The sequence below is a fragment of the Hoplias malabaricus genome, chromosome 13 (assembly GCF_029633855.1).
Source record: "Hoplias malabaricus isolate fHopMal1 chromosome 13, fHopMal1.hap1, whole genome shotgun sequence".
In the NCBI taxonomy this organism is placed as follows: domain Eukaryota; kingdom Metazoa; phylum Chordata; class Actinopteri; order Characiformes; family Erythrinidae; genus Hoplias; species Hoplias malabaricus.
Window position 1 is genome coordinate 20,128,445 of NC_089812.1, and position 59,063 is coordinate 20,187,507.

The 59,063-nt window shown below is 41.7% G+C and overlaps 2 protein-coding genes across 9 annotated transcripts in view; one reads left to right on the forward strand and one right to left on the reverse strand.

Annotated features, from left to right (window-relative positions):
* Positions 1–11,994: 11,994 nt before the first annotated feature.
* On the reverse strand, positions 11,995–27,257 carry gng13b (guanine nucleotide binding protein (G protein), gamma 13b). Of its 6 annotated transcripts, none has more exons than XM_066641480.1 (5): positions 26,963–27,257; positions 26,808–26,839; positions 26,527–26,595; positions 19,819–19,955; positions 11,995–14,797 (listed from the first exon to the last, which is right to left on the reverse strand). In XM_066641480.1, the coding sequence occupies exons 4-5, from the start codon at positions 19,914–19,916 to the stop codon at positions 14,692–14,694; spliced, it is 204 nt and encodes a 67-aa protein (XP_066497577.1). In that variant the 5' UTR covers positions 19,917–19,955; positions 26,527–26,595; positions 26,808–26,839; positions 26,963–27,257; the 3' UTR covers positions 11,995–14,691. The 6 variants fall into 6 exon arrangements, with proteins under 6 accessions (XP_066497577.1, XP_066497576.1, XP_066497578.1 ...); XM_066641479.1 differs by having other exon boundaries at positions 26,519–26,595; XM_066641481.1 differs by lacking the exon at positions 26,527–26,595.
* A 12,461-nt stretch (positions 27,258–39,718) lies between these two features.
* traf7 (TNF receptor-associated factor 7) overlaps positions 39,719–59,063 on the forward strand; it is a 21,996-nt gene continuing 2,651 nt past the window's right edge. The window contains exons 1-19 of one of the 3 annotated variants that reach the window (XM_066642665.1): positions 39,719–39,821; positions 42,604–42,735; positions 44,327–44,384; positions 45,475–45,563; positions 47,182–47,298; positions 47,522–47,614; positions 48,044–48,077; positions 48,596–48,779; positions 51,075–51,209; positions 51,389–51,606; positions 51,779–51,852; positions 52,696–52,744; positions 52,842–52,969; positions 54,046–54,128; positions 56,165–56,204; positions 56,294–56,410; positions 56,628–56,750; positions 57,647–57,766; positions 58,795–58,926. In XM_066642665.1, coding sequence (XP_066498762.1) covers positions 42,640–42,735; positions 44,327–44,384; positions 45,475–45,563; positions 47,182–47,298; positions 47,522–47,614; positions 48,044–48,077; positions 48,596–48,779; positions 51,075–51,209; positions 51,389–51,606; positions 51,779–51,852; positions 52,696–52,744; positions 52,842–52,969; positions 54,046–54,128; positions 56,165–56,204; positions 56,294–56,410; positions 56,628–56,750; positions 57,647–57,766; positions 58,795–58,926 — 1,890 coding nt within the window. In that variant the 5' untranslated portion in view covers positions 39,719–39,821; positions 42,604–42,639. Of the gene's footprint in view, positions 39,822–42,603; positions 42,736–43,734; positions 43,801–44,326; positions 44,385–45,474; positions 45,564–47,181; positions 47,299–47,521; positions 47,615–48,043; positions 48,078–48,595; positions 48,780–51,074; positions 51,210–51,388; positions 51,607–51,778; positions 51,853–52,695; positions 52,745–52,841; positions 52,970–54,045; positions 54,129–56,164; positions 56,205–56,293; positions 56,411–56,627; positions 56,751–56,843; positions 57,058–57,646; positions 57,767–58,794; positions 58,927–59,063 lie in introns of those variants that run through there. The other 2 variants (XM_066642666.1, XM_066642667.1) reach the window with 2 other exon arrangements.

The window sequence follows — 59,063 nt, forward strand, 5'->3', positions numbered from 1 at the left end:
AGGGATGGAGACGAGGACGGAGACAGGGACAGAGACGGGAACGGAGACTGATGAAAATGTTGACAGGGATGGACATGGGGACAGAGACAGGGATGAAGACGGGGACAGTGACGGGGATAGAGACTGGGACAGAGACTGACTGAGACAGGGACAGAGATAGGGTCGGAGACTAATGTAGATGAGGATGGAAACTGATGGATACAAGGACAGAGACAGGTACGAACACGGGGAGGGAGACAGGGACAGAGGCAAGGACGGAGACAGAGACAGGGACAGAGATGGACAAGAGGACAGAGATGAGGACGGGGATGGAGACAGGGACAGAGATAGGGACAGGGATGGAGACGAGGACGGATATAGAGACAAGGACAGAGACGGGAACGGAGACTGATGGAGACATTGACAGGGATGGAGACGGGGGCGGGGATGGACATGGGTACAGAGAAGGAACAGAGACAGGGACAGGGATGGAGACTGGGAGGAGAGAGGTACAGAGATGGGGACGGAGACTGGGATGAAGACAGAGAAAGAGACAGAGACTGGGACGGAGACTAACGGAGACAAGGACAGAGATGGAGACGAGGGCGGAGATGGGGACAGGAATGGAGGCAGGTAGAGAGACAGGGACAGGGATGTAGACAAGGACAGAGATGGGGACGGGGATGGACAAGGGGACAGAGACAGGGACGGAGACTGGGACAAAGACGGGGACAGAGAAAGGACAGAAATGGGGACAGAGAAGGGACAGAGACTGATGGATACAGGGACGAAGAAGGGGACAGAGACAGGGACGGAGACAGGAACAGAGACAGGGACGGAGACTGGGACGAAGATGGGGACAGTGATGGAACAGAGAAAGAACAAAAATGGGGACAGTGATGGGGACAGAGAAGGGACAGAAACGGGGACAAAGACTGACTGAGACAGGGACAGAGATGATGACAGAGACTGATGGATACAGGGACGAAGACAGGGACGAAGACGGAGACAGGGACAGGGATGGATACAGGAACAGAGACAGGGACGAAGATGGTGACGGAGACAGGGACGAAGACGGAGACAGGGACAGGGATGGATACAGGAACAGAGACATGGACGAAGATGGTGACGGAGACAGGGACGAAGACGGAGACAAGGACAGAGATAGGGACAGGGATGGAGACAAGGACGGAGATGGGGATGGGGATGAAGGCAGGGACAGAGATGGGGACAGAGACAGGGACGGGGATGGAGATGGGGACAGAGACAGGGACGGGGATGGAGATGGGGACAGAGACGAGGACCGACACAGGGACAGAGATGGAGACAAAGACTGACGGAGACATTGACAGGGATGGAGACAGGGACAGGGATGGACATGGGGACAGAGACAAAGACGGGGATGGAGACGGGGACGGAGACAGGAACAGAGAAAGTGTAAAATGCACATGAACTGCACATCATCGCTTTCTAAATAAACCCCTCCACGATCCACACAGACGCCACACTGCGGCTCCCTGACATTTTAAACTAAAACTCTGTTGTTTATGACCCGAGGAGGACGGCCCCCGTGAGTCTCGGTCCTGAGGTTTTTCCTCCAGCTTCAGGGGAGTTTTTCCTGCCACTGTCACCTTCAGCCCCTCACCTGGGGGCATTCATTTAAATCTGGTATTAATTCTCACTTTCTGTGAACTGCCATCACCGTGTAAAGAGCACTACAACTAAATATGACTCAACTTGTATCTCCATGTTTAAGTTCCCTAGTACAAAGCGTTCACTAGTGTGGTCTGCAGTGAGAAGCGGTCGGTATGTGGATGAGTAGCTCCAAGTCTGCAGATGGCATGCTCCCTTCAGGATGGGGTTGAGGACCTACCCCAAGTGACAGAGTTGAAGTATCTCGGAGTGTTTTTCTCGAGTGATGGGAAGAGGAAATGTGAGGTTGAGCATAGGTTCAGTGCATCATCTTCAGTGATGCGGTCACTATTGTGGTGAAGAGAAGCTCAGCCATAAAGCTGAGTTCTCAATCTGACACCACTCCATCTACATCCCCACTCTCACCTACGAGCTTTGGGTACTGACCGAAAGAACGAGATCACGGATCCTCAGGAGGAGCTGGTAGAAGTTGTGGGGAACAGCCTGGGCTTCTTTGCTCTCTGTTTCAACCGTGACTCTGAAATGCATTCAGCAGAAAAGATGACGACGATGTATCTTCGTGTTTGTGGGTGTTTAGTTTACTACGCCATCTGAAGACTCTCCTTCACACCGTGTAAAATCTCAGGATGAACTTTACAGGAGGAAACAGATGTTATTTATTGAGAGTAATTTGGGAGCGTTTCTATCTGTGATTCGTCATGAGACTTCCACAGTGTGAAGAACAGCGGTTGTGTTCAAATGGTGCAGTAAACTATAAATAAACAGTAAAGGAGATGCAGGTTTTTTTTTGGATGGTGATTAAAGTTGTGCCTCATGCTGAAGTAGGTTTCTGGTCTTATAATGAGCACAGGCGTGTTTAATGTAGCTTGTAGCATTTAGAATGTCCTTATTTGGGCATGAAGGAGAGTACAGGAGGACAGCCCTCTTTTATTGCTCTCTGAGCTCTGTCCACACTAGGACACCAAGGAAATTAAAAAGAAACGTAGTGTGTTTAAAGTAAAATGATCTGTAATTAAACCAAACATAGGTCCGACCTGTGACAGACATGAACAAGGTCCTGCAGACATCTTACCTCTGTTTTGGACATGTCCTAAATTCCTAGCAACAGACTGTTCTCCTTACGCTGCATTATTGTGTTCAGAAGTTGAATGCTCACCACAGAAAGAATAAATGCCATATAGGGGCCTTCTGCCCCATGTTAGGACACTAGTACTGAGTAGATCAGTGCCTCAGGTGACAGGAAATAAGAAACTCTCTTCACAGATCCACACAGAGGTTGTGTAGAACTTGGCAGCCCTTCTTGTCCTTTGTGGAAAATATGAAAATTGAGAATGTGTGCCTCTGACATTTCTATTTCATTTTAATTAATGTATTAGTTATTTATAAATAGCTTTTTCTTACTTTGTTACATATTGTAAAGGAAATGTTTATAAAGATCTAAGGAAAGGGATGGTGGGTTTTTTTAGTTGGGGATTGCTCATGTTTTATGTGTAAAGTGGAAAATGTTCAATAAAAAGACACAAAAACAAAAACAGAGTAGGGTTGGCACGGTGGAGCAGCAGGTGGTGGAGGGGCCTGGAGGTTGTGGGTTCGAGTCCCGCTCCGGGTGACTGTCTGTGAGGAGTGTGGTGTGTTCTCCCTGTGTCCGCATGGGTTTCCTCCGGGTGCTCCGGTTTCCTCCCACGGTCCAAAAACACACGCTGGTAGGTGGATTGGAGACTCAAAGGTGTCCATAGGTGTGAGTGTGTGTCACCCTGTGAAGGACTGGTGCCCCCTCCAGTGTGTGTTCCTGCCTTGCGCCCAGTGATTCCGGGTGGGCTCCGGACCTTCCGCCGCCCTGCACTGGATAAGGGCTACAGACAATGACACTACCTGCTGCTCCACACTATAATAACAATAATAATAGTAATACATTTTCCTTTGTAATTTCTTTGTTACTGGGACATTCCCTCAGAGACAGTGGATCATAGTGAGTATATATTTTTTTAGGGGCTCATAAATAACACACACACACACACCCACACCCTGCTGTCAGTGTGTGTAGATGTGTGTGTAAAAGGCTGTGTTCTGTGGACCCCTCCCCACTCCTGTGTAAATAGGTCACACACTGATGGAAGTGGAGTGGTGTGTGGGGGTGGGGGGGTGGGGGGGGATGTCCTCTAAACCATGGCCAAAATCTGTGGACACCCTCCTGTTTACAGCAGTTACAGGCTGCTACTAGGAACACAGTTTCACTGCTCCACAACTCAGTGTGGTGCCCTTAGGCTCATGTGCAGCTGCTCCACAGCTTCCCATTTCAGTAGGATTTGTTGTAGAGAGGTGATACACACTGTGTTCACACTGGGAGCCAATGAACCCCTTCAGTGCAGAGGGTTGTCCACACACTTTTAGATATAACCTCCCAGCTCCAGACGGCGCAGCCCCAGGGCGGAACCAGACGGAAAATAAAACCACGGCCGCTGTTCCTCTGACTTCAGCGTTCTGTATTTACACTATTCTCTGAGGAGGGCTGGGAGACACACACAAACACACAGAGAAACACACTACTTCCACACCACATGCTCCGCTAACAAAACACCAGAGATTACGGACTGACAATCAGAGGCTCTAATCTCCTACAGTGGGACCAGCAGAAACACACACACATACACACACACACACACACACACACAGCTGAGAGAGTGTAGATGACAAGCATGAACCATCTTCCCCTGGAAAGAAAGAGGAAACCTGGGGAAAGCTCAGGTTTATTTCTGTAGCACATTTCAAACACAAAATTTAAAACAAAATGAAAGCGCTTCAGAGAAAGAGTTGTGAAATACATCACAGACAATGTATTAAAAAGAGGGAGAAGCAGACATCTAACCCCATGAGGACTACAGCTGGATGCAGTAAACAGGAGCTCTGCAGGAGGAGTGAGGGTCTGTGATCGTGAGTCTTTCAGCCAGAGTCTCAGACTGAGCATTAACAGGAACAAAGTGTTTTTGATGTGAAGCACTGAATAGCACTCTCTTGCTCTTAAAAGTCTGGGTGAATATGACCATGAGTGTGTGAATGCGTGAGTGAGTGAGATCCCCAAGGAGATATGCTCCTGATAATGATAATGAATACAACAGATTATCTACCACAACATCCAGCTAACAGTGTCCTATGTCACTTATGAAGGACTAGAGGATGACCGACACACACTGTGCAGCGACAGATGAGCTACTGTCTCTGACTTTACATCTACAAGGTGAACCAACGAGGGAGGAGTGTCTCACAGAGTGGATAGTGAGTGTCCACATGGTTTAAAAACTCCAGCAGCACTGCTGTGTCTGATCCACTCACACCAGCACAACACACACCAAAACACCACCAACACGTCAGTGTCACTGCAGCGCTGAGAATGATCGACCACCACATCACACCTGCTCTATGGGGGTCCTGAGTAAGAAGACAGTAATGGGACTCGCTGTCGACTGAGCTCCAGAGAAAGGCTGGCTTGGTGCTGTAGTACAGAGCCCTGGGGAGTGAAGGGAGCATCCCGATGGACTCTGGAGTCAGGGAGACATTATAAACACTGCAGCTCTGCAGGAGGTGGCTCAGGGTGTAATTACCCCACAGTGGAATAACACAGACCTGTTTGTTTTGAAATGCTTCAGTTCTAATTACATCAGTCTGACGTTAAACCAGTCACAGGCCTAACTTAACACCCCTGTAGCATCTCCTTAACATCTCTGTACTAATACCACATTTATATTTCCATAATTCCATTTTAATATCTCTGCAGTTCCACATTAATATTTCCTCAGTTCCATATCTCTGTAGTTCCACCTTATCCACCACCTTGGATACCACAGAACCTGTTTTGCATCACCTGGCAAAACAATAGCAATCACTGGGCATTACCCTAGCAACCACAAGGCAACCATCTAGCAATCATGTGGCATCACCCTAGCAACCACCGGGCATCACCCACTGTGCAGTAACCACTGTGCCACTCCCTAGCCACCACCTGGGAGCTGCTTAAGTTGAGTAATCACAGTTTCCTTTGTGAACAGCACCTCTCTCCTTTGTTTCACTGGGACGGGTTCCTTAAAAAGGACACGGTACAGTCCACTAAAAGCCTCCAGAACTGGGTCAAAAGTCAACACCCAACCCTACTCTCCACTGGTCCCGTCTCCACAGAGCGGCATCCAATTATATCTGTGCGCTCACCCCTTAGATGGGGAGAGGACACCAGGCTCTGCTCTGTCCTCGTTAGAGGAAATGAAGCTCGGCCTCCTCTCAGCCCCAGTCTCCTGACACACAGGTGTGTGTGTGTGTGTATGACCCAGTCCTGTCAGCAGAAAGTACACACACACCTCATCAAATGTATGGGAACACTTTACCATCTTCTGAGATCTGAATTTATCCATTTTTCCCTGTTATTACTTTTCCATTAAAGACGCTTCCTGCTCTAAGATTACAGCTGATTAAAACCTTGTATCTTCAATTTTTGTTTTCTCACATATTTATACATGTTAAAGATTTAAAAAAACACTCGCCTAATCATACAATGTCATATGTTTAAACACTCAGAGGAGGACACTAACTGCAGATTCTTTTCCATCAGCTCAAAACTTTCAGAGAAGAACACTAACTGTAATCGTAAAGTAATGAGAACACAACAATTGAGTATTTACAGTGGGAAAGGTAAAATAACCGCAATAAATAGCTGGTTGTTTATTATATTTGGTTGTTTATCTGGTTGTTTATTATATTCACATGAGCACCTCAACTAATCATACGTGGTTCTAATTTCCATATTCATTATTTGATCGTATTAATCAGATATTGTCCCCAATCTCTTAATGAAGTTTTACAATGTGCAATGACACAGGGTGTGTGCGTGTGTGTGTGTGTTTGGGTTAATCAGGGATTGAGGGAGTTCAGCTACTGAATCTAATCCTGATCTGAGAAAAAAGCAGGTTAATGGCAGATATTTTGGGTTTAGAGCTGAAAGCAGATGGAGACGGTGAGAGAACTTCATCCAGAGAGCACACTCCTCCCACTGTGGATGGACAGAACACACTCCTCCCACTGTGGATAGCGAGAACACACTCATCCCACTGTGGATAGAGAGAACACACTCCTCCCACTGTGGGTAGAGAGAACACACCCCTCCCAGTGTGGGCAGAGAGAACACACTCCTCCCTCTGTGGATAGAGAGAACACTCCTCCCACTGTGGACAGAGAGAACACACTCCTCCCACTGTGGATGAACAGAACACACTCCTCCCACTGTGGATGGACAGAACACACTCCTCCCATTGTCGACAGAGAGAACACACACCTCCCACTGTGGATGGACAGAACACACTCCTCCCACTGTGGACAGAGAACACACTCCTCCCACTGTGGATAGAGAACACACTCCTCCCACTGTGGACGGACAGAACTGTCATGTACAGTGTGTTCCTGCTGGATGTCTCATTTTTTCCTCTGGTTGTCATGTATGTGTATAAGCACATGGTTCATTGTTTTGTTTCTGTCTTCCTTGTCTCCACCTTTGCTGTTCCCTCATGTGCCTCCTTTGTGTTCCTGCCTCCTCGTTATCTGTCCCAGGTCTTGTTTGTTTGTGTTGTATTTTTATAGTCCATGTCAGTGTTTCCTGTTTGTGGGTCATTGTGGTTGTATGTATGTTTGTGGTTCATGTCTGTGCTTAAGATTCTTGCTAAGTTTTGATTCTGTTTATAGTTTAGTCTCTCTGTTTTGTATTTATCCTTTTTGTTATGTGTTTAGCCTGCTCTGTTTAGTTCTTGTTTAGTTTTTGTGTTTTCCTCTGTTTAGCCATTTTGTTTACCCTTCTTGATTTATGTTCAACTTACGGTTTTGTGTCTTGCCCCTTTTGATCTGATCTTGTTCAGTGTTTAGCTCCAGTGTTTAGTGTTTAGCCTCTGTGTTTAGTTCTTGTGTTTAGCCTCTTTGTCTAATTCCCTAGCCTGTTTAGTTCCCTTATTGTTCTGTTTATTAAAGTCTGCTGCAATTACCTCCGTTCCTGTTTATACCTTGACCACCACAACACTCCGCTATGTGACAAGAACACACTCCTCCCATCTGGAGGGTTTTAGACAACGGAGAGACTCCAAACGCTGAAAAGCACCAGCCGAGATGAGGATGTTGCTCTATTCCTGCTCCATAGGGGGGGTAACACTGACTTATTTATACTCTTACAGTCACATTACTTAAGGTGAAACTGACTCTAAATTCAGGAGAGCACTAACTGCATGAAAGTAAACACAGAGAAATTGCTCTTACGCACACACACTGCTCCACCTTAAAAGATAGTCACTTCTTACTCACAAACACCGCTCCACCTTAAAAGATAAAGGCGCTTCTTACTTACACACAGATCCACATTAAAAGATACAGTCGCTTCTTACTCACACACACCGCTCCACCTAAAAGATACAGGCGCTTCTTACTCACACACACCGCTCCACCTTAAAAGATAACAGTCGCTTCTTACTCTCACACACTGCTCCACGCTGAGCATCTAAACATAAACAAACCAGAGAAAACTGTGTTTCTCCACAATCGTAGACGTTCCCTTTAAGTTGTAGTTTCTCTGCCCAATAGAGTGGCTGCTGTGTTGTTCTCTAAAGGGGTGGAGCTTTGAATAGCAGCATTGAAAGTCTAAAATGGATTAAGCACTAAATAATCAATAAATCTGACTAAAAGTGAAGTTACTGTGAATGAGGGATTGACTGGATGGTTAAAGTGTTTACTTTGCTGATCTGTCGTTCCCTCTGTAGATAAACTTCTTTCACAGAAACACTGAAGTCCAGATGTGTTGTATGATTTACACATTCTCGCTCTGGGACTGTTCCTCACATCGCGGGCTGTTTTCAGATTCTCCATGGACAACAACAAACCACAAGTCAGAACCTGCCGCCCAGAAGAAAGAGAAGAAATACTTTATTAATCCCTTCAGGAAAATCAAGACTCCACATTTAAAACACATACACACACTAGTGCACTGGGGCAGTGGACACACATTTGGGGCGCTGGGCAGACACTTGCCATTTACAGATGGTGATTTGGTGCTGGACGTCTGCATTGCGTGGTCTAGAGTGAAGACTCTCTCTTGACAATCAGCAATTTTGAGTCTCCAATCCACCTACCACCTGTTTTTGGACCCGGAGTACCCACACTGACACAAGGAGTCACCTGGAGCAGGACTGGAGCTGTGTGGCTGCGACACTACCTGCAGGGTCACTGTGCCACTTGCTAATAAAAATTATATTTAATATTTAAAAAACATAAAACCAGTGGTGTGTCTTAAACGCTTTAAACTTTCAGTGAACAGTGTGAGCTTTTAAACGTTGGCCTTTCTTCTCAGACTCTTCCATCGTCTATTATTTAAGAGAACGATGGTGTTTTTTCACTGGGGAGGAGCGGGGGATGGAGAGAGAAAGAGAGAGATGTGCTGATTGTGTTGAGACTCATACAATCAGAGCTGTACCACCCTCTACTCTCCTTTACTCCAAACACTGGAACATATCTGTGAGGATCTGATGGAGCTCAGCCTCATCATCATCAGTGAGGGTCAGGGGCTGGTGCTGGGGATCAGTTCTGGATCAAACTCACCACTCCTACTCATCCCAGAGGAACTCCAGATGAACCCAGTTCCACTGTTCCACACACCAGAGGAACTTCATCACATCAGAGAACACAGTTAAAAATAGTAACACACATTCTGTTGTAGTTGTGTGATATTTCCAGAGTTATTAGAAACCCATTATTAAATTAAATTCAATTAAAAGTCACATCCCCAGGTTTTAAGCCTCTTATTTCAAAATAATTAAAACGCTGAGGGAGAGCTTTTGTTCGAGGGAACCAGTGGTGGATGCTGGTCTTTCAAGGAGGGGAAGCTCAATTTCGGCCTACATCATAAAATGTGTCGGTTTATTTATACGTAAATTCTACCCTCCATTCCTTTTCAAGAAAATGATCTGTGATCATCGTACCAACAAGGCGTCTTTTCCAACGACTTGACTAGTGTACTTTCAATGGCCAGCAGAGCTAGGCTGCTTAAACAGCCTTGGCCCATGTGAAGTGTGTCCGCCCGTGAGTCCTTTGTGACGGTGGAGGGGCTCAGCAGCATCCGCTGGACAGAAACTGCGATAGAAGTCAGAAAGAGTGATGTAAGTCAGTCTCCAAACACAAGCAGCTACAAAAAAACCCATCAGAAATAGAAGCTCGATTTTTCGCTAGTCGTTTTTAATAAAGAAAATGCCGCTAAGAGGATTAAGAAAGTCTCCGGTTCAACTTAGAACAGAATGAAAATGTAATGCGTCCACGGATCGTTACACCAAAGGATCGCTGACTCGCTGTCAATCAAAAAGGGATTCAGCCTCAGACAGATCATCCAATCATCATGCAGAAGCTGAGCGTCCGGGCCAGCCGAGGCCAGCCCACTGCCCCATAAACCCTCAGAGACGCTGAGCGTCCGATGGGCGGGACAAAGCCCAGCATTTATCCAATGACTCGTCTCGATTCGCTGCACTTCGCTGCTTCACTATTGAACTCTTTGGACGCACTGTGAGGCTGCGGGAATGATTGAGAGGAAAGCCGCGTCTTTACCAGTGATAACAAGCTGATTCTGAACAAAAGTTGAGCGTGTTGTGCATATTTATTCAATGACATGTACACTCAACAGTATATATTTGATCACTTATTTTTTAACATTTTAGGGGAAGCTGAGCTTCCCTTGCAGTCTTAGAGCAATCGCCTCTGGAGGGAACCCCATTCACATCACACCTCTGCTGAGCTGATAGGAGGCATTCCCTTGCTTAAGGGCAAGGCCAACCCTTTCTTCCAGATTGGATGTTCCCCTCACCAGGGGAGTCCTGGTTTTAGAGTTTGGAGTTCCTCAGGGTCTAGGCTGACTAGTGATCCTCTGTGATTCTGATCACTCATTCCTTAACACAGCGCCTCCAACAGGACACAAAGCTTTCTAACAGTGATACAGCTCTGTGCGTGTGTATTCTGATGCAGTGTGAACGTGCACACACCGGGTCTCCTCTATCACCAGAGTTATGCCAGATTATAGGGCCACTTGGGGACCTGTGGAAATGTTCAGAGCTCTGCATCTTTAAAGGTGGAATGGTGAGTTTGAGGAGAAAAACGACTGTTTGTTGGCGTCTGAAGTGTAACTCCTCCTGTAAGTTTTAGTCACTGTTTGAGTTCCCACAGAAACTCATTGGTAACTCAAGGTGTTAAGTTTTGTAGCACTGTAATGCAGTTAGCCCTCGCCCGAGTTTGGAGACATTTCCACCTTAAGTGATCTGAAACAGCAAAAATAAGTCAGTGTTACACCCCTGTGGAGCAGGAATAGAGCAACATCCTCAATTTGGTTCACGGAGACACAGTTTTTTAACCCATTTACAGACACTGGGGCTTCATAAACACACTGGAGAGTAGCACATAGAGAGGAAACATCCTCAGTTTTATACCTTTAAATGATGCACTAGAAAATAGGTGCCGCAGCATTTAAGGTGGAACAGATAATTCTAGAATCTAGTTTATTCATTCCTCAATGATGTTTATCTGTGAGCCTAAAGGAATTGTTTGAATGTTTATTTGCATCATAGACCTCAGCTAAACCCAAATGTCTAATAATTCTGGCTGCAGCCCTGCCCCACAAAATAACTTCAAAATACGTTAGCAAAGTTTTACCAAGCCTTTACATGTCCCAGACCTAGGAGTCTGTCCATCATGAAATGTGTGTTATATTTGCAGGAAACACACACACACAGTAAATGCAGAAAAAACAAAAACAAACGATACCAGAACTGTCTAAAAATCCTCTACTTTATTCAAGATAAATGTTTTTTGTAAAACATTCAATAAAAAACATCGTTTGCTTTATTGCTTATTCATTATAACCTAGTTCTTGATCTTATGCATAATTTCCCCAGAGCACTCTCGCATTCAGATACCACCCAAAGATATTTAGACAGTTTTACAGAGTCCTTTATATAAAAACACAACAAAACTAGAAGTAAATATTAATCCTAAATTAAAATTAACACACACCCTTTGCCTTGTGTCGTTAAACAGAAGTTCTGCATCTGAGTCGTAAAGCCAGGGTTCGGTCAAAACCAAGAAACCAACAAAAGAATCCTCACCAAAACTTTGTAGACACCTCAAACTGCACACATCTTGAAATTGTACACATACAGTGCCTGACATCATGTTATTGTGGTTAAATGCAGTTTTACATATACAATTACATGAATTTGCCATGATTTCTACATTAACGCCCCTCTGCAACACAGGAGCAGGTGTCCACAAAGTTTTGGCCATACAGTGTAAAGTTTCTAATAATATATAACTACCTCAGAATTATGATTTACTATCTCAGAATAAGGAATTTCATAATTATGACCTAAAATCTAATGACGTCCTGTCATTTTCCGTTATAATGACACTAAGATATAATTATGAGATGCTAAGCCATTATGAGATAACTCATAATTACAAGATAGTAAACCTTTAAATGAGGTATTAAGCCTTATTTTGAGATCAAATCATAATATTTAGACAATATTATATTTTAAGCTTTTATTTTGAGAGTATTTCATAATTTTCATACTGTTGTCTTTATTTTGACTGTAATGTTAACTGGTGGGGAATTAGCTACATTAGCCTGGTAGCTCCAGGGTAAATCTATATAAGGAAACTTTGACACTGACGAGGTCTTGCAGTGGAACTACACTCACTGGAGGTTTGTTTTAAAGGTGCTTTCTGCGCCAGACTCTGGCTTTAATCCGTGGTCTGTGTGCTATCTCGGAGGCTGCTGATGGTTTGCTAACTCCTTATGAAACACATACATTCTTTAATTTTTAAGGAAACTGTGTACAAGGCAGTATTTGATGGTGAACTTGTGGACAGATGCTGTTTCAATTTCCAATGAATTTAAAGGAGCAGTCAGTCATTTTCTGCACGGATTAGTCTTCTTTATAGTGGCACCTAGTGGCCTGGATGTGTCAGACGCTGTATTAAGTCTATACATGTGAGGGACCTGGTTAATGAAGCATAACCTGGCTCATTTATGACAAAGAAACCAATTCATTCTTCATCTCAACAGTTGCACTTGGAAAAAAAGGAAAACATAACAATAATCCATCACTTTAAATAACCAAATAGTTTTACCATTTTTTAATGGTAAAAATGACTGATTGCACCTTTAAGGGTGCGTTGGAGCATTTCTCCTCTATTCTCAGTAGTTGATAAAACCTTTAAACAAATAAATAAATAACATGATCATAAATAAATCAATAAATTAAAACAATGTTTGTAAGGTCTGTGGAGACAGATGGTGATTAATGTGTGTGTGTATTTGCGTGTGTTTCTAAGTAGTGCACTGGGCCACTGGAAACAATACAGAAGAGAATTAAAGCGATAGTTTTCTCAGAAATCAAATGCAGATTTTCCTCATTTTCATTTGAACACAGCTGATGAACTGAGAGAAAAACACTGACCTGTAGTGGCAGGTCATGTTCAACTTTATTGTTGCAAATAATTATATAATTTAAATAACTCACAATCTCATTATTATGACTTTCTAACTATTCTCAACATGATGACTTAGCATTTCATGATTATCTCCTATTCACCTAGTAAGCAATATTACTTCATAATTAAGAGATACTAACTCATAACCGAATAATGAGAGAGTAAGCACACATCATGCAATACTAAATCAACATTATGAAATAAGCCAGACTTCACACTGAACTCGTCTCAGTCTGTGAGGAGTTCAGAAAGCTCAAACCGAGGTGAAAAACTGCTTCCTGACGCTTTAAAACAGTTTAAAAACTAAGATTTACTCCTGACATTGGTAGGTGGGGAGGATCAGAAGGTAAACTACAAATGCCTCGTATCTCCAAACACATGCCTGCGGCTGATGGACTGCGTTTAGAGGAAAACTGCATCTGATTTACACCTATACACTCTTTATTCACACATTTTGTGAAATTACTCCATCAAGATGTTGATTACCAAAATGAACCCTTTCTCTGTGATGCACCATTTCTATTTATTCATTTATTTAAACTGGGACAATTATAAACATTGTTTTACCCAGTGTGTTCACGCTAAGAACAAACATCTTCAGATTTGAATACGTTTTCATGCAAGTATTACTTTTTATTTGTGGTGTTTAACATTGGGTATAAAAATCAAATCAAATGTAGGCTGTGCACAAGTCAGAGCACAGTTTGTAGTTTTATCTTTCTCTTAAACTCATGTTGAGAACAAACAATTATTACTGTTTATCTGCTCTGTTTGAAGCATAAATTAAACAAAGCAAAGTTAATGCACATTTTTCATTTTTCCCTCATTTATGTTCTACTCAGCCAATAAACAAACAGCTAATAAGCCCCATATCACTATCGCTTTAATCTCCTTCTAGCTTCCGTTCCTTTTTATCTTTTAAATCAAGCCTTTTTCTCTGGCAGTGGAGACTTTGCTTGAAGTCTGTGTCGAGAAAAAGTCCAAAGCAGCAGCAAAGTATAACAAACTAAAGAAACAGGTAGGGATATAGCGACGTTAATGCGTAGAATAATAGTTAACACATGGCTAAGTCCCAGCGGAGTCTCTGAGCACGGTGACTGTTGAATGATGAAAATTTTAAAGTTGCAGTCAGTCAGTTTTTCCAGTGATTATCCTTCCTTATGATACTGATAGCTAGTGGCCAGGATGTATCTTGTACTAACAAATTCATTAAACCTGTCCATAAGCATAAACTGTTTCAATCAGGGACGACAATGCAGTCTGATTCTCCATTCCCTCTGAGATGCTCTTGTAAATAAAGGTTTGCTGAAGTTTTGTTGGTGAAAATGACTGACTGCATCTTTAAAGTGCATCTTTAAATGACCTAAGGAGTGTGTGTGTGTGTGTGTGTGTGGGCTGCAGTTGTACATTCATGGTGAGGGGGCCTTGGTGCAGGTGGGTTCTGTCCTGCTCAGCTTTGGGGTGTTTTGTTTTTCATTTTTTGGGGAAGACTCTGAGCTGCAGCTTTGTATCCTAAAGAATGACACACTTCCCCTTCTCCACCCAGGGATTATTCTTCATCAGCTCGGGGTTGAGGAACGGGTCTTCAGGAACACACTCCTCAATCCACTTCACCAGGCTGAGGGGAGAAAGGAGAACATGTCAGATTGAACCTTTAACCATTCAGAGTTGGGGCTAAATGTGAAAGAGTGAGTTCAGATACTTTAAGATGCACTCGCTGTAAACTCTCCACAGAAAAGCAATGTTCAATACAATGTGATGCTCTGGAGCAGCTGCACATGAGACTAAGGGCATTTAAGGTGTGTTTAATTGGTGATTAAGTAAGACTCAGTAATTGGTGATTTACCTCAGACAGGTGTGTGAAGCTTTGTGTGTGATGCTTTGAGAAGGAGACATGCCCACCTCTAAATACAGTGTCATCAAACTACTTACCTTTTTACACAAACTCTTCTCACCGTGTCCCGACCTGTGTAGACGTGACCTGTGATTTTCAGGTCGAAATGCCAAAACTGATGATTCAGAGCTTTAGACCAACTCCCACTCGCCAGAGATGTTGCAGATTAGAGTAGCGCTTAGCTTAGCATGCTAAGGAATCCTGGGCTGTTCCACAAAGAAGGATTCCTGAGTTAGCCTGATAGCTTGGGACCTGAATGTTTTTGGTTTGAATCCCATGACTGGCCGGAAAGCGCACAAAAGAGCAAAGGAGCAGCTCAGTGTCTGAGCAGGTGTGTGTGTGTCTGTGTGCGCTAAGATTTCTCACTACTCTGTGTGTGTGTGTGTGTGTGCCATGGTTGGGTTAATCGTGGAGTCTCTATTTGGTTCCACTCCTCCACAGTGACAATAAAAGCACATTTCATGTTTTGTTGCATTTCATAATTCAAGCACAAGCCTGAGAAAAATCTTCAGCTGGGGTAACTCAGAAATTCTGCATTACTGAGAGCCCACTGAATTCTTGTTTGCGTGCTACGCTAGTGTTAGGCTAATCTTCAACACCTCCGGCAAGTGGGAGTTTGTCTAAAGCTCTGAATCATCAGTTTTGGCACTTCCATCCGAAAATCAACGGTCACGTCCACACAGATCAGAACAGAAGGAGACAGAGTTCTGGGAAAAATCCCACAGAGCACTTGGAAATAAAAGTGTCTTTAATCCAGTGATGTTTCAGAGAAAATATGGGATTTTAGTCGTTTGTTAGCAGTCTGAGCTTCTTACAAAGACATAATCTGATTATATATTTACTTCAATCTGTCCTTTATTGTCTTTCTACTGCATTTAATAGAGCTTGCTATTTTTTTTTTATTTTTTTTTTGCAGATTTTGTACTGCTACATTTTAAAAAAGGAATGATTTAAATTACCCGCCTTGTGCCCAGTGATTCCGGGTAGGCTCCGGGCCCACCCCGACCCTGAACTGGATAAGGGTTACAGAAAATGAATGAATGAATGATAAATTAAACGTATACTTTTTATCTTTAACAGATCTTCCTGCGTTAATCTTCTACCACATTTCCTTAAAACTATAAGATTAGAGGGGACTGTGCTTTTGCTGTAATGGCTCCTAAGTTGTGGAACAGTTTGTCAGGCATCCACACTGTTTTTAAATCACTTCTTAAAACCTACCTTTTCTCCTTAGCTTTCATCACCTAGTTTGTTGATTGCATTTTTTTTACATTCTGTAAATGTTTTTATATTGTTATGTATTTTATGTACAGCATTTTGGTGTTTTGTGAAAATGTTAAAGTGCTCTATAAATAAAGTTGGATTGGATAAAATGCCTGTTTTTACCCTGAAATATTAATAAAAAATTACTTATGATTTAAGTCGTTAATTGAGTGATTCTTGAGTTAAAACACACCAGGATGTTTCAGCAGGAGAACTCTGTTTTACTCTCAGAGGGTCAACTTTATAAAATGGCAGTAGCAAACATTTCTGTTAAAGCTGGGGGAACAGCTGTGGTCAGCGAGTGTTTTGCTGAATGCAGTAAATGAGTGAGAGTATCTGTTCAGCTTTGACCTTCATCACAGCCCTCATCATCAAAAACCCTGACACAGAGAGCCAGGGTTTCATACCTCACACACCTCAGGAACCAAACCCATCAACTCCAAGGTGGGGGTTTCCAGCTGCAGGTGAGCAGAGCAGGTAGAGGTGGGGACTAACTTCAAATTGAAAGAAACAACAGTAAAAATAAAAAATTGGCGAAAGTGTACACCAGTGATCAAGGACTACTTCAATCCAGCTCTTCTGGAGATTCAGTATGTGCACCTCTCCATTGCCTCTTTCACACATGAACTCTGGAGTATCTCTAGAGAAACTATTGGTTCCGGAGATGTCCTAGAGCGGTTGTTCATACATGCAGCTCACAGCAGATTGTCTGCATCAGGCACACTCTCGCAACAAGAAATTAAACACATGCTTCATGCGTGGAGCCACCTTGGCACAAGGAAGATAAAGTCCAGATAAGGTTCAGAACGCATGTTACAGGTGGTCACGTGTAAAAATCAACTTAAATCAGGCCTTTTCAGTTTCAGCTGAGGGGCCAGGTTGGGGATGGGTCCGCGGCCGCTGCCGACTATAAACCCAGAGGAAACACTAAGAGACTTTTAAGGCATTAGGGGAGCTGTAGCTTAGAAATTATTTCTATCTCTGTAACTCTGAAAAGAGAGATTTAGGGGTTAGTCCAGGAAGAGGACTTTAAGTCTGTTGTTGTGTTTAGAGTTTCTCTCTGTATTTGAGTTGTAAAGCAGTGTATGTGTTCAGTGCTGGTGTCACTGATCTATAATGTTTGTAGGAGAGGGGCAGGATCGTTAAAGCAATGTGATCAACCCCAGGTGAGGGTAAACTAATGAGCTGAGGTGTGTGTTCCTCACTAATGAGGCCCAGCAGCCCAGAGCAGGGAAATAAACACACACACAAACACACACACACAGTCACATATCAGTTCCACTTCATTATACTCCACAGACTAATGTGTTCAAGGTCTGAGCTGGATTTCTCTATGACTCTATTACATATATATACATATACATATACATGTATATATATATATATATATATAGTGTGTAATGTTCGCTGAGCATTGTCTGTTTATCATCTGCACTGTGTATTTATTCTAGAGAGTAATCATCAGATATAACCAAATTCCTTGTGTGTATCCACATACTTAGCCAATAAATAAATACAATTCCTTATTCTATGTTCTGCTGCAGTGGTTCAAAGCTCTGAAGAGATGAACAGTCTGCATGTGCTCACATCCCAGTGCCTGCTGTTACATAAATGGAGGACTGTAATTCTATCCAGTGATGACAATGCCGCACGCAAACAGAATCAATCCAATCAATCACTGCCAGATTAGTGGGAAATCTGTGTTCAGGACACAGATGTGATCAGTGAGGCGAAAAGGGAGATAAAACATGACTCTGTTATGAGTTTGGAACAAACAAACTCTCTTGTTAATGTCTTATAACAACCGTAAGAACGAACAAAATAAATGTAGTTTGTGAAGTTACTAAGCTAGATAAACATTATACATATCATCTCTATCCAATTAAAAACCTGTATCTCTGTGTGTGTGGATGTTAATTTACTACATCCTTTGAACACAGCAGCTGTCCTTCACACTGCGTATTTCTAATGATGAATGGACCAATAGAAACGCTCCAAACTTCCTCTGAATACATTTTTTTTACTTTGACTTCCATTGAATGATAAGGGTATGGTGTATTTGTGTACACTCAGAAATGCAGCTGTACTTATTATGACTTATGTCTGAGCTGTCGCTTTGTATTAGGTTTTTTCCTGGCACATCCTGTAAACTCTGCCCCGTCCCAAACAGCACCCTCCACCCTACAGAGTGTACTTTACAGATATTAAATTGGTGAACACTAGGATTCTAAAGGTGGAGAGCAGAGAAAATGCACCAGGTTTTATTTTAATCTCACTAAAGCTGACCAGTCTGAACACACTTTTACTGGCGCCTTGGACGACAGGGTGATGTTATCGGATCTGCGACCACTGATACATGACCTAACGCTAATGTCTGGCACAGACAAATCACTCACTCTGCATCCGGGGGAGGAGGAAATAATACAGACCTTATGCAGGAAAAGCTCTTGAGAGCAAAGCTCACCACACCACAGCGAGCATAACTCACACACCACCACACAGTCCTGGGTGAGATGACCACAAATCAATATCACATCATTTTACCTTGATTACAGTAATTAATAATTATTTACTTGTTGTTAGTTGCCTCATAGTTCACTGACAAATCTCGTGCTCTGAACACACTCCAGTATAAAGGTGGGGTGTGTGTTTCTGATGTGGCTGGGAGCTCTGTCTCTGTGTCTGAGCCGTGCTCTGTTCATATTCGTCTGTCTGTTTGTCTGTCTATCTATCTTTTTAACTAAAGTACTCCACGACTGTAACAAATGCACACTGTGGATACAACGTCCCTCAACCATGGTGGGAAATAAATGTGAAAAGTAGTGGGGGAAAAACCCACAACATTCAATGTGGTTTTGGGGAACTTTGACAGACAAAATAATTTTATTACTTTTAATTTTACTTTTAGTTTTTGATTAAAATAAGTGTAGGCTTTAAAACAATGCAAAGTACATAGACATAAAAACCATCAACAAAAGTTCTTTATGCACGTCTTTAAGTGATGTTCTGACACTGGGGACTTTTATCCTGAAATAAACACTCCTCTTCTCCTCCAGCAGAGCTCAGAGCATGAACAGAGCGTGCTCAGTGGACCTGGAGGAGCTTTTAGTGTAAAAAACACTTGAAATGCAAGATTAATTCCCTGTGGACTCCCTGCCTGGCACCACATGTCTGATTATAACACAGTGGTAAGAATGTTAAACACGCTCTGTACTCAAAAATATGTTTTTAAAGAGCTAGCCTCAATTTGTTTTATCTTGTTATGTTATATAGACAGGTATCTGTGATATAAGACACGTTCCTTATTTTAATTGTCCCTTTCACAGAGCCGCAGTACTTTGTTAAATTAGCATATGTCAGACACTGTACATGTCATGGTTCATCATATACATTTGGCAAAAAATGAAATTTGGTAAATCGGTGGTAAAATAGTTAAAATTTACTTAAAAATCATGTGTAATATGGTGTGTGTGAAGACTCACTCTGTGACTGTCTTGGAAGATTTCTCTCGTTTAAAGGCCAACTGATACTTCAGACTTTCTACCTCCTTCTTCATCTGGGGCAGGTCCATCTCGTCCATCGCTGCTGCTCGGAAATATCAACTCAGCCACAAAAAAACCTGGAAAGCAAAACAACAATCATCACTGAAAAACCTAAACAATAAAACAGATGATGAATTTTGAACTGAAAATAAATACAAATATTTTTTCCACAATTTTTAAAGCACAAATGATGATGAGTTTCAAATAGAAATAACAAATTCTAGCATAGTTTTGGCACAACCCGAAATGCTCAGTTGCTGACATGGTATATATAATCTCCATAAAAAGTGTGAAATTAAATAGGACACTGGAGCATTAAGTCACTATGGCCGATGCCCAGAGGTCACCCGAGGTGTATAAAACTCAGGTACTGGTCTGTGAAAATGTGACCTGCCCTCACTGAGGTTTATGACTGTCAATATGATTATGATTGAATGTCATCAAATGCTCACAGGAATGATACAAAATCTACTGTAAACTGACTTACTGAAGGAAGAGAAACACTCCTGATTTACAACAATAATTTCATCAGAAATGCTGCAATGTTGGTGTGTTTTTGAGATTTTTAGTCTGTTATTACAGTGTGTCTGTGTTTGAGCCTAAAAAGCATTTACACCTCTTCACACAGGTGTTCTGCTGCTCCAGAGCAGACAGAAAATAGCTTTAAAAGCACTTTAAAAGCACTTTTCTGCTGCCGTCGCTGATGTCCCTGATTTCACTCTCTAAAAATACACCATCTGTTATACGAGTGTTTAAGAGCTTATTTTACCATATGTACATAAAAAATCTGATATTAACTCAATAAAATCAGTACAACGAGAACATTCAGAGAAACTTCTCTAGACATATGTTGTGGTGGAAAGGCTTATGGACTCTGCTGGATTTTTGCAAAGCATTTTAGCAAAATCTATTACATTTCAAATTCATAACTGATTAACACCCTTTCATCCAGACTGCTAAGTTTTCCTGTTTTGTTCTGGTCTTTGTCTCTGTCCAATTTTTTCTGAGCCATAAGCAGCATTCAGAAAGTGGAGTAGATTTCTCTCAAAATGCTATTAACAGCTGAAAAAGGAAACCACTGCAGAGCACATGTTGTTCAGGCAGACTGAGACAAATATTTAAAACTTAAGCAGAAAACCCATAAACACTCGCCCCCAAAAAATCCCCTCCACTCCTTGTCCACTTGTGAAATCTGTCAAAGGGAGCTTGAACTCAACATTAAGACTCATTTCTCTTTCCATCCGAAAATGAATACATTAGTTTCAAATTATGCAACCATAATTGCCCACATACTTCCATTTGTCACTTAAAGTTGACCAACATTCAGTAGAGAGCACAACTCAGCGTCTCAAGTTGTGCACAACAACAAAGATGGCGCCAGTGGAGGAAGCGGTGGTTTGTGACGGTGTTGAATACATTGTAACGTGTGGACAGCAAATTCTACATTAGAATTTATTTTAGAATTACAATGAGAAAAACTGGCCATGTATGTCATGTTTAATGCTTTTAGACATCATCCATGGTGTTCCATAACCTGCTCTGCCAGGTGACCCCCACATCAATCATGGGAACTCCCACACTTCCCCCACGGGGCCCAGGCATCATGCTCTATTTCATCCACATACGCAAGCTTTCAGAAAAGATGCACAAACATTGAGGATATGACAACGAAAGGATGGACAGAAGTGCACGGATCTAATGATGAGCAAATATGAGCCTTTAGACCTGCCCTGCACCTGTGAATTAACGGTTGCTGAGTGATTCCCTGCTCCATCCTTGGTATTAAAAGCCCTGCTTTTAGTTCTAGTCAAGAAATTATTATTTCAGGTACAGGATTTGACTGCTCTACTAATCACTGTAAATAATACTCTTTCAACATCTGTTTTACATGAACACATCAGCAGTCGATACAGTCCTGCAATATTCTACACTGTGCGCTGAATAATAACGCCCTCCTCCAGGCTCTGATTATTGATCTGTCAGATACACTGTCCAGAACGTCCAAATGTATTTAGACAGTATGTTTTTTCTGAATCGTAGGGCATTAATCAGGGGAGTGTTCCACTTTATACTGCACTGAGAGTCTCTACTCTTTTGTGGAAGGCTTTACACAACATAAAGTCATACACTGCTGTGAGCATTGAAATCACCAAATTTTGTCAAAAATGTAATAAAACCCAGAACAACAGACCGGCACCAAATGTCACATAAGAGAGGTGAATTTATGTATGATTTTATCCAAAATGTTAAACTCAGCAATTAAATAAAAACGTCCCAGAAAAATGCCTCATCTAGGTTCTTAGTCGGGTATATTTTGAAATACTTTCTTGGAGAGAGGGGTGTTCAGGGGGTTGTGACATAAAGAAACTTTTTGAGTTGAGATGTCCACTATACATCACCATCACCATCATTCTCATTCAATGTAGAGAGCTCTTTAGACAGGTAAATTTCACTGGTAGGGAGTGGAGAGTAAATAAAATGCAGTTTGTGTTTAAAAACATACTAAAACTGTCACGTATCACTTTATTAAAGAAACAAAACAAAGAGACTTTAACAGAAAGACAACACACAGGGAGCCAAGCAGGCTAAACTGGACATGGGGAGTTAAACAGGGCAAACGGGACAGACAGACTAAAGAGATAAGCAGACTACAAAACGAAACAACGACAGAGGAAATGAAACGACAACATGAGACGACGACGTGGAAAACAATGACGGAGAATCAGCGGCGACAGACAGACTTGATAACATGGACCAAAACAGTAAAAGAACGAATGACAAACAAGAGGAAGTGATACAAGGGGACTTAAATACTAAACAAAGACGAGACGCACCTGAGACAGATAATGAGAGGGCAGAGTAACAATTGAGACACAGATGAGGAGGCGGAACAAAGGCGGGACTAGGGCAACACCAAAAAGAGCCATGTGCTGAGAGAGCACATGGCAGGGAAAACAGACATGATAGGACAAGGGCATGAGAAAGACTTAGTTTTTCAGATGTGCTTTTACGTCGCAGCCTCTTTTGTTATCCTCGTATTATTTTATGTCTTTTGTTTGTGATTCTATTTTATTTCTTTAAATGTTTATTGTTTAATTCTCACTCAAACTGGAATCAATCAATAATGGATGAAAAATATTTGGAAAAAAAAAGCAGAACCAGATCAGTTACCTTTCACTCTGTTTATCTACTTACATCTCAAGCAGTGGATTATGGAGAAAACCTGGACAAACCTGGAAAGTGTAGATGTTCCTGGAGTCAAGGGTTAGAGGACTCTGAATACATTTGAATACACTGTATGTCTAGTTGGAGGTTTTGCGATAGGGTTTTTATAACTGTCTATTGTTTTAGTGTATGGTGAAGGAGGACTAGAATAAACCTAAAGTCCTTCATGTAGGTCGAAGCACTGATTTAGGTCAGTAACAATATATACAGAGACTCTGGACATTTTATGGGGAACATAATGTGCCAGAACGTGTGGTGATGCAAAAGCACATATCCAGGCTTTAGACCACGTCCAAATAAAAGAAAAAATCTGCCATCGGACGTTTATTAATATAAGGTGGTAATAATCATTCTGTAAATAAAATGTTAGTGATGTTTGTGTTTACAGTAATATAAAAATTGTTGTATATATTTATAAATTAACAAAGCATTTAGTGTATCTGTATAATGATGTAATAAAATTAATTTTAAAAGGTTCTAATGGAGCATTTATGCTTTTACGCAAATGTTTTTTTTAGTTTAATAGTAAAAAGTTTTTGTGGTGGTTATGTAGTAATATATATATATATATATCCATCCATTATCTGTAACCGCTTATCCAATTTAGGGTCGCGGGGGGTCCAGAGCCTACCTGGAATCATTGGGCGCAAGGCGGGAATACACCCTGGAGGGGACGCCAGTCCTTCACAGGACAACACAGACACACACACATTCACTCACACCTACGGACACTTTCGAGTCGCCGATCCACCTGCAACGTGTGTTTTTGGACTGTGGGAGGAAACCGGAGCACCCGGAGGAAACCCACGCGGACACGGGGAGAACACACCAACTCCTCACAGACAGTCACCCGGAGCTGGAATCGAACCCACAACCTCCAGGCCCCTGGAGCTGTGTGACTGCGACACTACCTGCTGCGCTACCGTGCCGCCCATATATATATATATATAATTTTTATATATATATAAAATATAATTATATAAAAAAAATATTTATAGCATATTTCTATTAACATAGTAGAAAAGTTGTTATTAGTTTATAGTTAGTTATTATGTTTATAGTCACTTAATATAAAGATATAAAGAAATTATATGTCGTTATAGTAATTTAGTTAAAGAGCAATCGTGGTGTATAACAATTGTAAAGAATCCTGTAAGAAAGTATAGATGTATGGAAAAACAAGAAAAGTGGTTGAAATAAACCTGAAAGTAGAGAAAAATACAAGATGAAAAAAGTAAAAAGTAGAACAACTAACTCGCACATAATCGATAGAACTAATGTATTAATTGATTTTCAAAGCTTTCCAAATTTACTGTAATTGATTAATGGAGGAGTCATGCTCAGCACTACACTGGATGGGGCTGATGCTAAAAATTGGACAATTTTGGTATCCTAAAAACACTTTCAGTTTTTTTTAATTCAGTTGTTGTTTGACAGAAGGATTCTATGCAGATTAAAGCTTTAACTTAGAACTGAACATCAAACACAGGACCCAATGAGGAACCTCTAGCTGTTTTTAAGCTACACACAGAAGATAAACTTGAGAAATGCAGAGATTACATATTGTAACGGTAAAAAACTGTAATTAACACAAAAAACACAATTGTGTCTCAGTTTATTAGCACTGTGCTTTATCACAGCAATAGATATACACTTATGAAACTTTGCTTTTAGTGCATGGAAAAAGCCTTTTAAATTTTAATGAACCACTACATAACAGAAAGGTTCCTACCCATTTTAGTTCTTCCCAGAACAGCACAGACAAAATGAAGACAAAATATTCATTCATTATCTGTAACCGCTTATCCAATTCAGGCACACGGTGGGTCCAGAGCCTACCTGGAATCATTGGGCGCAAGGCAGGAATACACCCTGGAGGGGGCGGCAGTCACTCACACCTACGGACACTTTTGAGTCACCAATTCACCTACCAACGTGTGTTGTTGGAAACCGGAGCACCCGGAGGAAACCCACTCGGACACGGGGAGAACACACCAACTCCTCAGACTGTCACCCAGAGCGGGAATTGAACCCACAACCTCCAGGCCCCTGGAGCTGTGTGACTGCTACACTACCTGCTGCGCCATTGTGCCGCCCAAGACAAAATATATTCTTATAAACAGCTTCAATGAGAATAAATGTTTTAAATCATTTTAAATTATAAAGTAACTTAACATAACAAAAATCTGATAAATGAACCATAACAAGCCACAAAGCATTTCAGTGGATGGTTCTTTAAAGAACCATTATCAAGTATGCTTTCAACCATACCACTGTGAAATATTCAACCATAAATAAAATTTGGGTTCCAATCCAATAAAACAACTTTTCAAGATTTTAATGTTTAATGGAAAATGAAAGGATAAAAAAGAATAAAGAATTTTTAAATAGATGGAAGGACCTTGCAAAGTTTAAAAAAAACTCAATAGAAACATACTGTAATAATTAAAGCTTTTAGTCTAGTGCTTTAGCCAAGAACCATTAATGAACCTTTAATTTTAAGACTTTTTAAAGTCACATGTCATATACGTCTAAATTGTTAAGCTGGAAATTTTTGAAATTACAATTTCTTATTTTTAAAGAATCTTTCAGTGCATTCTTAAAAATAAAATTTGTAAGAACCCCAAATATTGGAGAGTTTTCCATATATTAAGTGGGAAATATTAGGGATTTCCAGAGACTAGGCAGTGATTTTTCCTTAAAGAACATTTAAATGAATTAAAGCATATTTTAAAGTTACAAGAACCTCCAAAAAATGAAAGGTTCTGTAAATTGACCCAGAAAAATTTGAGATTTCCATCATACTTCATTATGTTTCAACCAAAAACCTTTACATGTACAGAGAAAACTTTTAAAGTTCAAGGAACCTAAACATAGTATAAAGGATCTGGATGAAAAAAAAGGTTCTATGATTTAACCTGGAAAGACAAACACTTTCCAAAAGATTACCATTTTGTATCCTTAAAGGACATTTTAGTGAATTAAAAACCTTCTAAAATCTTAAAGTATCTCCATACATGGTTGTAAAAAGACATCAACCAGGCAAAAATGAAATATTCCTGTTAAATATAGAAGTTTTCAGTGGATGGGAGAACATTTTATATTTTAAGAACCTCCATAAAATAGAGAGATTCTATTTTTTTAACTTGGAAAAATTACAGATCTTCAATTTTGTATACCTAAATAATCTTAAAATGGATGGATAACATTTTAAAGTTTGAAGAACCCCAACACAGTGGAAAGAATTTTATAGCTACATTCCATAATTCACCTGCAGAAATGAGAGCTTAGTTACAGTTCTTTCAAGCCTGTTAGATAATATTGATTTATAATGATAAGCTCGCATTTTCCATTTAAAGTCAGTGCAAATATGTTGTTTTACTCCTTATCTGCTGGGTGTAAACTCAGAACAAACCAAATTGCCTTTATGAAGATCTCCAGCTCCTGTATGTCTGCAAACTACAACAGAGGCACAAGCCAAGTAAAATCCATCTGTAACGAAAATAAAGGGTCGTTTATCTAAATAAATAATTTTTAAAAATGTACATAACACCAACAGTGTGAGATGGAGAATACACAGAAAGCAGCTTTCTAAAGCCACATTAGGCATAAACCTGAGGTAAATTATAAATAGTCAACCAGAAAATAATTTAAAAAGACGAATAAAGAGGGCTGTGTCAGTTATTTTTATAGATGCGTCCTACCTTTAAACGGTAACGTTACGTTAGATGTTCTTCTGGTTTTTTTTTTTTTTTGGGGGGGAGGAGTAAAATGTTAAAATCCGAGCCAATGCAAGTATTAGATCCTTATCAGATCAAGAAAACGTTTTATAGTTAATAAAAAGACTCAAATCGAGTACCCTCTCCGTTCCTCGCTGATTTTGAGCAATGAAGCGGTGACGTTGCTGCAGTGGCGGCAAAAAAAAATCCTGAGGTAAAAATGATGCTAAGCTAAAAGTTGAAAGCTGAATAGAGAAGCGATGGCTCGCAGAAGTGTCACCGAGCGGCGTTCCTGTGCTGTTAAAGCGAATTAAGATTGAAATGGACTGAGATATGAGATAATCTCTCTATGAGGGGGAGGGAGCTCTTCACTCTTATATCTAATGCTTCCCACTAAAGTGGGCGCAAACGGGCATCCGCTGAGATTCCCCGTTATTTCGTTTCCCACCTGTATTTAAAAAAATCCCGCCTTCTCTCGTCGATGATTGGCTATTGGCAACCCTTCTGTGCATTGTGATTGGCTTGTAGGTAATGTTCCTAGTGGTCATCCTATCATTGCGTAGAGCCTTGCATCGAATCATGGTGCAAGGGGCGGGATGTGCCATAATACGGGTGGGAAATAAACATCCTAAATTTATTGGTAGAATAAGGTTACCTTAATAAAGTTTTTATTGATTGCTTAAAAATTACATTACTTAAATTGGTATATAAACTATATATATATATATATATTTTTTTTTGCAAAAGTTATAAATGCAACTTATACCCTGAAAATCACTGGATTAGGTACACGTGTATCTACACTCACCGTCCATTTTACTGACCATAGAGGAGAACTTTGTAGCTCTAATATTACAGACTGCAATCCATTTGATCGGTGCATACTTTCTTATCGATATTTCACCCTGTTCTTCCATGATCAGGGCACCCAGAAGACCCCAAGAGAGAAGGTATGATTTGAGTGGTAGATCATTCTCAGCATTGTACTGACAGTGATGTGGTGGTGTTTTAGTGTGTGTTGCGCAGTGCTGCTGGAGATTTTATACCCTGTGTCCACTCACTGTTAGACAGACCTTCTCATTGGTCCATGTTGTAGATGTAAGTCAGAGACATAGTTCATCTGTCGCTGCACAGTTTGTGTTCTTCCTTCTCTAGTCCTTCATCAGTGGACACGGGACGCTATCCACAGGACACTGTTGTTGTTTTTGGTCGGTGGACTATTCTCAATCTAGCTGTGACACTGAGGAGTTTAAAAACTCCAGAGGCACTGTTGTGTCTGATCCACTCTACCAGCACAACACACACTAACACACTACCACCACGTCAGTGTCACTGCAGCGCTGAGAATGATCCTTCACCATATCACACCTGCTCTGTGGGGGTCCTCTGGGGGTCCTGATCATTGAAAACCTGGGTGAAATTGAGATAAGAATGTATGCAGAGAAACAGATGGACTACAGGCTGTAATTTTAGAACTACAGAGTGCTCCTGTGTAATCAGTAGAGCTGATCAAATGGATAATGAGTGTAGATAAAAATTAGGTGTTACTAATCCAGTGATCATTCTGTGTATTTCCAGCAACAAATAACTTTTACTCCAATGTACATTTGGATGTGTAATTTCCTATTTATTCTCACTTTCATTTTAGCCATTTGTAATAGTTCCCAATTCTCTATCTTGTGTGCACTGTAATGGTATAATATGTGTTTATTTTACAACAGTAAGAATACATCTACTGGAAGATGGGTTGAGGCCTCTACACACCTCTGTGTTTATATGGATACCTTCACTGTAAATTGGAACCAGTTTAGAATTTCCATAAGCACAAGGGTCATTGAGTTTTGCCTCAGAGAAGCTTCACTTATTCTTTATGCCTAAATATGGACAAATTCCTCTCTAAGTTCAGGGAGGTTTAACTTCTCTCTGCCTCAAACTGCAAGACTTTTACACAAAGCTCACAGCAAAAACAACAGCTAACTGACTCTGTTTAGTATTTTCAGGGGTTAGTTTACCTGAGATTAACTGAATTAACACCAGGTGAAAATAAAGAAGGTGTTCACTTCGCTGTACTTGTCATCAGAGTTTATATTAAAATGATGATTTTTGAAAGGGAACATCTTGATAAAAGTCACTGTATGTCAATGATAAAAGTAGTTATCAAGTTCTGGGTGTGTCCTACTTTTGTGTCCTGTGAGAAACAACACACTTCCAAACCACATCCGGTTCTGTTTTATGTCAATTTCTTCACTGAATGCCAACCCCACAGCTCACTGAGGAACTCCATATCAATAATGTCATATGCTAACAAGCTAACACTTTGAATCACCAGCTCATTATATAATTTCATATAATGCATGCTATTAATAATGCTATATATATCACCCCCCCCCCATCTTTTGTCTTATATTCCATCAGTGTAGACTAATGTTCAGCAAACTGATTATTCTAAACCATTCATCCCTGCTAGTGAACCAGCTCTGCTCCCATTTGAAGAAATAGGTGAGCAGCATGGTGTTGAACGACATGCAAGTTATCATGACTGTTATTGAGGCCTGAGGTGATATCATTTCATGGGACCCAACATCCCTTGAGGCCTGTGCCCACTGAAGGATGACAGCATAACATCAGTAGCCTAGTCTGTGATTTGGGTTGGTTTTAACCCCATCCATTCATCCTGGAAATGATCACCAAGAGCTAATTAGCTTCCTTTATCTGAAGGCTAAGCAGACCGTGAACTAAAAGCAGCTATAAATATCTGGCCAGAAGCTGTCCTCAATGCAGCTCTGCAGATGTAATGTGTGAGTTATGATATGGCGATGGTCCATTATGGAGAGAGAGTGAAGTTAGGCCATTAGCAGATAAACTGGACATCTGTGGTGTGAGTGTGTGTGTTTGTGTTTCTCTGTGAGCCCAAACTCCTCCACTATCACACCTCACACAGTGGCTTTCAAAAGCTAGACATGAGCCTCTTTATCCTCCTTTATCTAGACCTGTAGCTAAAATGCTGAGGCTAAAATGTGACCTAAAATCTTCATAAGCAGCAGTACTAGCAACAGCGTAGCAACCACCTAACAACATCCTAGCAGCTACCCGGGTTACTACACTTATTCTTACCAAAACTCTCATTCTCAAGTAAATTTTTAAATAAAAATTCCAATGGATCTGCTGCTGTCACCATTTTATTTTCAAGAAAATATGTTTAAATTAAAGTGTGGCATGGTGGCGCAGCAGTTAGTGTAGCAGTCACACAGCTCCAGGGACCTGGAGGTTGTGGGTACAATTCCCACAAGCATTACAACCACCCCAATAGCAAAGAATATTTGGCCCAAAGGTGACCCAAATATGGCACATCTGCATTTCCTTATGTCCCACTATTGGCCTCGAATGACGGCACTGATTGTGAGTCTGGTGCCTCAACAGTTAGTTAACAGCAAGGACATCTTTGGCCTTTGTGCCAAAAGTGAGACAGATTTAGCCTTTGGGATAACATAGCAACTGTTTAGCAACCACCAGAAACACTGGCAAAATATTTTTAAGCCCCCAACACCCTTAACCACATAAAATACCATAGCAATCACCTTTCAGTGCCCTAAAATCCACCGGAGACACCACAGGACTTGACAACACCTGAGAAATCCTACATCATATACCATAATGACCACCTTATAGCAACATGGCAACTACCTGAAATAACATAGGAACCACCTAGCAACAGCCTATCATCTGCCTGCAACAGCTTAGCAACACCTGAAATACCATAACAGCCCCATAGCAACATCCTAGAAACCTTATAAAATACCATAGCAACTGCCTAGCAACACCATAGCAACAAGCTGGGAAATACTGAAGCTGCTCTATGTTACAGTCTGTGGCGTTTGCTCAGGAGAAACACAGTAAATGACACAAGCAGAAATGTCTTTAATTTTTCCTGACTGTGTAAATGAAGTGTCACATGATTTTATGATATTAATTAAGCTAAAATTTGGGTCACAACTAAAACTGCCTCCAGTCCACACACGCCCGCCTTCTGAGCAATGGTTTTCTGACTGTTATAATAAACATGAATGCAGGGATGGACGGAATGTTCGTATCCCTGTGGGGATGAAGCTTAATGGACTCTTTAACTGCTGCTGGGCTCCAGTTCTGATGGTGTTTTGATGAATATGGAGACCATCCTCTTTTATATTTGACCCACTTTCTCCGAGGCACAGGAAAAAAGCCAGGGGGTGATTTTCTAGAGAGGAAGAAAAGCTCCACAATCCGGAAAATAGTGCTTCACATGTTTAACACAAATAACTAACTCAGGAGGCCTCTGAGAGTCTAATGGAGCTGGGTTCAGTGGACACGGAGGATGTTTTTATTGCTGCACTCAGGTGCCCGTAAGTGCTGTGTGAATTACTATAAATGATCTTCAACTACACAGAAGTGTAAATCAATTATTTGAGGACTTTACATAACAACTAATTTTTCTTCATGTTCAGTTACATTTATAAAAGACACATGACTGGGATTAAATACAATCACTTTAAACTCACTCCTGCACAAATATTCTATTAATTTAAGTTTTCGTTTTTGTCTTTTTTATCAGAAAAATATAAAATATAAAAGAGTTTTGTAGAAAATTATTATAATTAATTTACAATGATTAATATCCACTTTTTTTTTTTTATTATTATTATCGTTACACTTATATAGCGCCTTTCTAGACACCCAAGGACGCTTTACAATCTACACTGCTCAGAACGCTCAATTCACACACACACACACTGGCGAGAAGCGGCAGCCAAACGCGCACAGCGTACTCTCAACCAGAAACGACCGTCCACCTGGAGGACTGCATCGGGCACTAGGGTTTCACCCAGGACAGAGCGCCAATCCATATCTGGGCTCACACATACAGACATTCATTCACACACCAGGACACTTTTAACTCTATATATAGAAAAAAATATATAAATCCTGGAGCTGTTTAGCCCTACCCCTGGAAGGACTCTGGAAGCAGTAGCAGAGGGAACGAAGCAAAGCAAGGGTCAATAGGTTGAGATTTCTCAAACACAAAGTGGGTTTCGCTGACGGTGTCCAATCAACTGATGGTTCTACAAGCATTCTTTAATAATGAAATGTTTCTATATAGAACTCTGAACGTGTGAAGAACCTTTGGCATGGTTAAAGGGTTCTGCATCGTGAAGGGGTTCTTCAGATTGATGGAGAATGTGCTGTAGATGGTTCTATACAGCACCTTTTACAGAAAGGTTCTATACTCAGTACTGTTCTATACTGTCAAGCTTGTGAAAAGAACCATTTCTGGTGGCATATAGAACCCTTTTCTAAAAGGTGCTGTATAGAACCATCTATAGCACATTCTCCTTCATGATGCAGAACCCTTTAACCATGCCAAAGGTTCTTGATGTATTTAGAGTTCTATATAGAACCATTTCCTAAAGAACCCTTGTAGAAGAGGTGTATCACAAGACTGCTTATAATCCATATTACTGACTATTCTGCTGTCCATGTAAATTTGTATTTTAAATATATGTCTAGCTGCTTGGAAAAATTTACAATGAAACTTCATTACACTCAGGTGTAATAAGAATAAAGACTCTCTTTAGTCTTAAAAGAGCACTGAGTAAAAACATAGACAACCAGAACATAGAAGAGAAGAAAGAGAGAAGAGTGAAAATGGCTAAAATCCTAACTTCTGCTCCTTGCCCCTCACTGCTGTTTGCTCGGGGTCAGGGTGAACTGTCAAGATAACACTTTGATCACTTTGTCCTGTTCTTCAAACCATTCCTGAACAGAGCATTATCCTGCTGAAAGAGGCCATTGCTATTTGGGAACTCCACTGCGGTGAAATGGTGGGCTCAGTCCCTTAAGAACACAGGACAGAGAGTTCATGCCAACACTACAACAGAAAATAAAGGATTAAATGACCTCACTTGCAAGGAATAATTTTGTGTAGGTGAACGGTTCAGATATTTAACACAAAGAGAAGCAGAAGGCCTCTGAGCTTGGCTCAGTGAACACAAGACTTTATTTTTATTGCAGCTCTCAGGTTGCCCTTAAGTGCTTTGACCCTCTCTCAGCAGCTAATGGAACCAACTCCTGTCCGAACACAAACGGAAAAACCAGAGCCACTCTCACTCTGTCAGCTCCACTTACAGCATCACAGACGCCTGGACACTCACTGGGCTCCTGTAATACAGCATCACAGCCTTCCTGTAACACCCCTTACAGCATACTGCTTTACCATCACATTCAACATCATTTATATCTCAAATTTTATACATAAATATACATATGTAAAAGGTGAGATATAAAATCCTACCCACTCAGCCTACCAATCAGGAAAGAACTCATCTACGCATAACACTCTTAAATGCACAGTAAAAAAAAATACTTTAATTCTCAGCAATAAACAAGGCCCAAGTCCATCACTGTGCATTACATTCTCACCCAGTCATTCACACACTCACCCAGGCACTCACACACTCTCCCAGTCACTCACACACTCACCCAGTCATTTACACCCTCACCCAGTCACTCACACACTCACCCAGTCACTCACTCAGTCATTCATGCACTCACCCAGTTATTCACACACTCACCGTCACTCACACTCTCCCCCAGTCACTCACACACTCACCAAGTCATTCACACACTCACCCAGTCATTCATGCACTCACCCAGTCACTCACAAACTCACCCGGTCACTCACCCAGTCATTCATGCACTCACCCAGTCATTCACACAGTCACTCAGTCACTCACACTCACCAAATCATTCACACACTCACCGAGTAATTCACACACTCACCCAGTCATTCATGCACTCATCCAGTCATTCACACGCTCACACTCACCCAGTCATTCACACACTTACCCAGAGGAGAGGAGCCCTCCTAAGACACTGCAGCTGTGGCAGCGCCACTTTGATGCCCCTGATGCTGTAAGTCTGACATGTTCAGGAACTGTGAATTATGGCAGTTGTGTTCTCATTTACAGTGAGGAACATAATTTATAATTATGAATATAAAATAAATAAATATTTATTCCTTATGCTTTGGTGCATTTCTCTGATCAGAATTAAAATTCTCATAACTGTTAGTTCAACCTCCACAAGATAGAATCATTTGTGCACATCATAGTAGCAGTTTCTCATTCCGTCCAACAAACTGCAAATGCTTTTGGAAATGCATCAATTGCTTCCAGACAATTCTCTGCTGTTTTATAACATTATCATTTGCTTATGTCATGTCAATCAAAATGAACTATACTTATGAATTCTTAATAGTCTTTCCCTATGACACTAATAGTCCTCATTTCATTGTTTGAATCATTACATACAAAAATGTTGTACTAGTTGTCAAAAACAGTCAAGAAAATCTTATGCATTTCTTTATCATTTTTGTCTGAAATTGAACAGTTCCTCTCAGGTGAACCTCAGCTTTCACTGATGAGGAATGTTTGAAGCATTAGTTGTAACCAAAGATAAGCCACTTCTCCACAGTCATTCAAAGCTGAATCCCATGAACCCTCAATTGGCCAGCCTATATGAACCAAACAGACATAGTGTGTACCGTTCTGACAAAACAGTGACACAGAAATGGAATTCAGCATTGTGGAAGAGGGCTGAGGATGTGTGGAGGAAGGGGAAGGGGACAATCCAGGCAAAGAGGAAGAAGAGGCGAAGTACATAGGCAGATTCCTGATGAAATTAGGGCTACAGTCATGGACCATGTAGTTAATCATGGCCTCACAATGGCTGAGGCTGGGCGAAGGGTGCAGCCAATGGTTGGAAGATCCACTGTAAATTCAATTATTCAAACATATTTGTCGGGAGAACAGGTGTGTATACTGGACAGTAACTCAGCACTAAACAATCTGCACTGCACTACTGTGTCATACATGAAGCTAACAGTGAGACAAGAACTTATTACATTTTACATTTAGACTTACAGCTTTATTGCAGAACAGATTTACTATATTGTAGTGTAAAGTAGTGTTACAGTAAAAAATTGCCATATTTACAGAATGGTACTGTACTGCAACATTTTACAAGCAGTAAGCTGTCACGTCCTCGTCTCGTCATGTCTGTTTTCCCCGGTCATGTGCTCTTTTAGCACATGGCTATGTTTGTTATTATTCTAGTACCGCCTTTGTCCTGCCTCCTCGTCTGTCATTTGTTAACCTGTCCCCTCGTTATCTGTCCAGGTGTGTCTTGTTTGTGTCAAGCATTTAAGCCCTCTTGTGTCACGTCCTGTTGGTCGAACATTTCACCTTTGTTATATTTCGTAGTGTCCAGTTTAGCCTGTTTTCCTTATGTTAAAAGTCTCTGTTTTGTTATTTTCCTTTAATAAACGTTTGTGTTCTAGCGAATGCGTCCGCCCTCAGTCAGTCCGCTCCGCGTTCCTGACAGAATGTTCGACCAATACAAGGACGCAGCTAGCACAGACTATCCATTTGCGAGGTGTGCTGTTCGCCGGACTCCATTCCGTACAGGCCCCAAAGATCCTGTGGGGGAGGTTTTGAAAGTGGCCTCGGAATGAAGTCGCCGGCTCCAGCACCTGCCTGGCGCTGAGGCTGTTAGCCTCCAACCTCAGGACAACGGAGGTGGGGCTAACAGGGGCGCACCTATGAGGGTTCTGATGGGTGTGCCCGTCAAACCCCCTAAACCCATTACTGCTCCAGCACGTGCCCGGCGAGCGGCACGGGCCCCTGCCTCCGTGCACGTCGTCGCAGGGTCCCCCTGCCTCCTGTCTCCGTGAGCGCGGCTCCCTCAGCCGCTCCTGTCTCCGTGAGCGCGGCTCCCTCAGCCGCTCCTGTCCTAGTGACTATGGCTTCGGCCGTTTCGGCACCCGTGACTGTGGTCCCGGCCGCTCCTGGTCGTGTCCGAGGGACGGCCCCAAGGACTTCGGGGTCGATCCCCAGAACTGTGCCCAGGCTGGTTCCTCAGACTGCCCCACAGACATTTGCCCTGCCTGGGCACCCCCCTGTTATATTGGTTCCCCTGTCTGTCCCTGTCCTGATTCCTGTCTCTGTCCTTGTCCCTGTACCTATGTCTGCCTTTGTCTGCCATCTGTCACGCCCTCGTCATGTCTGTTTTCCCCGGTCATGTGCTCTTTTAGCACATGGCTATGTTTGTTATTATTCTAGTACCGCCTTTGTCCCGCCTCCTCGTCTGTCATTTGTTAACCTGTCCCCTCGTTATCTGTCCAGGTGTGTCTTGTTTGTGTCAAGCATTTAAGCCCTCTTGTCTCACGTCCTGTTGGTTGAACATTTCACCTTTGTTATATGTCAAGTCGGTCGTGTTATCTGTCTGTCTTCGAAGTTTCCCCCGTCGTCGTTTCTTTTCCTTGGTCGTTGTTTCGCTTTGTTGTCTGTCTGTCCCGTTTGCCCTGTGTATTTCGTAGTGTCCAGTTTAGCCTGTTTTCCTTATGCTAAAAGTCTCTGTTTTGTTATTTTCCTTTGATAAACGTTTATTGTGAATGCGTCCACCCTCAGTCAGTCCGCTCCGCGTTCCTGACATAAGCACTGTTATTGTGCACTACAGTAATATTGGTTAAAGCAATATATCTCATGTTTACTGTACATTACTGTAATTTTATACTGCATCACATAGGATTGCAAAACAACCTCGCAGAGGTGGAAGAGGGTCCCTTTTTACATTAGGAAGCCATTTGTGCAATGGTGATTGCAAACAATGCCCTAAGGTTGAGAGAGATACAAAGCGCTGTTATAAAGGATGACAATATTTTGGGGAATATTGAATACGTTTCAATTGCTATAATTGACGGAATGCTCAGAAGAAATGAAATGCGCATGAAACAATTGTACAATGTGCTATTTGAACAGAACAGCGACAGAGTGAAGGAGATCTGTCACCAATATGCACAGGCAAAACATTTATGTGTTCTATGCATACTCTAATGTACAGTGCTGTAAACTGGTTACTGTCCAAAATGCCTTATGTTACACAGGAAAATTTGTTATAGATTTTCTCTCTCTCTTTTAGTATAAAGTATGTCCTGGAGCTGGAGGCCAGGGAACTGCTGCACACATTCATATACATTGATGAGACGGGTTTCAATCTGGCAAAGGTAGAAAGCATGGAAGAAATTGCATTGGACAGAAAGCAATCATTGATGTCCCACTCCAATGAGGAGGGAATATTACAATGGGTGCAGCCATCTCAGAAAACGTCACCCATATCCCCCATTTTGGTCCATACAACACACAACATTTGCTGATGGTCTAAATGGAGACCATCTGAACAAGTTTGTGGTAATATGGGATAATGTGCGTTTTTCATCACTCAGATTTGGTCAGACAGTGGTTGGCAGCACATGAAAGGCTGCTGGTGGAATATCTACCAACAGGAGTATTTCTCTGCCTGGAGATGGAGGGTATATGACCGGCATTCACAAATGGCCCTGTTAGTGGCCATGGATGCAGCATATGATGATATCACAGCAGAGTCTTGCAGAGGGTGGATTCGCCACTCGAGGAGATACTTTCCTTGCTGCATTGCCAGGGATAATATTCGCTGTGATGTTGATGCAAATATGTGGCCAGACAGACAGGAATGTATGGAGGTGTAAGAATGATTTACAGTACTTTGCATGTTCCTATATGTACTGCAATATTGTTTACAGTTGTGCACAACTCTACCCAAAGGGTGTTTCTAATATTTGTTGTAAATATGTTTGTACTTTGCTTTTGTACAGTGCTGTGAACAAATTAGAATTTCAAAGAGCATATGGAGTAAAAATGTAAAACATACACATTGAGTGTCTTGTACTCATTTACCTCACTAAATACAATAATGTGTAACTTAACTGTAGATTTCAAATGTGTGTCCTAATAGTGTATAGTGCTGTCTTGAACATTTTCAGGTAGTGTCACCATAATCTGACTTTTTTTGCACTGGAAAACACTTACAGAGTGAACTGTCATATTGAACACATGACAAAGCCATTTGACTATCTTGGTCATAAACAATGGTGTCAGGAGTTTTTGTTTTGATAACACAGACACTTTTATTGATATGAATACTTGCTTTTGAGGAATGAACTATTCATTTTGAGCAAGTGACACACTTTTGCAGGTTATCAACTAGGTTTTGCAGTTTGTACTGATTGTTTTGAGAAATTCACTTACTGTTTTGCAAATGTTAATAGTGATGTGAAAAATGCACCAAAGCAAACTGAAACTTTTATCAAAATTTTATCTAACATACATTAGAACATGCTGACAGTGTACACTGCACTTATAACATGACTAAGTATATTGACTGCCTTGTTCATAGGCAATGAGACACAGACTAGACATTCTGATGGCACTAACAAGTTGATTGACATAAATATTTTGAGGCAAAAACAAAGAATTCTGAGCAAGCTGGGTGGTTTTACAGGTATTCTATTGAGTTTTGCTGTTTGCACAAACTCTTTTGGAAATGCATTTGTTGTGATGCCAATGTAAATCATAATGTGAGAAATGTACCAACTCGATTGAGAAAAACTATAAATCAATATGAAAGTTAAAAGCAATAGAAATATCAACAGCAAGTAAAAAAATCAATAAAATCAGTGAAGTCGGATGAATGTGTGAATGTAAATATCTTTTTCCCCTGTGTTATCATGTTGTTCACATGCCTTTATTTATTCTGAAGGAATCTCACCAGCAGGGCTCTGTACAGATGACTTACAGAAGTTTCCAGGTGCTTTGAACTTTTTAAAGTGGAAGCATTGTGAATAGAGATTTATAAACACACAATAATGAGTGAGGCTTTCTGCTAGATACAAACACGATATAAATGTAACTGGAATGCTGTAAGATAATAAGCTATAATTTTATTGTATTCTTTTTGTCCAGGAACGCAGTCTGTACGGAGAAGGGTTCAATGTGAGTGATTTGATCAAACAGCGCCCTCCTCTGTTTGTTTACAGTGTTTATGAACACATTAAAATACAGTACATTATATCCAGTTAATAAATAGATATATATTTTTAAACATACAAAAACCTTTTTTCCACATCCAGCTACATTTACCCTAGAATGATAACTCTGAGTCGTACTATAATAAGTATCGTTTTATTCACTTCGCCACTACTCGGTTAAAATGATTCTGTAAAAATATTCAGATACTCAAAGAACATTTACCACATTTAGCTTCATTTCCTTCTATTTTTACTGAAAATAAAGATTTTTTAAATTCTAAAATTCTAAAAAGATTTACTAACTCCATTCCCTTTCCGTATATTGAAAAATTGCTTGTTTTAAATTAACACATTTTATGACGTCACAGTAACAGTATTTACACTTACACATATCCACCTATTGGAACAACAGCAATTTAGCCCCGTACCTCTAGTCGAAGTTACCAGGAACTAATACAGAGCAGACAATTAAAAGAGACCTCATTTACATATGAGTCAGAAAATAACAGCCTGTTCTGAATGCACTTTCTGATTATGTCACAAAAGCAAAAATACACCCACTTATTTGACAGCAGTTTACCTCCGCCCCTCTTTCTAGCAGAAGCTATACGGAGTATTTCAGCTGTTCTCTGAATCATACAGAGCAGCCAATTAGAACAAAGCTCATTTACATACCAGTCAGTCACTAATACAGCAGGTTTAATTGACAAAGAATGTAAAGAAACTGGAAAGTGAGAATTTATAATGTAATCATTTGTATAGTTCTTTGCTGCACATATATCACACAAATAATAAAATGTTTAGATAAAATAAAAAGATTATAGAAAAATGAAAATTAAAATATAGAAATACAAATATTTTACTTATTGTCACTTTAATAAACGTAAACTCGTACTATCCAAGTCTTCCATATTCATAAAACACGGTGCGTTACAAACTGTGGGAGTTGTAGTTCTTCAGTGTTTCGTTTTATTAGTCTCTTGTATGTTTCGTACTACAGTTCCCATGATTCATAGCGCACCATTTGGCCACAACGTTGGAGAAAATGAGAAATTTCTCTGCAGGTAAAAAATCTTTTAGATTTTGATAAACGCAGGAATAAATATGAACTAATATGATCAAAACTGTGTTTTTTTCAGGGTTTAAATCGGATTAAACGGCCGTACTGCGAGGTGTGTTACAGGATTTGGGGGGAAATGCATTCTTTAGCCTTGGTTAGATAAGGACGAGTTACTGGATTTAAACGCGAATATTCACAAAAATAAAATAAAACGCACGAATATTGGTGTACTGTCTGTAAACTAAGAGCTTGAGAAACTTTATGAGACCCTAGAGGATTTGTGTAATGCTTTAGAAAGTATTGAAAAACGGCGCTGAAGTTTAGCTTTCTTTTCACCAGATTGTTTTTTTGGAATTTGCAATACTACCTTAAATGGTGAGGCAGTTTACATAGGCGCCTCGGGCTCCACAATGTGAACTTCTGCACCATTTAAGGTGGAACGGAAAATTCCATTAGGAAGTGTTAGAAAACATATCTTAGTTTAGTGAATCAATTGTTTTATATATGATACATTCATGATTCTGATAACTTTTTTCAACTGAGAAGTTATCAGTTATATTTCCAGATTTAAATATTTTCATGTGATTACCTTTAAGTATCACAACATTTTGACAGACACGTTTAGTCACATTTATAAAAATATAAATTCAGTAAGTGTTATACACTGAATCCAGTACAGGAAGCCTGACTGTCACACGGATTCACATCTGTCTGTTTATAACTGCAGTAAAACAGGAATCTGTGCAGTGTTAATTATCCTGATGTTTTATTATATGAATCTCAAAGAACAGATTTCAGTGCTGACTCTGAACTGGACTGTACTCTGTAAATATAAACACAGTTAGAGTCTGACACCTGCAGCTCTCTCCAGAAAAGTGGAGATGGAGGTGAGTTTGGTGCTGAGCTCCATCCCCTTTCCTTTACTGACACTGTGGGAGCGTTTGGGAACTGAGGAGACTCAGTTCTGCAGGTTTGTGAGTGGAATGTTTGTCTATTCACACTGTGTTTTAATTATACAAAGATAAATATAGTTAGCCTTCCTGTTATGTTCCTGTAATGCTTTTAAAACTTTTTGTCAGAGGTTTTTGGGAAGTTTTATTGTTGTGTAAAAGTGAAATGTTGGGGAGTGATGAAAGAGGGATTTAGAATTTGTAAAGAAGGGAAGAGGTCAGTGGTAACTTAAAGGGCCTGTGCTTAGTATTTTCATTGCATTTCGCATTTGTGTGATTTTTATGCACCAAAAAACATTAAAATTCCTAGTTACGTGACCACTCCCCAGCCTCTCTCTAACTTTCAGATTTAAATCCTGTTTTATGTTAATGTCCCTTTTAAGACTGATGTATGTAAATGAACTCTAATGTGATTGGCTGTGTGTCTTTCAAATAGATGTCTGTGTTGATAACATCACTATGGATGTGTAGGGCTAAACGTGCCTGGTGCTCTGAAACACTAACTGATTCAGTTCCATCAGCTCAGCATGCTTGAAGGAGAACACTAACTGCTAAAGTTACTTACTTCTTACTTCTGTTTACGGATGACTGTGGCATCACTTGGAATTGAATTTCAGGTCTGTGGGCCCTTTAAAAGGTACCATTAATAGTGGTATCTGCCTTTTAATGCCAGGAATTTTGTTTATATCAGTAATAAATGTGTCACTGTTATTATTCAGCCATTATTTCACACTCTGGACCTGTTTCATAACGTGTTTTCTCACCGCTATCATCCTCCATGTTGTTGTTTGTTTTGTGTTGTTTGTGTGAATCTGATTGGCTGGAGTGAAGTTGTGGAGTTGTTGCCGTGGTAACCAGTTCAGACTTGCTTAATGACGTGGGTGCTGGAGATTAGACGACTGAACTGCTCTAATTGTTTTTTAGACTAATGGAGACAGCTGCTTCTAATTCTGTCTCTCACTCTCTCTACCTCTCTTTCTGTCTGACTCTCCCTTTCTTTCATTCTGAGTCTCTCTCTCTCTCTCTCTCTGTCAAACCAACTCTCCCATTGTCTTCTCTTTCTTTATTGTCTCTGCCTACATGTATTTATCTCTTTCCCTCTTAATTATCCTGTTTTTCATCTCTCTCTCTCTCTCTCTCTCTCTCTCTCTCTCTCTCTCTCTGTCTGTCTGTCTGTCTGTCTGTCTCTCAATTCAGTTCAATTCAGAGTAGCTTTATTGGCATGACTGATGAATTACAATGTTGCCAACGCATAAACAATGAAGATCATTGCATCTCTCATTTATAACTGTTCAACTTCTGTTTAGTCTTTACTCCACACACTAGAGGATAGCTGTGTGGATCTGATGGAGCTCAGCCTCATCAGTGAGGGTCAGGGGCTGGTGTGGGGAATTAGTTCTGGATTAAACTCACCACTCCAACTCATCCCAGAGGAACTCTATCGTTTCAAAGAACACAGTTCCACTGTTCCACACACCAAAGGAACTCCATCACTCCAGAGAACACAGTTCCACTGTTCCACACACCAGAGGAACTCTTCTGGGTGATTCTTGGCATTGGGTGTGAGGAGTAGTGTTTGTGGTCTAGAACTAACATCATACAGAGACATTACCATTAATTTGTTGTTTGAGTTTCTGCGATATGATACATACCATTATAATTGTTCCAGTGATGTATCGAACAGCCCCCAATATTTATTCACTAAACCTGGATTTATTTTATTGGTCGTTTATTTCTCGTTGATACCTGCATCAAGAGAAATCCCTTGGTCGTCTGATACTTGATGAATAGTGATTCAGATCCTGATTCTGTAACTCTGTACTTGTATTTCTGCAGGTGTGAGGACCCTTCTGTTTGTGGATTTGATGGATTATGAGCTCTGGTAAAGCACAACGCTACAATCGTTTCTCTGGAGGATCCACGGCTGCTTCCAACATCTGCTCATCAGTGACTGATATCAACAGCGGGGTGAGGACTACTTTTCTATATTTTTACATTTATATTTATTTACTCATTAATACATTGTAAATAGACCAGTAAACACATTGGGTGAGTTTGGAGAATGATGCTCTGTTGTGTAATTGTGTGATTGTAGGAAGTGTGAGGAAGAACATTGTGTAATGTGGGTTGTGCTGGGCATTTACTGATGATCATGAGTGCGTTTGTGTTAAAGGTGCATTCAGTGAGGGCTGGATCAGAACATGGACATGTCTAATACCATCTAAAGTTTAGATCTGAATCAAGAAAGTTTAGAAAAATTATATTTTAAAATGATATTAAAAGCAAAACTCAAGACTAAATCCCATTTCCCATTAGCCCTACTCCTCCATTTTGGGTGTGTTTGTCTCAGTTCTTGTTGGGAAAGAATGGGAGGGCTATATACAACTTTAAATGTAGATTTAGAGTCACGCCCCAAGCGGAAGCTTCTGACGCCTTGTGAATCAGCAGCAAGGGCGCTGCGCAGCGCCCAAAGAAACCCACAGATGTCAGTGTTTCCTCCTTTAAACTCTATGATCTGAAGTGTATTAACTGAGTTTAATGTAGTTTCAGTGGATTATGGCCTTTACTTCAGAACGAGCAGAAAACAGCACGAGGAGCAGCTGAGTCTCGGGAGTTAGCTGTAAATTTACAGTTACACCTTAAATAGTGTAAGAATTACATTCTAGCGCCTGATGCTACTGCAGCATTTAAGGTGGATCTGGAAGTTTGAACAGAACTCTGCAGAATGAGAATCTGAGCTGAGCTCCATATCACAGAAGAGCGAGGGGTAATCTCTGATTGTGGAACTCTTCTGAAGGAGAATAAAGCCCTGAATGTAACTAAAGTCCAGCAGCTCCTCTGATATCACTGTAGACTGGTGCAGAGCTGCTACAGAGCGGCCCTAGTCGCCTGGGAATGACGCACTGCTCTGTTTTATTTGTGTTCTGATGATGTATCAGGGTCTTGAAGGGTTGTCCCATTTCGTAGGGGGAGATTTAACCACTGCACCCTGTAACTCAGCTCCAAGGGGAGAGAGGACACTCAGAAACAAAGGTGAGGGGGAAATGAGGAATGGGATTGAGCCTAACCCTCTCGAACCATAACCCTAACCTTGTTACAACAAACACATCTTACACACTGTAACTTTAAATTACAATGAATAGCGGGATGAGGGTGGTTTCTTGTGTAAAGTAATTGTGGGAAGTAATTTTGTATAAAGATATTCAGAATTGCACTTATTTTCATTTATGAAAATTTATCTCATTATGAACCAAAAATGGGATTTAAAGCAGAAGTGTTTTCGCCACTAATTTCCTTTAATATTCTGAAACGGCTTTTATGCTGACATCTAGTGGCCTCGATGTGTCAGAGATTCTGTATTAAACCTCTGTTAAACCTGGATGTAGGGACCCACTCTGGAGAGTAAACTGGCTCAGACTCAGAGCTTCGTGTCCTGTGAGCTGGTCTTTACAGTGAACAGTGTAAAATAATAAACATTGCTGCTTTTTGTTGGTGGAAATGACTGAATGTTTTCTAGCCCTAAAAATGTAAATGGATTGTTTTGTATTTGTTCACACAGATCAGAATGGAGTCGGGTTTTGGGCCCACGTTTTCTGCTGTTGCAACAGTTAGCAAAGGTAAAGCTTATTAATTTAATAATTATTTATAAGGAAAAGTGGTTTAGCTTTAATGTGTTGCTGTAAATTATTTATATTAATCACCCACAATGTGATAAATGAAAGGTGTAGGGTAGTGTAGCCTAGTGAGGCTGCCTTGCTCCCTGCTCCCTGCACAAATTTGAGTTCATCTCAGCACAGCCCGACAGTGCACGCTGACATGTGTCGACGATAAAAGCCAGTTTCTGAGAGAGAGTATATTTCTGCTGGAGGAGCAGAGAAGTTGTAAAATAAGTGAAATAAGACAGTTCTGTTTAGAAGCACAGCTGCTAACATACACTTGTGGTTTAACACACACCACAGCAGGTGATTTTCCAGTGAACCGAGGCTCAGATCACACACATTTAGAGATAAAGGCTCATAGCTGTCGATTGAAGGCTCTGCTTTGGGGAGGGAGAGATGGCTAACACTGCAGGGAGAGTGACCTCTGCTGGCGAGGAGGGGAACCAGCTTGGACATACGTCATGCTATAGTTTAACAAGCTTGTATACATATATTAATATAATATATATATTAATATATATACACCTTTAAAGGTGTAGAAGTAAATTTGTGGGTTATTAATATCAGTTTTGGCCACAGCAAGGCGCTTCTTATAACATCGGCCCAAAAATTAATTCTTAATTTTATTAAGCTTGATTAAAGTTTCACAGATCCGCTGTTTTTACTCTGGACTCTGAGTGGAACAGGATCCTGATCCACTTCTCCACGCTCTGCTCTGTGGTCTTTAGATTTGAGTCTGTGAGCGGAGTCTGTAAAATAACATCTGATCTCTTCTATTTCTGTCCTTCCTGGAGTATTGTAATAAAATGTAACGTCTTTAACAGATGATGTTTTGCTGATGGTTTGGCACTCGGTGGTTTACAGGATGAAACCAGCACACGGTGGTGAATAAAGGAGGGGGAGGGATATCTCGGTGCTGCTGAATGCCATTAACTGAGTGTTGGGACAGTGTCATTGTGGAGTGACCTGGTTCTGGTATTGATTAAGGCCCATGCTTGGGGGCAGTGATTGATCTTCTGTAATAATTAACGTTGGTTTTGAATTTCAGAGGCCAGCAGTAATTATAAACAGCACCGCAGGACCCCCTCGTCCTCCAGCACCTTGACCTACTCCCCCCGGGACGACGACGACGGCATGGTAAGCACCACCACACTGAACTCATTATGAACACTTTCATTTTTCAAACAGTTCCCATTAAAAACATTAGCTGTTTTCACTGCCTCAGAATTTATCTCAAACCAATAGAAACACATCCACTGACCCTGCGAGGTGAGTGTGTTATTACTACTCTCCTGTAAACCCTACACTTCTGGAGAAACAAGGTTTGGGTGCAGCAGTGGCAATAAGAAACATCAGATAAGGTGTAATGATGCCTGTTGTCCATATGGTGCTCTGCAGGTCCTGCTTAGCTCATCTGATCTGTTTTGCTGTGTTTTCTCTTTCTCTGATTACTGCTGAGCTCTGGCTCCACCTGAGAGAAGGGCCAGCTGTCTGGGTTCCTTTCCTCTGTCCAGCTGCAGAGGAACGTCTCCTGATGAGGGAGTTATTATTTATAACTCAAAGGCAAACTGATGACTGGTTTTAACCGCTCCAACTGCTGCAGCAGCTGGAACACACACGCAGAGTTGGAGTCATCAACCGAACCCATGGCGGAGAGGCCTTGGTTTCGTTAAATCAGCTGCAGCAGTCTGCGTCTCATTATTACATTAAAACCTCGTATTGATTTTGGAGTGTGAGCAAGTGGCATGAACTCTACTGAGAACACAACCTTCCTTCTCACTTCCAAAGGGCATTCAGTGGTAGTTTACCCTGCACTAACTCAGATTTACACCCCTCTGGCACACGCTTGGCTTTGGGCATGGGGACCATGCCCTCAGGCGACAGATGAGCCCTGTTTCCTGAGAGACTACAAGCATCAAACCAAGCCTACTTTCTCTCCGTTATGTAAATGAGATATAACAAAGAGAAATGGCAAATCAAAATGATTGGTTCTGACAGTTCCTTGGACCAATCACAGACGCCGTGGTTCCTACATGATCAATTTTAGTGTTTCTGCTCCAGTTCCCCGCACTGGAAGGGAGAGGACAAACACATTTCTCGTCTGTCCCAAGCCCCACTGAACTCCCTGAGTAAGCAGTGACTCCGTAGGCGTATGTTGAAGTAGGCGGTGCTCTAACGGTGGTCCGTCCTCATGAGGCGGATTATTGAGACGCTGTAGTTAGAGAGCGATGATGTCATGGCTTGTTCCCGCCCACACCACAGTCGGTGTTTACTACCCTCAGCAGCTAGCGTTGCCTTGGCGTTTCAGGGCTGTGCAGTCTGCTCTTCACATTTTTGTGACTTGTATTTTTTTTTCTTCTGGGAGAAGAGAGAAATACACGGGAGTTGTGCTGATGGTGCATCATTGGATTGCCTTGTGGCTGAGAAACCGTTCACTGCCACAATAAAATTCAGCCCAGCTCTCTATGTCGACAGCTCACTAGGTTTTGGGACAGACCCCATGATGTCTATCAAACACTGCAGCTACTGCAGCATCACCGGACAGCTCAACACATCCGAGGAGAGCGCCGACCGCCCAGGTCTGGCACATCAGTCAACAGACTCCTGCGCTGATGTGATGGAAGGGGCCGTCCCAGAGAGAGCAGGGCCAGATGTGCTTAGGAAATCAACAAGGACAGGGAGTAAAAACAAATGTGTGTCTGCAAATCAGTAACCTGTAGTGTGTGTGTGTGTGTGTGTGTGTGTGTGTGTGTAGCCCCCCATAGGAACTCCTCGCCGCTCGGATTCTGCTATATCAGTTCGTTCTCTTCACTCTGAGTCCAACATGTCCCTCCGCTCCACTTTCTCTCTGCACGAAGAAGAGGAAGATACAGTCAGTAACAGCACCATCCATAAACACAAACACACACCCATATATACCAGCCAAAACATTAAGACCCCTCACAGATATGACCTTGGTGATTTATAGTGCCCCCTGGCTTACATATCTTCCTCTTTTTGTGTAACAAATGAATTGTTTTTGTGACTGCAGTGCATGTGTTTCTGACACTGGCCTGCTGAGACTGATAGACAGTCTCTCTCTCGCTCTCTCTCAGGAGCCCCAGGTGTTTGCTGAGCAGCCCTCGGTGAAGTTGTGTTGTCAGTTGTGCTGCAGCGTGTTTAAGGACCCTGTCATCACCACCTGTGGGGTGAGTGGTCTTACCCCTGTACACATCCGTCTGCACACACTCCACATAATGTCCCCCTTGTCAGTTGAGTTAAAGAAACACTAGGAAATTTTAAAAACCTTAAAATTCATGCTTCAAATTCATTGTGATGCTCCACTAAACTGTTAAAGAGAGAATAGAGCCTCTCTCATCGCTGCTCCTGGCTCAGCAATGCAGAAGTCGCACTGTGTAACATTTAGAGGAGGGTAGTTGAAGGCCCAGCTCCACTCTTACCTCAGATCAGACCACATCCACAGTTCCCTGCCCATCCCTCCACTGCTGTAATTGGCCCCAGTTTGGTTAAATGTATTTTTCCTTGTTTTCCTTGAAGCGGAGGGTGGAAAATGCACAGAACACTTTATTAAAATTAAGGTGAGGAAAAAGCTGAAATATTTTCTCTTTATCTTACAGCACACCTTCTGCAGGCGTTGTGCCTTAACCTCAGGTAAGAGCCCTCTGCGTGTGTTATGTAAAATGTATAAATGAAATTTAAGGTTCTAATGTTTACAACAAGACTCCAAGGCACTGAACACGTCTGTGAGGATTTGATGGCATTCAGCCACATAAACATTAGTGAGGTCAAGATCTGAAAGTGAGGTCAAGAACGCTGAAAGATCACTCTCACCCAGTCCCTCAGTCTCTCACCCAGTCCCTCAGTCCCTCACCCAGTCCCTCACCCAGTCCCTCACCCAGTCCCTCACCCAGTCCCTCACATACTCACCCAGTCCCTCACCTTGTGTTTTCTGGGTAGATAAAATGGCCCTTCCTGTTATCACAGTGTAATCCAGTGATCTGTTAGTGTTCTCCTCCAAGCGTGTTGAGCAACAGTGTGTTCCCGTCTCTCCGGGAAGTTTTAGGATGAAACTGTGAGGAAGACTGGATTTAAAACAATGCTGGGGTGTAAAGGAAGTGTAGAACTGTGATGAGAAGGGTGTGTGTGTGTGTGTGTGTTTCTCTCTGTAGAGAAGTGTCCGGTGGACAACTCCAAGCTGACGGTGGTGGTGAATAACATTGCAGTGGCCGAGCAGATTGGAGAGTTGTTTATTCACTGTAAATATGGCTGTAGAGCCGTGGCGTCTGGAAAACCCGCATCCTTTGAGGTGGACCCGCTTGGGTGTCCGTTCACCATCAAACTCAGCACCAGGAAGTGAGGACACACAGCTTTTTACTGTTTCAGGACGCAGTCAGCAGCATCTCTTAAAGGTGCAGTCAGTAGTTTTTACACCATAACTGAATCAGTGGAAACAGTAGATAGTCTTCCCTGCATCAATCGAGTTATGTCCCCTGCATAAAACTGCTTTAGCACAGAATTTCTGAGACCTCCAGGCCACTAAGTGTCAGTATAACAGCTGCTTAAAGATGTGAAGGAGAATCAGTGCAGATAAAGACCGATTTCTCCTTTTAAAACATGTTTGGGTAAATGATTGCGACTCCCAGATTTACTCTTTAGGTCAGTTTTACACTGGAGGCTCTCAAAATTGTCCACCCCCAAATCTCTTCAGTAATCTCTTCCACGATGTCTGACGCCAGCCTTAGCCTCGTAGCTCCAGAGTTAAACAGAGGAAGCAACATTTGGCCTATTGACTACGTCTGGGGTCAGTGGAAACATTTGTAAATTAAATCCTCATGCAAAAAATGTCAGTAAATTCCTATGTGCAGGTTCTCTAAGGTGGCACTGACATGTTGGTGTGGTTTTAGGAAACAGAGTGAATACTGAGAGCTGTAAACATCAGCAGATCACATGGGGCTTTTTTCATTTTACAGCTTTTAGCAGACGCTTTTATCCAGAGCGGCTCAGAAAAGTGCTTTGCACCTTCTTCAAAACAAACAAATCCCAGATGCTCCTCAGGTTTAGATGCTGCTGAATACAGCTGTCAGTGTGGAGATGTAGAGAGACGACATTCGGGTGCTATGCATGAATGTCTAATGAAGTCAGACATGAGTATAATGGCCACTTTAATAAATGCAGGGCATGTGCTGGGTGTTGCACTGGATTCCAACTCAGAATCTGACCTCCCTTATGTCTGTGGATGTCAGGAGCCTTAGAGCTAGATAATGTTCCCTGTTTTTGTTTGTTAAATTTTAAAACAGAAAGTGATCAGTTTGAAAACTCAGGATGAAGCCCTGGCCGCTGCGTTCCACTCCACAGAGAACATCTGTTCATGTCTGTAACTCAGTCAGGCTCTAGGTTATATGTGCAGTAGGGCTGCTGTAGTAATACCAATATATAATTTTAAAAAGAGTTGATAATAGTGATATTTGGACTTGTTTACGTTAATGACATCATGCAGTTACCCATCACACGCTCTTTACATGTGGCTTTTAGACAAAGTGAAGTGCAGTGGAGAGTGGCTCTCAGGTGGAGGAAAAGGCGTGGCTTCAGTCATCTGGAGGGGGTGTGATTACAGAATATTTGACGAATGAAAGAATGAGGAAACAATGGATCTGTTTCACCTCCTCAAGCAGAAACCCCCGGCTGAGGACAAGAAAAATCAAAAACGCTGTTAGAGTTCAGCAGCCAATGAGCTCTGACCCCAGCAGATAAATCTCAACAGTAAATAACACACTGAGTCAGTGGAGGTTAAGGGCAGTCTGTGTGTAACTGTCTATGTTTACTGTTTATATTCACAGTACGTTCTCTGTGTATTGGTCGTGTGGTAGATTTATATATATTTATATTCTATATTTATTTTATACAAAATCAGCATCTGGGTAAGTTACTGTTGTTTACAGCAGTATGTTGTACATTTGTAGTAAAATATTAAACCATTTAATATAAAGAATATATATATATATTAAATATATTTCATTTAATAAACATTAATAATAATATAATATGCATTTTGTTGCAGTAGTCATTCATTCATTCATTCTTTCATTGTCTGTAGCCCTTATCCAGTTCAGGGCAGAAACAGACCCTGGAAGGGGTGCCAATCCTTCACAGGGCGACACACACTAACATCACACCAACTCACACCAACGGACACTTTTGACTCTTCAATCCACCTACCAACGTGTGTTTTTGGTCCGTGGGAGGAAACCGGAGTGGGACTCAAACTCACAACCTCCAGGACCCTAGAGCTGTGACAGAGACACTACCTGCTGCTCCAACGTGACACCCCTGTTGCTGAAGTCAGTTCTTGAAATGAATAAAGGTGTTTTTCAGTGTGTTGTCCTTATTGCCAAGAATATAGTCATTGCCAAAACACCCTGAAATATCGTGGTATTACTTTATGGCCGCATCGCCCAGCCCTAGCGTGCAGCCCTGTAATATCTGCTGATCTGGATCATTCTGCAGGTCAATGACGTCAGCAGATATTACCCTCAGACCCCAGAGGACACCCACGTTTAGAGCAGTGAGCTGGAGCATGGACTGAGAGACTGACTGCTCCTCCGTGCTGTTAGTTTGTTTACATCTTTGTTTATCTGTTTGTTTGTTTAGGGATCATGAAGGGAGCTGTGATTATAGACCAGTTCGGTGTCCAAACAACCCCAGCTGCCCTCCGCTGCTCACCATGAACCTGGAAGCTCATCTGAAGGAGTGTGAACACATCAAATGCCCTCACTCCAAATACGGGTGTGTGGAGAGTGTACCACGAAAAATTCATCGCATGATTGTCTTCAAGTTTTAATGATGTTTTTGTTCATGTTTAAAATGAAACGTGGAGACAGATCCTCTATGAAAACCACCCGCCTGCACATTTTAACACATTACTCCTTTCCTGTTTATTTTACGAGTTTTCCTTGTATTTCCAGCTGCACATTCATCGGGAACCAGGACACGTACGAGACCCACCTGGAGGTTTGTAAGTTCGAGGGTTTGAAGGAGTTTCTTCAGCAGACAGATGATCGCTTCCATGAGATGCAGGTGACTCTGGCTCAGAAAGATCAGGACATCTCCTTCCTCAGATCCATGCTCGGAAAGCTGTCAGAGAAACTGGACCAGCTGGAGAAGAACCTGGAGCTGAAGTTTGGTGAGGAGAGATCTGTGTATTTGTGTGTATTTAAAATTATTGTGATTTGAAAATTGCTCTTTTGCAAATCAACTTTAAACGTAGTCTTTCAGCTGCTGACTTTAAAATCCCTCACCTGTATTTTTGAGGGGGTTTTGGGACTGTCTGAGCAGCTGTTTGTGATGTTTTCCAGATGTTTTGGATGAGAACCAAAGTAAACTGAGTGAGGACCTGATGGAGTTCCGCAGAGACGCTTCTATGCTCAATGTAAGCAGAAGGGCGTTTGGGTACCACTTTAAAATAAGACTAAACTTGTAAAGGTTTATAAATAGCTTACAATAAGGTGATTAATGGTTATTAATTAGGTTATAAATGCATTACAAATCATTAATAACCAGTTATAAAACACAGACGGAAAGTGAAAATGTGACCTGGTGGTTGCCAAATAGTGAACCCTCATCCATCTACAGTTAACCCTCAGATCTCGCCGAATACTGACCTCACTGTTTGTCCTCCATCAGTTGTCAGCTCCAGAACAGATTTATTAATGAGTTTAATCAGCATTTTCAGTTCTGACACTTTCAGGAGTAGACGAAAATAAGGTCAGTGTTCCTGTTTATCTCTGTGCTACAAAAGATTATTAATTACCTTTTTAAGGTGTTTACAGCCTAATTAATAACCATATAATAAACATATTTTGAAACCATGTATAAACCTTTATAAATGCAGACTTATTTTAAAGTGGTATCTAAATTTCTACCTGAGACTCTGGTCTAACTCTCTGTTTTAAAGAGTTTCAGGGTTAGTCCTGATCCTACAGAACCTATAGAATAGTTAGACAAAAGAAAGATGTATTTTCCACTGATGAGGGCTGGAGTCAATCGGCCAAGACATGTTTGAATTTTATTTTTAAAATTCAATTTAAAAAAGGTTTAGAGCAGGAGCCACGAGGCTAACGGTTCTGACAAGCTCCATATGTCAATAGTCACCCACATAGCATTCGTAAATGTTGTTTCACAGTATGTGGATTGGTGGGCCCATATTGTTGTGCACATGCACTGAATAAGTTTTTAACTCTTTTAACTCCCCTTTGTCTCTGCGTGTGTCCAGGACGAGCTGTCCCACATTAACGCCCGGCTGAACATGGGCATCCTCGGCTGTGAGTACCGCCCTCTCCTCGGCTCCATCACACTGGGATACGACGTCTCTGTTTACTGTGGGTGTTGGTTCTCACTCTCTGTCTGCTTGTGTTCCAGCGTACGACCCTCAGCAGATCTTCAAGTGTAAGGGCACGTTTGTGGGTCACCAGGGTCCAGTGTGGTGTTTGTGTGTTTACTCCACCGGTGATCTACTCTTCAGTGGATCCTCAGACAAAACCATCAAGGTACTCTCAGTTACACACACTACAGGTCCAAATGTTAACAGATGTCCCCCTGATAGTGAGTGTAATCAGCTACTTTAAAGACATCCATCCATCCACCTTCCATAACCACTTTATCCTCATCAGGGTCGCACTGGATCCAGAGCCTCCTCGCTTTACAGAACCTGGTCTGTATACGTTCTGTAGAAACACAAAAAATGTAATGGGGTGCTCTGGAGTAGCTGCACATGAGCCTAATAGTGCTGTTCCACTGCATGATACTGACTCTACTCTCTGTTTGGTCAGTGGTTGGTTTTCCAATCCCACAGTTCCCCCCTGAAATGTACAGGGTATCGTCTCTAACCCCGTCTCTAAGGGGAACAATGGGCTTTGGAAACCACAACATCGGCGGAGGTAACGTTAAGCGGTGTTTACTCATGGTGTATTGTTGTTTGTTAGTGTTACTTGTTGTATTATTGGCGTATTGTTGTTTGAGACTGAACAGCTCCGTCATCAGTTCAGACAGTACTGAGTTTGTTCCTTCCTTGTTGCAACGTCCAGCTCTCGCTGGGTTCTTTCGTGGGCCACCGATCCAAGGAGCGTTTGAACCTCTTCAAAAGACCACGGCGTAATTTTAGAAGCTGCCCTCGTGAGTTGGATTAAAACAAATGTGATCTCTGCTGCAGCTGAAGATTTTACAGATGGAGAGTTGGTGCTGGACGTCTGCATTGCGTGGTGTAGAGTCACGACTCTCTCTGGACAATCAGAGCTCTGCAAGGTGTACACGCCACGGTTTAGTCCCTACTCGGCGCGCTCTGAACCACGAGAGAACAGCGACTAAACAAGAACCCGCGTTCAGAACCAGGACCTGATTTACCTGATGGAGGAGGAGAAAAGACGAGTAGTCTCTGTACCATGCCCATGTGGTGGAAAAGCACCATATGTTCATGAGGCTCAGTGTCAAGTGTAGGATAGAAGTGGAACTGTTTTCTGGAGCAAATAAACTCCATGCTGTGTGTTGGGTCTGCACTGGTTTGATGTATTTGTGTGATACCTAGTCTTCTTTGTTTGTGTAATCTCTTTTCTCACTTTGTGTTTAGGTGTGGGACACCTGCACCACCTACAAATGCCAGAAGACGCTGGAGGGCCATGATGGCATCGTGCTGGCGCTGTGTATTCAGGGGTGAGTGTGTAGATGTGACAGGAGGTATCTGTGTGACTGGCTCTCGTTCTTTAGTAATGTTCCTGATCATCTGAGACGTTAGCAGAGGAGTAACCACAGCAATTAGAGAAGACCCTACAGATACAGGTGTCAAAAAAGGCTGGTTTCCACAGACCTAAAGGACATTTGTTGTATGTAAAAAATATTTGTCAAGAAAATTAAAGAGGACCCCCACCCTGTCCACCCTCTTCTCCACAGAGGAACACAGTTCTGTTTCTTAATGAAACGTTTGTGACCTGCTTTGGTCCAACCCCCACGAGCCCAACAGCAGTGTTCTCCCCTTGTCTAAACAGTCCTGTTCAGAACGCCTGCTTTCAGCACCTGTTCTTTTAAATGATAATGAGCCGCTCGCTGTTCACGCCAACCCTGAGCACACATCAGTGAGGAGTGAGGAGCAGAAGCTTTGGTTTTTTGCTGTTTTTCTTTCTTCTGTTTTTGTTTTCTCTGTTTTAACTCAGTGCTCTTATTTCTCCATGCTCGTTGTATCTGTTTTGCTGCGCATAACCACGTCTTTGCACTTTCACTGTAACACGGGTCCAGCTGAAACTGAAACACCTGTCATTTTAGGTTTCATGGCTAAATTGGACCAGCCTGGTGGCCAATCTTCATTAATTGCACATTGCACCAGTAAGGGCAGAGTGTGAATTAGCAGAGGGTAAGAGCACAGTTTTGCTCAAAATATTGCAATGCACACAACATTATGGGTGACATACCAGAGTTCAAAAGAGGACAAATTGTTGGTGCACGTCTTGCTGGCGCATCTGTGACCAAGACAGCAAGTCTTTGTGATGTATCAAGAGCCACTGTATCCAGGGTAATGTCAGCATACCACCAAGAAGGACGAAACACATCCAACAGGATCAACTGTGGACACAAGAGGAAGCTGTCTGAAAGGGATGTTGGGGTGCTAACCTGGATTGTATGTAAAAAACATAAAACCATGGCTGCCCAAATCACGGCAGAATTTAATGTGCACCTCAACTCTCATGTTTCCACCAGAACTGTCCGTCGGGATCTCCACAGGGTCAATATACATGGCCGGGCTGCTATAGCCAAACCTTTGATCACTCATGCCAATGCCAAACATCGGTTTCAATGGTGCAAGGAGCGCAAATCTTGGGCTGTGGACAACGTGAAACATGTATTGTTCTCTGAGTCCAGCTTTACTGTTTTCCCCACATCCGGGAGAGTTACGGTGTGGAGAAGCCCCAAAGAAGCCTACCACCCAGACTGTTGCATTCCCAGAGTGAAGCATGGGGGTGGGTTGGGCTGCCATATCATGGCATTCCCTTGGCCCAGTACTTGGCTAGATGGGCAAGTCACTGCCAAGGACTACCAAACCATTCTGGAGGACCATGTGCATCCAATGGTTCAAATATTGTATCCTGAAGGCGGTGCTGTGTATCAGGATGACAATGCACTAATACACACAGCAAGACTGGTGAAAGATTGGTTCGATGAACATGAAAGTGAAGTTGAATATCTCCCATGGCCTGCAGAGTCACCAGATCTAAATATTATTGAACCACTTTGGGGTGTTTTGGAAGAGCGAGTCAGGAAACGTTTTCCTCCACCAGCATCACGTAGTGACCTGGCCACTATCCTGCAAGAAGAATGGCTTAAAATCCCTCTGACCACTGTGCAGGACTTGTATATGTCATTCCCAAGACGAATTGACGCTGTATTGGCTGCAAAAGAGGCCCTACAACATACTAATAAATTATTGTGGTCTAAAACCAGGTGTTTCACTTTCATTGTCCGACACCTGTACATAAGATGCAGGGCAAAGTCAGAGCGAAGTTGTTTTGTCTCCAAGTTTGTCTTGGTAAGATCCAGTTCCACACTTTTTCCACCAGTGTGGAGTTTTGCATAATGTGATCCCTTTAAAATCCAACAACCAGAATTAAGATTCAAGGGTTACATTTGTGTGTATGAAACATTCCCATTCTGTCTCTCTCTCTCTCTCTCTCTCTCTCTCTCTCTCTCTCTCTCTGCAGGAATAAGTTGTACAGTGGCTCAGCTGACTGCACCATCATTGTGAGTGAGGGTCGATTTAAATAATTTCCAAAATCTGAGAATAGATGCCTTTTTAATGTTCACTGATGTGTTTGTGTGTGTTTTCTCAGGTCTGGGACATTCAGACACTGCAGAAAGTGAACACGATTCGAGCTCATGATAATCCCGTGTGTACGCTCGTCTCCTCCCACAACATGCTATTCAGCGGCTCTCTGAAGGCCATCAAGGTCAGTCTCTGAGAGCCCACACTGGTGCACAGGGTTGGGGTTGGACTGTGGAACAGGATTCCTGAGGGTACACAGTGTTCTCCACACAGCAGATGTGTGTGTGGATTCGTAAAAACAGATGAATGACCTCATCACTGCAGGAATTTCCCAAGTGTTTTCTCCAAATACAACCACATCTCCACCACGTTCTGAAGTGTGTGTGTGTGTGTCTGTGTAGGTCTGGGACATCGTAGGGACGGAGCTGAAGCTGAAGAAGGAGCTGACGGGGTTAAACCACTGGGTTCGAGCTCTGGTGGCGTCTCAGAATCATCTCTACAGCGGATCATACCAGACCATAAAGGTCAGGACCGGAACTTCTCCCCCTCTTCATCCTAAATGGATAATTGTAGCTGAGGATGAAGGATTAAATGCCTGTTTCGTTTGAATGTTTCAGGATCAAGTGGTGCTCTCACTGCTGATTGAAGCGATAGTGTTCTGTGTAGTTTAAAATCCAAGTTTCCAAGAGACATTTGTAGAGAATTAAACACATGCAGAGAGAAACTCTAAATCTGGAGGAAGAAGGAGAGAGGAGAGAGAGGGAGAACACAGGCACAGGAGGGGAATAGAGAGGACAGGATGGAGAATTTATAAAGAGAGGGAGATGCACAAGAGGAAGAGATGGAGAAGAGTGGGAGAGAGAGAGGAAAAAGGAGAGAATGTCTGGAGATATGGAACAGGTAACAGAGAAGAGACAGAGGAGCGAGAGGGTTGTTGCTGTGGTAACAGCTGTGTTCTTGGTGGTGATGTTGGGCTCAATGTATCTGCAGCTGGAGTTTAGACACAGCTGGATGTTTCAGAAATCCACACGGACACCAGACACACAACAGGGGGCGCTGTTGAAACATGATGAAACACATCAGTGCCACTCTGGCTTTCGGTTAATTATTAGTTCATTAGTGTTTTATTATTTTGAGCGATTGGATGATAAATCAATATTTATAAATTGTACATTTAAATAAATTACCATTATATTAAAATAAATATGGCACTTTGTTTGTAATGGGATCTGATAAGAGATAATAAAAAAGCTGCTGCTTCCTTGAGTTTATCATCGGCCAGAGAAGGACTGTTTAACATTGACTGTACAAATATTAAATTCTATTATAACATTACGGGGAATCTTAATCAGCCTCAAAATGTTCATCAGTGGAGTCCTGGTTTTTATTGTGTTTAAATTCTCTCTGTGTTTTTGGTCAGATCTGGGATATCCGCTCTCTGGAGTGTGTTCATGTCCTCCAGACCTCCGGGGGCAGTGTGTACTCCATCGCAGTCACCAACCACCACATAGTGTGTGGAACCTACGAGAACCTCATCCATGTGAGAAATCTTCCTTTAATGACTCTGAAATAAGTGTCTCCTCGTTTGTATTTATTTCTTCAAGGCGAGACTATTTTCGCTTGTTGTTTAGAGGTTTATAATCTTCGACTGTAATCATTAATAAATTCAGAGGTAAAACTTTGTATTTAGTTCCATATGTTCATACAATCCTTGTATATTTGTTTATTGTTTATTTAATAATTTAATCTGCAATAATTTAATCTGAACTCTCAACAATCGTTAAAACAATCACCGTATGTTTCCATCAGCGTCACTTCGGTTCTTCACGCAGCTGCAGTAGTCTGTGTCTGTCACTCAAAGGGGCAGATTCCACACTGTCCTCTGGTGGAGGACATATGTCCGAGATCACAGTTCTTAAATATGAGCTCGTGTAACACGTGCTCGTGTAAGAAGCTTAAAGTATAAAATTCTACGGTAATAATTAAATGTAATATTGGGTCTGTCCCAAAACCCAGTGAGCTGTCGATATGGAGAGTGTTTTACATCACAGTGAGTGTGCTCCAGACACATGGACTGTCCCAATTCTCAGGAACATTAAATATGCTGCCTACTGAGATACCTTAATCTGGCGTCTAACTAAAGCACCTCATGAGGACAGACCATGGGCAGAACGCTACCGACATAAACAGACGCCTACGGAGTCACTGACAACTTAGGGAGCACAGTAGGGGCAGACCTAAAGAGTTTTGTGATAATTTTAGCGAATGATCCTCTTCTGTGCCTCATATTACAGTAATAAAGTGTCTGTAGGATGATGATCAACTCAGGTCCAAAAGGAGTGAATAATAAGAAAATGATGATTGGAGTAACCTTAGGTGAAGAAACGGACAGACGGGTCCCTGTGACACTAGCTTTACCTGTTTAGTACCCCAGGTGGGTAAAGAGGAGGATGGGGGTTGAGTCTGGGATCTGGATGTTTTCATGTTTGGAGTCTAATGAGCACCTGACTGTGATAGTAGGAGGATGAACACTTTACAGTACAGTTGCTTTAATGTTGTGTTTTATAGGTGTGGGATATCGAGTCTAAAGAGCAGGTTCGAACTCTGACGGGTCATGTTGGGACAGTTTATGCTCTGGCAGTTATCTCCACTCCAGACCAGACCAAAGTGTTCAGCGCCTCGTACGACCGCTCCCTCAGGGTAACGTCTTTTTACCTGTGTCTCTTAATACTGAGTCCCCCGCCCCCAGGCCCCTACCACTGAGCCCTCTGCCTCTGTTCCCCCTAGTGGTGGTGGTGGTGGTCTCAGCTCTTGTTGGGAGGGTGGGTGGGGTGAAG

Excerpts from the sequence above, each read along its gene's own strand:
- gng13b (XM_066641482.1), bottom strand. The coding sequence starts at position 19,916 with ATGGACGAGATGGACCTGCCCCAGATGAAGAAGGAGGTAGAAAGTCTG. Across the intron at positions 14,798-19,818 it reads TCTTCCAAGACAGTCACAGA|CCTGGTGAAGTGGATTGAGG; the intron begins GTGAGTCTTCAC and ends TTCTCCCCTCAG.